Source organism: Punica granatum, chromosome 3, assembly GCF_007655135.1.
Source record: "Punica granatum isolate Tunisia-2019 chromosome 3, ASM765513v2, whole genome shotgun sequence".
In the NCBI taxonomy this organism is placed as follows: Eukaryota; Viridiplantae; Streptophyta; class Magnoliopsida; order Myrtales; family Lythraceae; genus Punica; species Punica granatum.
The window spans coordinates 16,258,363-16,329,948 of record NC_045129.1 but is presented as its reverse complement, the minus strand read 5'-3'; the positions used below and the strand labels follow the sequence as shown (position 1 = coordinate 16,329,948).

At 36.2% G+C, this 71,586-nt stretch overlaps 6 protein-coding genes across 9 annotated transcripts; 3 read left to right on the top strand and 3 right to left on the bottom strand.

Annotated features, from left to right (window-relative positions):
* Positions 1–14,814: 14,814 nt before the first annotated feature.
* On the bottom strand, positions 14,815–15,651 carry LOC116200421 (pollen-specific leucine-rich repeat extensin-like protein 4). Its single transcript, XM_031531267.1, has one exon. It carries the CDS (start codon positions 15,649–15,651, stop codon positions 14,815–14,817), a length of 837 nt encoding a protein of 278 aa, XP_031387127.1.
* A 13,039-nt stretch (positions 15,652–28,690) lies between these two features.
* On the top strand, positions 28,691–32,432 carry LOC116201384. Of its 2 annotated transcripts, none has more exons than XM_031532604.1 (9): positions 28,691–29,000; positions 29,688–29,767; positions 30,346–30,574; positions 30,660–30,814; positions 30,909–30,954; positions 31,040–31,131; positions 31,232–31,328; positions 31,686–31,742; positions 31,961–32,432. In XM_031532604.1, exons 1-9 carry the CDS (start codon positions 28,848–28,850, stop codon positions 32,066–32,068), a joined length of 1,017 nt encoding a protein of 338 aa, XP_031388464.1. In that variant the 5' UTR covers positions 28,691–28,847; the 3' UTR covers positions 32,069–32,432. The 2 variants fall into 2 exon arrangements, with proteins under 2 accessions (XP_031388464.1, XP_031388465.1); XM_031532605.1 differs by having other exon boundaries at positions 28,692–29,000; positions 29,691–29,767.
* Positions 32,433–40,403: 7,971 nt separating this feature from the next.
* On the top strand, positions 40,404–43,399 carry LOC116199573 (cytochrome c oxidase assembly protein COX19-like). Its single transcript, XM_031529972.1, has 5 exons — positions 40,404–40,684; positions 40,813–41,379; positions 42,060–42,148; positions 42,268–42,365; positions 42,969–43,399. The coding sequence occupies exons 2-5, from the start codon at positions 41,370–41,372 to the stop codon at positions 43,072–43,074; spliced, it is 303 nt and encodes a 100-aa protein (XP_031385832.1). The 5' UTR covers positions 40,404–40,684; positions 40,813–41,369; the 3' UTR covers positions 43,075–43,399.
* Positions 43,400–43,736: 337 nt separating this feature from the next.
* Positions 43,737–48,882, bottom strand: LOC116199572 (protein MODIFIED TRANSPORT TO THE VACUOLE 1-like). Its single transcript, XM_031529971.1, has 5 exons — positions 48,319–48,882; positions 46,838–47,572; positions 46,286–46,438; positions 44,735–45,706; positions 43,737–44,264 (listed from the first exon to the last, which is right to left on the bottom strand). Exons 1-5 carry the CDS (start codon positions 48,523–48,525, stop codon positions 44,223–44,225), a joined length of 2,109 nt encoding a protein of 702 aa, XP_031385831.1. The 5' UTR covers positions 48,526–48,882; the 3' UTR covers positions 43,737–44,222.
* A 5,832-nt stretch (positions 48,883–54,714) lies between these two features.
* On the top strand, positions 54,715–56,728 carry LOC116198984 (photosynthetic NDH subunit of subcomplex B 3, chloroplastic). 2 transcript variants are annotated; one of them, XM_031529265.1, is made up of 6 exons: positions 54,715–55,049; positions 55,472–55,609; positions 55,695–55,751; positions 55,898–55,960; positions 56,180–56,242; positions 56,471–56,728. In XM_031529265.1, the coding sequence occupies exons 1-6, from the start codon at positions 54,819–54,821 to the stop codon at positions 56,546–56,548; spliced, it is 630 nt and encodes a 209-aa protein (XP_031385125.1). In that variant the 5' UTR covers positions 54,715–54,818; the 3' UTR covers positions 56,549–56,728. The 2 variants fall into 2 exon arrangements, with proteins under 2 accessions (XP_031385125.1, XP_031385126.1); XM_031529266.1 differs by having other exon boundaries at positions 54,722–55,049; positions 55,499–55,609.
* A 1,191-nt stretch (positions 56,729–57,919) lies between these two features.
* Positions 57,920–60,129, bottom strand: LOC116198468 (aquaporin TIP2-1). Of its 2 annotated transcripts, XM_031528621.1 has the most exons (4): positions 59,877–60,129; positions 58,916–59,166; positions 58,221–58,622; positions 57,920–58,169 (listed from the first exon to the last, which is right to left on the bottom strand). In XM_031528621.1, the coding sequence occupies exons 1-3, from the start codon at positions 60,001–60,003 to the stop codon at positions 58,254–58,256; spliced, it is 747 nt and encodes a 248-aa protein (XP_031384481.1). In that variant the 5' UTR covers positions 60,004–60,129; the 3' UTR covers positions 57,920–58,169; positions 58,221–58,253. The 2 variants fall into 2 exon arrangements, with proteins under 2 accessions (XP_031384481.1, XP_031384480.1); XM_031528620.1 differs by having other exon boundaries at positions 57,946–58,622; positions 59,877–60,128.
* Positions 60,130–71,586: the final 11,457 nt, after the last annotated feature.

The window sequence follows — 71,586 nt, the reverse complement described above, 5'->3', positions numbered from 1 at the left end:
TTTAAATTAAATTTTAAATAATTTTAATAATTTTAAATAATTTTCATATTAAATTTTAAAGAATTTAAATTTAAATTTAAATTTTTAAATTTTTAAAAAATTTTTTTAAAAAAATATTTTTAAAAAATTTACTTTTTTAAAAAAAAATTATTTTTTTTGAAAAATTTTTTTTTAAAAAAAATTTTTTTTTTTTTCAAAATTTTAAAATAATTTTTTCTTTTTTCTAAATTTTTACTCTTTTTTTGTACTTTTTTATATTTTTTAAAAAAATTAAAAAATTTTAAATTTTTTAAAATTTTCAAAATTTTAAAATATTTTTTATTTTTTTTCAAAATTTTCTCTTTTTTTGTATTTTTTTAATTATTTTTTGTATTTTTTTGGACTTTTTAAAATTTTATTTTGTCTTAAATGACGTGGCGCACTATGATTGGTTCCACGTAACAAAAGTGACACATAGGACGCACTACGTCAGCAAAATGTTAACGGCGTCAGCTCGAGTTGACGGTTTGTACCATCATGAATAACTTTGAAATATTTTGTACCATCATGTGGCGAAAAAAACCTTTTAAACCATCATGAAATATTTGTAAAATATTTTGAACCACCGTTACAATTTATCCAGACATAATATGTTTTCTATGAACAACAGAATGTCCTATAGTGTTTGACTTTGTCTAAAAAGAGGAAAGCAACGAACGCAACGGCAACTATGAACACAGTACATCTTGAGATATAAAACAGGAAGGTGAGGAAAGAACAGAAAAAGAAAAAAAAGACTGCATCAGTGAGAACTTAGGGAAGAGATCGGTGTTCTGCCGTACTGTGGTCCCAATATTCTCGTACTTAAAAGACTTTCATGAAAAGTTTTGCTCCCATCTCTTGTGCTGCATCCACGTCTGGACCGGACTGGGCTCAGAATTTAGCGAAGATGGCACCGATGATTAATTATGATGTGGATTTCAGTAAAATTAAACTTGGTTCTCGATTTAGGGTTAAAAATGATTGAGATCTAAGTACCTAAAAGGGAAAAAGGAAATTCAGGAAGATGGAAAATTCTCATTAAGATATTTCGAATTTGTTATGTTCTTTTTTTTTAATAAAAAAAGGAACAGAGAAATTTAAAATATCATTAGTGAGAATCGAATATAAAACATATGCTCTTATTGAATGGTGATACCACTGTATCAAATTCCCATTTCTTTGTTTCACTTGGGGTTAGGTAGTGGGACATGACATGAGGGAATTTTACGGTGAAATTGGCAATGCATATAAACAGAAAGGATAAAATTAATCACGCCTAAATTTTCAAGCTAAAGGTATTCCTAGTGACACTTTTGAGTCGTTTTATCGTACATAACCATTTTTCTCTCACATAATTCATATAAGTTGGAAAATTGAATCCTGACATCCTTATTATTCGTATTTCAAAATCCTATTCTTCGAAAATACTGCATACGAGCCCTAAAATTCATGTCAACTGCTCTGTATGTACTAATTTAAAACGTCAATTATTGTGCATAACCATTTTTGTCTCACATAATTCACATGAATCGAAAAATTGAATCATAGGATTCTTATCATTCGTATCTCAAAATATATTTGAAAATACTCTATACGAGGCTAAAAGTTCACGTCAACTGCTCTACATGTGTTAATTTTAAATGTGAATATATAGTGGGAGAATAATCAAAATGAATTTATTATTATCAAAGAGGGTGTAACGCAGTGGCACAAACCCTTTCTTGGTAACTAAGAGATTTCATGTTCGATACTTAAGTGAGATTACTCATACCTCTTTATTAAATATTTAAGATTTTTATTTCATTATATTAAGTTCATGAACCTCACTTGTAACCGAAAAAAAATGAATTTATTATTAATTGCCGAAAAATTACAATTTTTTTCTTAATAATGGGTTGTGTGTTTAATTAAAATGAGAAAATCCGTAATTCGTGTGGCCGTGATTGATATATATTGGCAGAAGAGAAGATTGGCAGTTGGCGTCTAAAAACTTGGAATTCCAATGAGTCTGATTTTATCTAACCATCTCTGATCTTTTTTACAATGGAACTTGTTTAAGAAATTACCTTCAATTGGAGACTGCTAAAATCTTTTCAACTAATTAATATATTCCGTGACTCCTTAGTTTTTCCAAATGTTTAGCAATTTCAATGATTATGGAGACACTATTATTTAGGCCAAGAAAGAACATCTCATCACATTATTGAAAAAAGAAATCAACAGCCCAACTAACTAAACGTAATGTCAAAAGATATGTGCACGGGCATCTTGATATCGTTTGATTCCATTGCAGCATATATATACACACACATATGTAGAGAGGATATATAATATAGCGGCCGACTTTAGATCGATTGATCTGCGGACTGCACACTGGAAAGAAGAATATCAAATCTCATGCCTGGCAAAATGACAAGTTTATTTATTATTTGATTGCATTATTTGTGTACGATATATGGCATGTCATCATCATCATAATAAAAGAGAATTAAAAACGTGCTACAATCTACAAATATTGTCTCAAAATTAATTTGGATTCTTTGCTCTTCCCATGTCTGTCATTTTGCTTTGAAAAAGGGTGCTATTAATTTTATGAAATTATGGTATTATATTAAAAAGTACTAGGGAACGTGTCCGCTCTTCGCTGCGGGTCGGAAAATTTCCTGAAATGACTTGTTAGACAGACGTAATATCAAGAATTTATTATTCCTTATATCCGCTTATTTTTAAATGATTATAATATATTAAACAATAGATCTGGAGTGTTCGTGGGCTTTCTCATATGGATGAAGGGGAGAAAAATATTACTTGTAATTCGCAAAATTATGAATACAGTTAGTATACTTCCTTACAAAAGATACAATATGGAAGAAGAAAATTTGTTTCCGTGAATGAAAATTTGTAAAATAGAAAAAGTATAGGGCTTATAATCCTTTAGAAAAATAAATAGGTAGAGAGAATAATAAAAATGCATGGTATAAAATCTATAGTGATTAAAGGAAACAAAGAAGAAGGAGAATAACTTGTACGTTATATGGGCAAAAAATATGATGTTATATTTACTTGTAAACGCTAGATGTTTACTTTCATATGTGATATTATTTGTATATATAGTACTCGTAAATGAAAAAAAGGAAAGAACTTGCACATAATAGGGATAAATCTTTTAGAAATAACTGGTCCAACCATAGTGATTGGTTTATTTGACTTGATGGGTCAATCGTATTACACCTCTACCTCGTCAGGACGGGATTAAAACCATTGGACGGAAAAAAGAAATAAAAAAGAAAAGACATCTGGGTGAGGAAAAAGGTCCTCCACTCGTAACTTAAAATTTAGAAAAAAAAACTGCATATATCCTAATTTGTATATCTGGTCTTTCTAATACGAAATTTTTTCTAAATTTTCTAAAAAAAATTGGAGGAAGATATTTTTTTGAAAATAAATAGTCCAACTATAAGAATTGGGTTATTTTGACTAACGAGTCGACCGAATTACCTAATACCTTATTTGGACGGAATTCGAGAACACCGAAAAAGAAAAAAATTTGAGAAATAGAAAATTTTAAAATTTTAGATTTAAAAAAAGAAAAAAGAGGCCAGCGGGGGAAAAGGCCCCCCACGCCCCCATGGTAAAAAAGGGTACCAAACAGGACCTAAAACCCCATGGTCCAAATAGGAAGGAAACGGGACCTAAAATCTCATGGTCCAAAACGAGACCAAACGGGACCTAAAATCACTTATCTATATATATATATATATAGATAATTAGCTTGTTTGCCCGTACGATGTACGTATTATTGGTTAGAGTGGTTATTTTTAGATGGTTTTAAAAATTTTAATATTTCAATCGAAATGTTCATTAAGTTATATGTATTATTAAATTGAAACCATTCAAATTTTATTGCACACAATAACAAATTAAGGATAATTTAAAATAATTATAATACCAAATATGGATGAAGAAAATGATATTACTTAGAAAAAATATTGCATTTTCTTAAATATCAAATTTAAAAATTATAATAGATGACTTTCATGTATTTTGTCAAAAAGAAAATACAAATAATTTATTGTCATAAATTTTTCTTGCAAATTCTTACTTTTAAAAACTTTTAAATAGATTTATCTTTTACTTTTTCAAAAATGTCCCATATTTAAATATCTTTATTGCATATCAGTAGATTTTTCTTAGTTAAAAAAGAAAATGTAAATCATCTAGTATCATAAATTCTTCTTGTAAATTCTTACTTTTAAAATTTTTTAAATAGATTTATCTTTTACTTATTAAAAAATGTTAAATATTTTAACATGCTTATAGCATATCAGTAGATTTTTCGTTAAGTTACTAAATATGTCAGAAAGTTTTTTTTTATAGATATATAATTTTTGTACTTTTTTTAAAAACAAACTTTGAGATTATTTTTTTTAAATCAAGAATGTGCTTGTATTAAAAATTATAAAATTACGAAATATTCAATGATTTATATGCATTTACTAATATAATCATAATTGTATATATACAATTACAATTGTTTACGAGCTAATCACGTAAAAAGGTACGACATTTGCTCGAATTCTCAATTCTAGCGCGACCTTTTGAAAATAGTATATAAAGGCATGACCTTTCGTTTTAGTCTTACCACCAGCACAACATTTAATTGGATTTTCAATTCTTGCACGACTTTTCGAAAATTGTACAAAAATGCACAATGTTTGGTTTTTAATGCGGCAGAAGACGTAACAATTTTATGTTATTTGGACGTTTTTACAAATTTTAGTAAAAAGTTTATTTCTTTCGTTGTAATTTCCTTAAATAGTTTATTTCTTTCTTTGTAATTTCATTTATTCTTATTTAAGCGATGTAAGCCCTATGGCTAAACAGTTTTTTGGATGAATAAATTTCGAGAGAATATTTTCTCTATTTTTCCAAATTCGGCATTGATTGAATCAACAAATTTGATGCATATTCACTGATATTTGTAGAATTAGCATGTTATAAAAAATTGTTTTCTGGCATCCGTGCGCGAATCAACAGATTACAATTGTTCTTTAGTTTCGCTGCTTTAGTTTTAGTATCAAATATAGCATGATCTTTCGTTTTAGTCTCAAATTTAGCACACCCTTGAATAAAAAAAATACGTGAGGTCCACTTATTGTGCTAGATTTGAGATTAAAACGAAATGTAATGCTATATTTGAAATTAAAACGAAAAGTTGTGCCTTCCTATTTTATCTTCGAAAAGTCGTGCTAGAATTGAGAATTCAAGCAAAGATCGTGCATGATTTGAGACTAAAATAAAATGTCGTGCATTTCTATATTATTTCGTAAAGGTCATACTAGAATTGAGAACTTGCTCAAATGTCGCGTCTTTTTATGTGATTAATCCATTGTTTATTTAGACATTTACCTTTATGACCTTATACTATATATAAAATTAGCTTTCTAACCCTATTTATTATGGTGATACAATTATATATATATATATATATATATATATATGTTTCTTTTTCTTCCCGGTGGAAATATTTCTTATCTTACTTTGACCCCTTTGAATGTATACCCGTTGCAGCTAATGACATGTATGTCGGATGGCATATTTAATTACAATCTTATATCTTATATTTTATTATATCTTATACTTCTTATACTATTATTTAAATAAAAATCCGAATTTGTAACTACCACCTCATTGGAATGAGGTTAAAATATATAATGGAAGTTGAAAAATAATATTGTCCACTTAATATTATTTTCTCTCCCTTTTTATTCCTACATGTCAACCTCTACTTGTTTTGCTCTCTCCTCTCAACCTTATAATCCCACATTCATCACATTATTATTATTTTTTTTCAAATTCTATCTCCAATTCTTAATTTTTTATTTTTCTTACCTTTAATTTTCTTTTTCCTATCCAAATTAATTCATCGTATTGAAAAAAAAACATTATTGTTGAAGCGCAATATGCACGAGTTAGGCAGTGATGTGTATGTGTAAGTTTCGTGTGTGTATATATGCATAGTGCGTATATATATATATATATAACAAAATCAAATTTAATTTAACTTTAACTTTATTTTACTTTTTCTTTCAATTCAATAATATAATCATTACTTTTATATTTTTTTTGAAATTATCTCTCTTACTTTCTTCTTATATATTATTACAATTAACTTTTTTATACTAAATTCTTTTAAGAGTAGACTACCACTGTCGCCATCCACTTATTCATTAGCAACAATTTTTGCCCATGACATATTTTTGCCACCAATTAGCCCCAAATATTGGCATTCCGTCTACCATTTATATCTTTCCGTAACGGAAAAGTGACGAAAAAGGTAACGCCGTCCATGAATTTTCCGTCACGGAGGTTAACGGAATGGTATAAATGGTAGACGAAATGCCAATGTTTGGGGCTAATTAGTGGAAAAAAATACGTCAGAGGCAAAAACGGTTGCTAATGAATAAGTGAATGGCGACATTGTTATTCTATTCTTCTTTTAACTATTCAATACTTTTTCCTCAATTCAACAACACAATCATTATTTTTTAACTTTTTCTTTAAATTCTCTCACATATTTTTCCCGACTACTTTTATCTTCATCTCCTCAAATCAAATTAAATTAAATTAAATCAAACTTAATTTCATTATCAAACATAACGTCTTTATATTAGATGAATTGCTTTAAAATAGTAGTTGAGAGTTAAAAATTGAGAATCCCACTCAGAGAATTGGCAAGAAAATTGTGGATTTATAAGACAAATGGCTATTAGCGTAAACCTTTGCATTAGATATGGTATAATTACTTATAAATTTAGTTTGACAAGTCGAATACCGGGATATGTTGTATATGAGTTATTATATATTTATTTATAATCCTGTGACCAAAAAATAAATTTATGCTCTGTCCTCACATGTCGTCAGTTACTTAGAAAGAGCTTCTCTACCCAAACTTGGCTAAACGTTTCTCACATGAATGAATATACTGAATGTTGTCCTCAACCTAATTCAAGTGATAATCAATGATTTGGTTTAGGGAAGATTAATTTCATTATTTTTCACGTGATAATCAATAATACAATATTTAGGTCAAGCATGGAGTGCAAGTGGTCTTGGTCGTTGCGTAAAATATTAATCACTTTTCAAGAAAAGAATCATGTCAATTGTACGAACCAGAAGGAAATGAAAATAATAATTAAAGTTAACCTAAAGTTACAAATCTGTGAAAATCATATATTCCCCGAGTCAAACTTTCATAATTTATTACGATTTATTTTTTATAATTATTATAGCACGCCATCTACCAAGGCAGATCGGTTTAAATTGGCTCGATACATGTTCTCCTTCAGTAAGATCTCTTGCTCGAATATTGTAAATTGAGAAAAATTCATGTTAACAGAGTTTTATCTCTCAGTGGGCCGACCCTTTTCGAACTGGATTAGTCAAGGCAAAGGGAAGAAAAAAAAAAAGAAAAAAAAAAGAAGAAGAGGCCGCCATCGAATTGATCTTGCGTTTGTGTTCATGCAAAAATCGTTGGTCCGTATGAAGAGGTTACAGAGGCCCTAATCTGCCGATAGAAGGCCCGACACCAGCATCATATGTTGGCCATTGATTGCTGTAGAAATATTGGGCTTGCACGAAGTTTGGGCTTGCGTCTTATCAATATTTTTGGATCTGTCTTCTTTTTACTTTCGTAATACAAGTTCCAATTTGGACTTTGTAGGAGATAAGGAGAAGGCATACCGGGCACAAGCTCTATTAGTCTAAAAACCGAAACACCAAATTCTTGGATTAGAGTACCAGCGTCATTGCACTAAATTCCATTCTCTTTGGATATTTTACCTAACAATAATTTGATTAAAGTGATTGTCGATGACGTTGATTGAAACTGTGATGCCATTACCTTCAAGAGTCGTACAGAGGAAGAAGAAGACGATAATGGCTAGACCTCGGCTACCGCAGCCCATTCGAGGTTGCCAATGACCTCAGAGGTCACCATCACAATTGAGGTTGTCATTGACCTTTGAGGTCATTGGCAACCTCGAATGGGCTACGGCACCACCGTCCCTCTGTTCCTCCTCTATTTCTTATTAGCGAAAATAAATATCCCAAGCATTGATAGTTCCACGCTAGCCCCCATTGCTCAGAAGAGGTGGTGTGGAAGCCCACAAACTTTCTAATCCATTCCCATATATATTCACTTTCTTTAGATCATATTTGGTTTTTACATTCTAAAGGTGGAAGAAAAAAAAATGGAGGTGAAAGTTTCACCTCTTTTTCCCATCAAGGACTCATTTTCTTTCAACCTCGATTCGGAGTTGGATGAAGTGAAAGGATATTTAAAAATTCGGATTAATATAAATTGACAAAAATATCCATCATTCTTTCTAAATTAGTCCATATAGAAGAATAAATTAGATACTAATATCAGTTCTTTCCATTCCCCTTCACTTCCATTACTAATATATATCCAAATAAGATTAAAATTTCTCTTCCCTTCCTTTTTCCCTTAATAAACATATTGAAATGAGATTAAAATTTTCCCGTTTCTTCCGCTTCCTTTCCTTGCCGTTCCTTCATATCCCATATGGTAAGTGACCAATAATTCTTTACAATTGATCATGAACTTTGGTATATAATATATATGATAATATTCTTGTTATAATTAATCTGCCAGATATTATTAATTTTATTAATTTTTTTTCCAGGTCCCCATAGATCAGCCTTGCATCTCTTTGGAAATGGTGGGCAGAGTCTCTCAATCACCCAGTGCTTTTTAAGTAGACACATTAATAAGCATATATGTTTTCTCCTTGAATATTATGAACTTCCCAAGTTATCAATTAGCATAACATGTAAGAATGTTCAATGCTGTCAGTTTCTATATATGAAATACGAAGCCCCCGAATGACCTATTGATTTGCAATTCTGAGATGGATATGAAGTTCAAATTCTCCAATTAATAGTCACTCGAAGACTAAAAGTAAAAAACCAATCCAACGAAGCGTTCTGATGAATAGACCAACAGTATAAACAAAGATATATAAAATCCTTATGTGTTTCTAAATTTTATGCGATCAAGTCTTAATACCAATCTAGTTTAGTAAGAGAAACGGAACTTTTTCTGTAAGTAAGTAAACTGCTACATTCACGAATTGATGGTATACGTAATCGATAGTTCATATCGTGCACATGGAGAAAGCATGAACAAGAATATAACTACTATGAATGCTTATGATTTTTGTATTTCCAATTGAAATATACGGACAGCCTCGGACAAAGTGCCCTTGGTGCTAATATAAACAAATTAAGTGTTAGGGCATTATTTGTAGATCTGAAGATATTACGCAAGGGTGCTATCGTCACAACTGATCATATAATTAAACATATAATTAATATCGTAATCCTCGAGCAGGATTAGTTATTTAATAAGCATTCCTATCCCAGTCCCATCCTTTACCCTGTCTCAGAAACCATCAATACCAGATAAAAGATGAGAAATCCTTATCCTGCCTAATATCCGGTCAACCAAACATAGACTTTGTAGTTTTTACTTTTTACCATGCCGGGGACGTTTCTTATGCACAAGATCTGTCGTCGTGATCAAATTAGCATGGCGGGCGTCCATGGAAGCAAGACCAACTGCTCTCTATCGGAATGTTTTCAAAGGACTGACATAAAGTAGACACTCTGTAAGGGCCCTACAAGAAAAAGGCCTCGTTAATTCGGAGCATTTGGGCAGCTAATTAAACCTCCAAGAACTAATAACGTTGGATGGCTTGGTCAACCAACCTCGAAACCCAGAACTCAACTTATTTTATTTAATCCTACTCCAAATTCGTGGCCTATTGATCACTTGTTATGTATATAATACAACACATTCACCAATATGGATTGGATCCACTACAAGAAAAACTATTATTAGAGATAATAAAATTTATTTCTGAGACATATTTATTTGTCAATTTACTTATACCATTTTAGGTCTGTATGGACAAATTAACAACAATTAATAAAAGTCACTAATTAGTACCATTAGTGTTAGTTAAATTTGCCTCCAATAAGGGGATACAATAGCAAATTTTTGCTACTAAATTTATCATTCAGGACAATCATAATTGCTCTATATTAATTTTTTAAAAATAAATTATGTTTATATATTTGACTATAATCTCTCTCATACCTTTACATCATGTTTTGAACCCGACTCCGACCTTTGACCTCTAGCACAATATTTTTAGTCATGTGCCTATACTATTTCACCCCAATGCATCTTTCAATTAAATTACAAATTCAATTTTTAACTCATAATAAAATGTCAAGCCTCTATAAATATGTAAAAATTTTCTTTATATGATTATTTTAATTTAATAAAATAATTAATATATAAACATAATAGTAAATCAAGCATCGCGCATATATATTATTAATTTTTTCCTCAGGATGGTAAATTTGAAGATTGTTCATAACAAAAATTTATATAAAAAATATCATATAGAAATATAGTAGATGATGTAAAATACACAAAAAAATACTACCTTATTATTTTATCTAATTTAATATTTGCATAACGTAATTTACACCTATAAATGAATAAAAGACTTCTCCTACTTATGTGGAGAGTAATTTGAATACCTTTAATTTTATCAAATAAATTTTCTATGTTTAAATAAAAATAATCCTTCAAACTTTCAACATTTATCTACGTATTTTGTAGAAAAAAATTATTAAGTTGAAGGTAAATAAGAATTGGATTTAGAGGCAATTTTATTTTACCTTTAAAAAATATATACCGGCAAATACGATTGGATTTAGAAGCAATTAAATCTTTTGCTTTCTAAAAAGATTTAGAGACAATTTTTTTATATGCTGCTGCTTATATGTTTCTAAAAGTTATGTTTTAGAGGCAAACAACTTATTTGTTGCTAGTAATTGTGATATAACTTTATTATTTATTAAAGTATTAAATTTAGGTTTTGTAAAGACAAATAAAATCTAAATAAGAGACATATGTTGTATTTGCCTCAAAATAAGAATATTGGTAAGAAATGTTAGAATTGACTCTCACCATTTATCTCCAATAAGGAGTATTCTTGTACTGTTCAGGTGGTTCGTCTCTCATTTGCCTTGTTAAGGTTTCAGGTTGGAGTTTTCTGAAAGTAAGAAAATTTATAATTAGAAGAGTTTTACCGTTTATGGATCGACTCAACTTGACCAGGAATTGGTTAAGATTTATTGAACTTTTGAATATTAGGTGATGCACACTAAAAAAGGCAATGCTCATCCTTTAAGGGCCTCAATCTTACGAGAAATGCAAAATATAATTAAGTTTGAGATACACTACAAGAAAAACAAGCTTCAATAATGGAAATTTTGTGACGGTATTCTATGATAGATATATGGTGGAACAACGACGAAAAAAAGGAACTTTCTTTTTTTTTTTTTTTTATGAAAGAGTGACGGATTTATGATGCAAAATCCGACAGAGGATTTTCCAGAGGGCAGTGCCAATAATATGGGATGACGAGAGAAATCGATTACGGAGGTATTATCAAATGCCACAGAGGAAGAAATTTCTAATCATTAATGTCACATTGAAGCGGAACCTTTCAGACGGAATATGGATGGTTTCCCAGCTCATCCAAAGAGGTAGACTAGTCGATCTGCACGTAAAATCAGACAGTGTAATTTGCCAAAAGGACTATAACTCATTGTTCTTGCTTACCTTTTCTCTTCTATCATAGATGCTTCGCGTTTGGACATCCAACTGTGATTAGGGGTGGCAATTCATATCGTGCCAAGGTTATTAAGTCAGGCCAGCAGGGCTCGATAACAATAGCAGGCCGGCATGACGCGATAATTTAATGCGTCAAATGAGCTGGCCCGGCACGGTAAGAAATGTTTAATTGGCAGCCAGGCGCAGCCCTGGAGCACGATAAGAAATGGAATATTGTGTCATATTGTGCTACATGGCATGATAGCACGAGCTGGTCCAATATTACGGTAAAAAAAAAAAGGAGGAAAAAATGACCAGAATAGTAAAATGAAATGAGACCTGGGAACGAGCTCGGGGAGGAAAGAGGAGCTTTGCAGGGGAGGAGGGGTTTTGAGATTCTGACTTGAGAATTAGCAATTAGGGTATTGAAACCGAATTGAAGGGCGTACTAATTAATTCACCGGAAAAAAAGAAAAAGGAAAAAAAAAGTTCACTAACTAATTGAAATTCTTTTTAAATTTTATCAGGCTATCATATCGGGCCGCGCTGGGATCTCTTAGCCCGGCCTGAGACAGTAAATTTTTTAGCCTTATGGTGCTGCGCCGATAATGGCCCAGCATGATAAGGTCGAACCAAGCACGACTTTATCGTGCCGGCCCGTGCCATGCTATCTGGCCAAGTCGAAAATTGCCGCCCGTAAATGTGAAGGGATTTATGATGAGAATCGGACAAGTTTTGAATCCATTAGATAAGAGTTATTCAAATCATTTATTTGAAGTGTGCTGCGATATATCTTCGGATATGAAAGTGAAAATGATCAATATGTCCTTTGTAGTTAATATTTTCAAATTTATGAAAATAAAAGAAAATGAAGAGAAACCACAAGCTAGCGGAGATGAGGGTGTTGGGGCTGAACGTCGAAGACCACCCACCCCATGAGATGACCGGTGTATGTAGGGATGGCAACAACGCAGGTGCAATGCGATTACTACTAGAACCATAACCGTGCAGTGCTCTAAAACCACAGATCGTATCCATCTCATATTCGTGGCAGAAATGGAAAGTGAAAATCATAGTTGCACCACCAAAAGACTGCAATTAATCACAGAAACTGCACCGCAACGCATAATTAAATTGAATAAAATATATAAAAATATAGTAAATTAAATTAACAAGTTAAGTAAAAATCTATAGATAGAAATTATTTTAGATCTATTGTGCGCACCTGAATTTCGTCTCGTCGGGGCACGCGTGCACGCGCCTATGCAACGCAGCTTGGGAGTGTCCACCTTCCCGGGAACGCGCGACGGACGCACGTGAGAAGGAGTCGCCACTTGCCATTTTACGACCCGAAGGTCGATGGCCGGCAAGTTATCCGGGTCTAGGAGTACGGGGTACACCTAATTGTTAAGGCATATGGTCTGCGAAACTCGAGGTTCCGAATTCGGAGGTTCTGTTACATGCGAGCTTATATCTCACACGCCCTATCAGTACTCTAGCTTGTCTAGGCTTACCGTTTTAATTTAATTACCGCTTAATTGAGTTTCGCACTCTCCAACTTGGATTCTTACATGAATAAATGTACAATATAAACCCTTACATTGTTCACTCAAATAAATAAAATACAAATTACAACAACTGAATCTCGGTCGGTTTGCGTTCGGTTATTATTCCACTCGTGGCTCACCATGTGGTTTCAGTGACCGAAATCGAAATTAAAGCAACGCGGGCTCAGAGAGCTAGGGGTCGGGTCAAGCCGAACCAACGGATGGCGAAAGAATCACGTGACTCTCTCGATAGCTGTAGGATCGGTCGAGCTCCCGAGTCATGTCCGGCCGCGACTTACTTACTCGATCCGAGTCGTCTTCCACATAGACACTACGAGGAGCGAAGCAGTAAGTCGAAATAGGACCCGATTCCGCACTCGGGTTGCGCACGCTAGGTGTGTGGGAGCGTTGGACCCCGTGATTGACAAAAGAGGGTGTTAGACCCCGTGTATATCGTATCCTAAAAATTCGGGCTCGACCCGCAATAAATAAATAGGAAAATAGACAAAACAGCTAAAGGAGACAAAGTAAATGAAATCCGACGAACGTGTGAACGCAAGAGAGTTGTGTCTTTTAATGTCGTGTTTACGTGATTAGCCGATTCGTGCAGGATTTCGATCAAAGCATATCCAAGTATTCACATGTGCACATGAATAAGCAAAATTAGTCACGACGGAATTTAATTTTGTCAATTTTTAAGTCCGAATAATTAATTAAACCAATTTTGATGTGTTTAACTGATTTAATTCCCTTATAGCCGGGTGAACATGAGATTGATTCATGTGTATTCATTCTCGCTTCAAAACAACCGGTTTTAATGTTGAGTCATTAAAATATTCCAATTCGTGCTTTTGTTAGTTTAATTAAAACAACAATTATTTTATTTTTTTGTCATTCTTTTCTTTATTTTCATTTTTCTTTCAATTTTTTGACACGACAATCATAAATTATCATTGCAATCATCAAATTTATTCACGAATTAAGACCTACGCATGTCGCTAAGTCGGGATAATATACCTAATTTCAATTTAAACCAAAAAACCAGGTGTTCAGACCGGATCGGGCGGTCTAAACAGTGCGGACCGATTGCAAGGGGGTGCTAGGCCTGTGAGTTGGGCCGAGCATGCGGAGGTCTGGGCCTCCTGCGTGGGTTGGGCCGAACGCGCGGGAGTTGGACCGCGGAAGGGCGCGCTGGGCTGGGAGCACGGGCGAGTTGGGCCGAATCTGTGGGCGAAACGGGTCGCGCGTTCCGGGCTGAACCCGAGCACAGTACTTGTACTGGTCGATGAATTTGCTCGAGAGGTCCGCTCACATGGGGATATCCGCGGCTTTTAGTGACATGTACCAGTCAAGAGCTGCTCTCGCCAAACTGTCCTGGAACGTGTGGATGACAAACTCTTCGTAGTCCCAGTACTGCAGCATCTTTCCTCTGTAGTGACGGAGATGGTGACGAGGGTCTGTTGTGCCGTTGTACCTTTGGAATTCAGGCACCTTAATCTTCGGGGGTAACCGCATACCTGGGAAAAGATTTCAATCGCCGTCGCCAGCATTGAGGCGGGAGTCGCCTGATTGTAAAACTCTGATGTTCTCTTCCATCTTCTTTAATCTCTGCTCCTGCTCGGCTTCCGTCTTCGGGGGACAATTTGTTGGTGGAGCTGCGAAGGCCGCCTGAGTTGGCGTGCCTGGTTCAGAGGCAAAGATATTTATGGGAGGTGGTGCTGGGTAGGAGAAGTTGATATAGGGTTGTGGAGCTTGGAATGGGAGAGGCTCGGATGTATAAACAGGAGAGTGGGGGCTCGGTGCCGGGAAGACCATCGGCGAAGGAGCTGTGTAGATTGGAGCCGGAGCTGGTATGGACATCGGCGACGGTGCTAGCATAGCTGGGTCCGACGGTGGGGGAGGAACGGCCGCCGGGAGCGTCATCGGTGGTGGAGGAATGTTGACCGGGTGGACTGCCAATGCGTGCATTGCGGGCGCTACGTGACTCTCCGGAGCATGGGTCGGTGGGACCCAAGGGTTCAGGTCGACCGTTGGCCCGTACCCCGGAGGCGGAGTAGAGCTCGAGGAGGCGTGGTTTGGGCCCTTAAGCAAGGCCATGAGCTCAGCCATGTCAGCAGCCATCTGGTTGATTGTACCCCTCAATGTGGTGATGTCACCTTCCAACGTGACGATGCGGGCACCATCAATGTAGGTGGAAGGTGCTCGAGCTTCCGGCGATGGGACTGGTGGCGAAACTGCTTCCGAGTGTGCCGGGGGCTTGCCTGCAGGGGTTGGTGGTGGCGGTGCATAAGTCATAGGCGGTTGAGAATAAACCGGCGTCGGTGGAGTGCTTTCCTCGAAACTAGCGGGTTGGTTGTTTTGTGCCATCCTCAATTGCCGACGTGTAGAATAACGGTGCGGCGCAAGTTATGGTTACCTGCGTCCCACATGTTTGTAAGTTGCAACGCAAGCAAGTTCTGCTAATCATATAAATGTGCAGAATAAATAGAGAGATGCGGTGTATGAGATGCATGGATTTTGAAAGCTAATGCCGTCATTCCCATTGATCCACAGGGTTCGAAAATACAATGTAATTTTGAAAAACAAGCCTTAAATCGATCTTTCACCGCGCTCGAGGCGCGAGCGACCACCGCCGTGGAAAACACCGGTTCCAGGCGAGGGCCTGGTGAAGATGTCTATCCTAAGGTGCATGTAAAGGTCTCCACGAGCCCTCTTCCTAGACTTTTCCAGGGAGGTGTTCACTCAAGCAAGCTCCTGATCGTGTCTCTATAACTTGGTGCGGGTCCGGGAGAACTCCCTTCCGGAAGTTAAGGTTAGTCGGTAAGTTCCTCATCTTTCTCAGCAGCTTACCGGCGAAGGTGATCAATTTTGCTGTTGGTGAAAATACCATGATGGCTGTGCTTGGAGTGAGGGATGTCCTAGCAAGTGTGTTGGTCTTGGTTTTAGGAGACTCAGTGGGATCCTCGTGTGCCGACAGACTTTGTCGAGACGCGAATCAAGAGACCAATTGCGGCGTCCCTTACCAAGATGGAAGGAATATCGACTTAGAACTCATCAATGCGAGTGACACCCTAATCTTTGAAAATTGCGTGAGCATGAGAAAATATAAATGTCCACGGCTTGATTAAAATTAGAAGGTGATATACATGTCTCTCGAAATGGGAAAAGACTCAAATGGCGCACAGGCCGACTCAATGGACTATTGTCGGAGCCGGGTTAGAAGCTTGCATGGAGGCTTGGCACAATGCATGATTTGGTGCTATAGGGACCGTGCTACCTAAGGATGGGGGTCCCCAATTCAAGGGTGTCAATTCCTTGAAACCGAGCGGGATTCTTTTCAAGGCCTAAGCGGCAGTCGAACTACGCGCCGTACCCCTACTTCGAAACCTTATTTAACCTATGCTCCTATTACTGGTGGTGGGACGCGACTCATAGGCACCTAGAAGCTAGTATGATATGCAATGCGTGTGCGGGACATAAAAGTGCGTAAAGTAGATAAGCAGAAAATTGCGGAAAGCGGTAAATAAACAAGCAAACAAAACAAGCGAGAACGAGCCCAAACCCTCTAAGTATCCCCAGTGGAGTCGTCAAACTGTGCGCACCAGAATTTCGTCTCGTCGGGGCACGCGTGCACGCGCCTATGCAACGCGGCTTAGGAGCGTTCACATTCCCGGGGACGCGCGACAGACGCAAGTGAGAAGGAGTCGTCACTTGCCATTTTACGACCCGAAGGTCGAGGGCCGGCAAGTTACCCGGGTCTAGGAGTACGGGGTACACCTAATTGCTAAGGCATATGGTCTGCGAAACCCAAGGTTCCGAATTCGGGGGTTCTGTTACATGCGAGCCTATATTTCGCACGCCCTATCGGTACTCTAGCTTGTCTAGGCTTGCCGTTTTAATTTAATTACCGCTTAATTGAGTTCCGCACATCTTACGCGTTTTGACACCGTAAATTCGAAGAACTACTCCGACCGGGATTCTTACATGAATAAATGTACTACATAAACCCTTACATTGTTCACTCAAATAAATAAAATACAAATTATAACAACTGAATCTTGGTCGGTTTGCGGTCGGTTATTATTCCACTCGTGGCTCACCGTGTGGTTTAAGTGACCGAAACTGAAATTAAAGCAACGCGAGCTCAAAGAGCCGAGGGTCGGGTCCAACTGAACCAACGAATGACGAAAGAATCACGTGACTCTCTCGATAGCCGTAGGATCGGTCGAGCTCCCGGATCATGTCCGGCCGCGACTTACTTACTCGATCCGAGTCGTCTTCCACATAGACACTATTAGAAGCGAAGCAGTAAGTCGAAACAGGACCCGATTCCGCACTCGGGTTGAGCACGCTAGGTGTGTAGGGGTGTTGGACCCCGTGATTGACAAAAGAGGGTGTTGGACCCCGTGTATATCGTATCCTAGGAATTCAGGCTCGACCTGCAATAAATAAACAGGAAAATGGATAAAACAGCGAAAGCAGACAAAGTAAATGAAATTCGATGAACGTGTGAACGCAAGAGAGTTGTGTCTTTTAATGTTGTGTTTACGTGATTAGTCGATTCGCGCAGGATTTCGATCAAAACATATCCAATTATTCACATGTGCACATGAATAAACAAATTAGTCATGATGGAATTTAATTTTGTCAATTTTTAAGTCCGAATAATTAATTAAACCAATTTTGATGTGTTTAACTGATTTAATTCCCTTAAAGCCGAGTGAACATGAGATTGATTCGTGTGCATTCATTCTCGCTTCAAAACAACCGGTTTTAATGTCGAGTAATTAAAATATTCCAATTCGTGCTTTTGTTGGTTTAATTAAAACAACAATTATTTTATTGTTTTTGTCATTATTTTCTTTATTTTCATTTTTGTTCAATTTTTCGACACGACAATCATAAATTACCATTGCAATCATCAAATTTATTCATGAATTAAGACCTACGCATGTCGCTAAGTCGGGAAAATATACCTAATTTTGATTTAAACCAGAAAACCAGGCGTTCAGACTGGACTGAGCGGTTTGAACAGTGCGGACCGGCTGCAAGGGGGCGCTGGGCCGGCGAGTTGGGCCGAGCGTGCGGAGGTCTGGGCCGCGCTCGTGGGTTGGGCCGAACGCGCGGGAGTTGGGCCGCGGAAGGGCGTGATGGGCCGAGAGCACGGGCGAGCTAGGCCGGGAGCTGGAGCTGGGCCGAATCTGCAGGCGAAATGGGTCGCGCGTTCCGGGTTGAACTCGAGGCGAGGCAGAACAGGTTGGACCGTCTCGGCTGGACTGGGCAGAGCGGGCTGGGCTGAATCTGCTGGGCTGGACCGTCACAAACCAAAAAAATAGGCCGAGCCCCTGAGAAGGAGGACGCCGGAGAAGACGAAGATGGGCGGAGAGGAGGGTTTTGACGGCCGAGAATGGCGGTTCCCGCCGCTAGGTGCCATCGATGACAGCACGGGAGGGCGCGAGAGAAGGCGGCGAGCGTTGCCTAGGCTATGCCGTGCTCGGGAAAGGCGTCACGAGGCTCGGATCGGTTGGGATCGAGAGGAATTTTGATTTCTTTTTTGGCGGGGTTTTTGAGTTTTCCGGCGAGGGATTTTTCGAGTTCAGTCGTCGGAAATCGGGGGAATTGAGAGGGGGAAATAGAGGGGTTTTGCTCCGGGGAGTGTCGCGAGTCCGTTCCTGGGGAAAAATTGGAACGAGAGGGAGAGATTTCGAGCGTGAGCCGAGACCTCTGAGTCGGGTGTCGAGAGAGCGAGAGAGAGGGAGCGGGTGGGGGAGATAGCGGCCTAGGGAACGTGATGGGGAAGCGAGCTGTGGCGTGTCGGGCGAACGTGTCAGTGGTGGCAGGCGGTCGCGGTGGGTTGGCAACCGCGGTGTGTCGGAGATGGCAGAGGGACGTCAGTGAAAGAAGAGAAGAAGAAGAGGGGGGAGAAGAGAAGAGAAGAGAAAGAAAGAACGGCGGGGGCGAAAAGGAAGAGGAAGAAAAGAAGAGGGGGCGAAGTGGAAAAAAAGAAAAAAACAGGGGCGAAAATGAAATGGTCAGAAACTTTTGACCAGCGTCAGACCGGTCTGTTGCAGATTTGACCGGTCTGACGCCGATCTGACCGGTCTGAGTGCGAATTTTTTTTGTAAAGAATTTGAATTTGACACGCGTAAAAATTAAAATTATCGTCTTTTCAATTGGATATCAAAAAATTATTTGAAATCGCCATTGCGCTCAAAAAAATTCAGGGATCGATATGTTATAAAAAATTATTTTTTAGCCTCGATAGTGACAAATGACGATTTTGCCCTCCTAATCTAGGGTGGACCAAAATGGGGTGCTGACATCTATCACCCCATTCCCCAATTTTATTAGCTTTTGCTAATGAGATAAGAAATCAAGTGGATTTGAAAATGGGATTGAACAATGGGTTAGAATAACAGGCCCAAAATGTTAGTATGGAAATATAAGGCTTGCACCATTGCAGTTCTTATGCGGTTTTTTCATTAAAACCATATCCTAAGCGCACCGTGGCGATTTTAAAATTGAAAATTGAATCTGCACCATTCATGTGGTGTGATTCTGCTGTTCAAAATGGGGTATAATTATTCGTGAATACAAAGTGCAGGAGATCCAAACCTACTTAATGGTCTTCGGGCCAAGGTAAAACCTTGTATGATCTAACGAAGAAAAGTATGCCCACTATATATAGTATTACTTGGAGCACAAATACGTTTCGAAGAGACACAAGAACAATTCAGAATTATTATAATTTGACTTTGACGTGTAATGGTTGGCAAAATCTGGCATGATATAGTTCATCTTCCGGGGATGTATTCATGAGATTTCTTGAAGAATTATCCACGATATTTTTCATCTTATTTACATTGTTCAAAAACTGGTGAATGGTCAGTTGACCAAATATCTATATGGACTCTATATTCTCGCCTAATCGAATCATCAACAAAACATTTGTCAGGATATAATTTTTATGGTGTGTACAAAATATATGGTGTCGCATAATCCTTCGCCGGCATGACATCTAAAGACCCAGATAGGAGACCAGCCTCGGCTATTCGGCAAAGTTACGATTTCACACGAAGAGGTCAACCCTCGAAATCATTTCTTATGAATGCATACGAGGTGTGTGGCCATAAAAATTGCTCAAGAAGATTTTGCAATTAATATGTGCAACCAGAGGAAATTGCGCACCAAGTCTCCATCTTTCACAATCTTTGGGCACAGGGAAGCTAAAGTGGCGATATAGTTGGTCTAACAATGTGGTGAAGAGAGAGTGAGAAATTGAAAGAAATTAGTGGGATTGTTCGAATGATGACGCAATCATGCACTTATTCCCTCTTTCTCCTCTCCTACACCACTAGTAGATACATAGAAGTAGACGCATTCCCCCACATCCCCGAAACCTGACCCATCATCTTCTTAAACCTATCAATTATCATCATTTCATATTGTTAATAAAATAATAATGGAATGTTCACTAAACGCACTAACATAATTTTAATCTCCCATTTTATTTTTGATCGCAAAGGAAAAACATGAACGTGCTAACTGAAAAGATATAGGAAATTTTCGGAATCTAAATACTTGAAACACGCGCCGTCTATTAAACGTTCACACAAAAATATTCATTGTCTTCTTCTCTTATCAATTAAAAGTTGAGGCATGCTATGAAAGGATAAATTGCACTGGTAATCTAAAATGTTTTACAAATGTTTCATTATGGTCTAAAAATATTTTTTCTCTACATGACGGTACAAAATGTTTCAAAGTTGTTTCATGATAGTATAAATCGTCAACTCGAACTTGACGCCGTCAAGCCGACGCTGACGTGGCTACTACGTGTCACCTCCTTACTGACAGGCCGAAAAATTTTAAATAATTCTAAAATTTTTAAAATTTTAAAACTTTTAAAAATAATTTTAATATTAAATTTTAATTTTTAATTTTTTTACAAAATTATTTAAAATTATTTTTAAAAATAAAAAAATTATTAACATTTTAAAAATAAATTTAAAATTTTCAAAATTTAAAATAATTTTTTTTTTTTTTTTCTAAAATTTTACTCTTTTTTGTATTTTTTAATTATTTTTTGTATTTTTTAAAAATAATTTTCAAATTTTCAAATTTTCAAAATTTTAAAATATATTTTTTTTTTTTCAAAATTTTTACTCTTTTTTTGTATTTTTTTAATTATTTTTTGTATTTTTTATGACTTTTTAAAATTTTATTGTCTCTTAAATGACGTGGCGCACTATGATTGGTTCCACGTAACAAAAGTGACACATAGGACGTGCCACGTCAGCAAAATGTTAACGGCGTTAGGACCAATTGACGATTTGTACTATCATGAAATAATTTTGAAACATTTTGTACCATCATGTAGCGAAAAAAACTTTTTTGACCATAATGAAACATTTGTAAAATATTTTGGACCACCAGTGCAATTTACCATGCTATGAAAATATACCATGACTCTTTTCTTGAAACCGTCAAGCCGTCTTTTTAGCAAGCTCGAAGAATTTAATTCTTGACAGGAGATTCTTATATTTTTTTTTCTATCAATATCTCTCCGAATTTATTAACATTTTATATATGTAAGAGATTAAAAGAATCTTTCCCATTCTATGTTTTAAGATATCGATAAGATGCTGAATATTTTCTAAAAAAAAAAAGAGATAAAATGCGATGACCTTTATTGAGATTTAGAGAAATAACAGTTAATGTATTTAATTCCATTTGATTTATTTGACCAATATATTTGGTTAGAAAAAATACCAATTGGAATCACAAGTTTTAGATTATTTTTTTCCCTTTTAAGGCCATACAATTACTCTCAACGCCATTGCTTTCTTCCACGCCTTTAAATGTAACAAAGCCTAAAGAAAGTGAACATGGAAGTCGAGTAGAAGGGTTGTGGGCCTTCACACCATCTTGCCTGAGCGATGGTGGCTAGCCTTGAGATCTTTATTTTCACTAATAAGAAAGAGAGGAGGAAGAGAGGGGTGGTGGGGCCACCATCACAATGGAGGTCACTGTTAACCTCTCAGGTCATTGGCAACCTAGAATAGGACTGCAGTGACCGAGGTCTAGCCATGATAATGAGAATGTACTTTAAATTTTTCTTCAAATCCTCAACTCGTCTTTACGACTAGCTCGAAAAATTTAACTCTTGATAGGAGATTCTTAATGCTACGTTTGGTTTCACAGTTAAAATCATAAAAATTTTAATTTTAATTTTAACTTAACACATTATAAAAAAAATACATATTTCTCAAGTAAAAAATTTGAACTTTAATTTTAACTCAACACATTAAACAATCAATATCAAAATTACTTTAACTCTGAAACCAAACACACCATTATTGTTTTCCATTTCTATCAATATTTATTAGGATTTATTAACATTTTATGTTTGTAAAAGATTGAAAGAATCGTTCCCCATTCTATGTACTAAGGTATCGCTAAGGTGTTGAATATTTTCTTAAAAAAATAGCAAACTGTGATGACTTGCCTTGAGATATGGAGAAATAACACTCAACACATTTAATCTCATTTGACTTATTTGGCCAAAACATTTTTGGGGAAATACCCATTGGGATCATAAGTTTTGGATCATTGTTATCAGAACCGGACCGGACCGGCCGGTTCGACCGGTCGGACCGGGAACCGGCACCAAGTCCGGTCCGGTTCGCCTAAAAACCGAAATGGCAGCTTTGAACCGCCGGACCCATTGAACCGGCCGGTTTTAAGCAAAATTTCATTAAACCGGCCGGTTCTATGGGTTTTTATGGGTTTCCTATTTAATGTAAAAATTGATTGGTTGTGTAAAGATTTGAATTCATGACCTCTTGCTTTTCATATTAGCATACTACCAACCAAGCCACCACCACTTTTTTGTTCTTTTAACTCTACTTTTAAGTACTTATTAAAATAAAATATTTATTTTGAAGTAAGAAATATTAAATATAGATACTTTCTTATACTATTGTTATATTTCTTTAAAATCATCATACTTTTATCTTAATTATCATAATTTTTTTAATAATATGAATATTTATTTTATTTTAAATAAACGAGCGGTTCGACCCATCGAACCCCCGGTTGGACCCATAAACCCATGACCCCGTACCCCTTCCGGTTCATCATCCGGTCCGGTTATGATAACACTGTTTTGGATCATTCTTTTTCTTTTTAAAACCATACAATTACTTTTTACTAAATAAGACCACTTTATTACACGTTATTTTTAAAATGTATTCTTCAATTTTAGAAATAAAAATTAAAAATCAAACAAAAAAGAAGAAGATTGTCACAGAGAGAGGAAAAAGGCATCCAACACCGTTATTTACAGCGGTGGTCATCAACGGCATACCATTGTGGTCCTATAACTATGTTACGCAGTATAAGCAGTTCAAAAAATGATGAGATTATTTCTGAATATGATTTCTCAATGTATTATTGCCATCCTTGGTGATCGGCTCCAGCCACCATAGCCCCTGGCTGGAGAGAGTCTGAGTAATTTCAGAACTCATTTAGCTTTAGCTTTTATCTTGTGATTAACTTCAAATATGGGCTGGATTGGGTTTGTGGACTCAATGGTCCATCGAGCTTTTAGTAAAATGTATAAAGGTTGTAAGACGAATATGAAAAAAAATCCAGTATACGTAATATTTGATTCGGTTTGACTTTTATTGATTTTTAACTCTATAAAGTGAAAACCAAATTGGAGCAAAAAGTTTCAACAAAATTGCACCGCAGCCAAATCATGTTTTCGGATATTAATCCGTTCAGTTTTACAATTCCTTTTTAACTTTATTCCACTTAACTCAATTTATCTTTAATTCAACAACACAATTACTACTTTTCTCTTTTCTTCAATTTTTTTAACCATTTAATTTAATTTTTAATATTAAATTCTCTCAACTATTCATTACTTTTTCCACAATTTAACGATACAATCATTACTTTTTCTTAACTATTCATTACTTTTTTCACATTTTTTCTCATAATTCAATAATATGATCATTACAATTCAATTAAAATCAAAACTTAATTTTACTCAATTTTTAAACCAAACACAACAGTTATTCGAATTGATTTTGGTTAGGTTTTTCAATATTTTCTAATAACTTTGGCAGTCCTAGTTGGACGATGTCGGGCCACCACCTTTCCTTCCTCCCTTTATTTGTCTTCTCCGTAAGAAGGTTTCAGATTTTTTTATTTTATTAATTTTTGTTTCTCAAATAAAAAAATATTTTGAAAATAAGAAAGGTTTTATACTAACATTTTTATGTAATTTGGGACTTATTCTATAAAAACGTGACTATTTCGTCTTATAAAGAAAATATTCAAAAGTTATGATCCCAATTGTTATTGAACAATAACGATTCGATCAAATAAGTCAAATGCGCTTAAGTGCATATTTTATTAATAAATAGGATTAAGTGTTATTTCTTCAAAATTCAAGGGAGGTCATTGCATTTTACTCAATGTTTTATCCATTGCGAATAAAGTGTTATAAACAAATTGAAAAAGAAAAGTTCTTTAAGATAATTAGAACATTTCTTCGTAAAAAATTGAACTAAATTCTAATTAGTTTTTTACATATTAACCCAAAACAGGGGCATGGATCTGGTTCTTTTTATTAAATTTGGCGCTTTAGTATGACGGAAATTCTACCGTATTCTTGGCCTTAATTAATGCTTAGATAATGATTTTCCCATTATGATGGAAATTCTACCGGATTCTCAGCCTTAATTAAAGCTTAAATTTGATTTTCCCAGTCCACGCCTTGGCCGAGGCCTCGTAGTAGTCGAAAATTGATCACCATACTAGCTAATTTTTCATCCTTCAACTCATATATGGTCATGGCATTCGTAATATAAATTTCCCTTATTTCTTGGTTGATATCGTCATCACAAGGGTATTTGATTGCGTAGGTAAAAAGTTGGTCGTCAGCAGCCACCAACAGAGCATCTTCACCCTTCACTTTACGCAATAAACGAATAAAAATCTGGGAACACCACATAATCGGAAAAAAAAATCTGGGAACACCAAAAAAAATAAATAGCCACTGCAAAATAACTCAAGAATTGCAACTCGAATTGATTCAGGTAATTTGGCACATATTTTTCTTAACTATGGGCTCATATTCGAGTATTATAAATAGAGAAAATTCATAATCGAGAAGGAGCTTTATTATTTATTAGACTGACATGAATCGAATCTGAATTAATCGATTTTCATTGACTTTTTGGAAATTAGGCAGTGAAAACGCAAAAAGAACTCAAGAATTGCAAAAGGTAATCGACACATAAACATGTGTATATTAAACGCACGTCAATAGAACCGGGGAGAGTTATCGAACCATATCACTTCTAACCGCAAGTATGTGTCTTAAACTTGACAACTTCATCCTCACGTTAGATGTGTTAGATATATTATAGTTATGAGACTTGGACATCAAATATTGTCATAATCAAAGTAGTATTGATTTACATCCTCTGTCGATGATGACTTGGATCTCTACGTACTCTGGATTTTATTTTGCAAACGTTCGTAACATATATTTGTTCTTCTGAAGGCTTAATATGATTCAAATCTAAAGAGATATATAAGTTATGTTAGGCAAGTGCGTAATGGAAGTGCAATGCCCGAAAGCACTATGATATACTTTATACTGACAAGATTGACAACATATGAAACAAGGGAGGTGCCAATCTCTCAATTCCGGACATTATCGTATAAGAAATCATCAAAATTCATGTAATAGGCAATTGCATTTCACACAACAAAGGGATGAATCTTGCTTCATGAAACTCGTTGGAGGAAATTTCTTTAAATTTACATTTTCGTAAAGATTTTTAATACCTAATATGATCGATATAAGGTGTTTGACAATGAATGGAGTGGTCGGACGTTGTTGCAGTTGGAATAGACTATTTGGCAACTTTCCTGCAACTGCAACACCTTCTTGTAGTTGTAGCAACCAAAAGCTAAATAATGGATCCGGACAATCAACTTTTGTTCTGCATTTTAATTAAAAATGAGACTTAACTATCGATTATACCTTATTAATTAAAATATTAATAGAGCTAATTTTAGCATAATAGAGCTAATTTTAGCATATTAGGAGAGAGTGCCTAGATATAAATAGAGAGTTCGTCAAAGTGGGTCGGTTTAAATTGTTCGGTACTTCTCTTTTTTCTTGAGCAATCTATTGGATTTAGGTTTCTTGAGTAAATAAAAGTCACAATTGACAGAGTTTAATTCTTAATGAATCGAAATTTATTAGAGTTTCGGATACCTAATAGTGCATACAAAAGAAAAACATGAATTTTATTAATTAATTACTGAATATATATATATATATATATATATGAATTTTGAAATCCTCTCATTAACCTTTCAACATTCTTATCTCACTTTACCATATCAAAAAAGTAAGACAAGTGGATCATCATCACGCATTATAAGCATCCTACACTCTTTTTAGTTACTATACTCAAGCTAAACACTATATAATAAATGGGTAGAAAAATAAGAATGCACTTGAAAAGAAATATAAAAAGTTGTATTTGAAAATTTGAGTATTACTAGTCATTTGATTATATAATACCCAATCAGAATGGTTAAAAGTGAGAAATTAGCCTTATACGCTTATAAATTTTCACTTACAAGTATTTTGATTGATTTTTGGATGAGTAACACTTAAATCAATATTTTTTCTGAAAATTTATGCGTGAGGAGAATTAGAAAGACAAGAAAAGTTATGGAGCGGAAAAACTTGAAAAGGGGAAAAGAAGAAAAAAACATATTGGCGTCGACAGCGAACACACTTTTATTATTCTCCAACTTTTGGTCTTTTTGTTAATCTTTCACGATTTTGCTAGTTCGGTCCGAATGTTACCTTTTTGTTTACGGATGCTGAAGTGATATTTTTTAAATTAAAAGTAATTTTAAAATAATAAATAAGTAAAATGAAAAATAAAAATAGAAAAGAGGCAGAACTATTGGAAAGGAGAGGTCCGGGGTGGCGTGCACCCGTTAGCCATCATACTTTTGATTTAGGTCACGTTAGCAAGATCACACCTCCCCGACAATCTGAATTTGCAAGGTGGTGGCTAAAGGGACACCTCGACCCTTTAATTTCCCCCAATTTGAGAGTCTCACTGGTGGGCATCCCATCGGCCACCGTTCTCGCACAGGTCACGTAGATTCAGCTCTAATCCGATTCATCCCTTGTTCGACTTTCAGGTCGTTTATGATGAACCAACATTTCCTAAGATTACCTTTCACGAGCTCCCAACAATTTTTTTACGTTGATGATGAGAAGGGTAAATTGCACCGGTGGTCCAAAATGTTTTACGAATGTTTTATGATGGTCCAAAAAGTTTTTTTCGCTATATGATGGTACAAAATGTTTCAAAGTTATTTCATGATGGTACAAACCGTCAACTCGAGCTTGACGCCGTCAAGCCGACGCTGACGTGGCTACTACGTGTCACCTCCTTGCTGATGTGGCCGAAAAATTTTAAATAATTCTAAAAATTTTAAAATTTTAAAATTTTAAAAATAATTTTAAATTTTAAAAAATTTTAAAAATAATTTTAAACTTTTAATTTAAAATTTAAAATAATTTTAATATTAAATTTAAAATAATTTTAATATTAAATTTAAAATTTTTATAAAATTATTTAAAATTATTTTTAAAAATAAAAAAATTATTTAAGAAATTTAAAAATTTAAAAAATTTAAAAAATTTTAAAATAATTAAAATAATTTTAAAATTTTCAAAATTTTAAAAAATATTTTTTTTTCTAAATTTTTACTCTTTTTTGTATTTTTTATTATTTTTTTAAAAAATAAAAAATATTTTAAAAATTTTAAAAATAATTTTAAAATTTTCAAAATTTTGAAATATATTTTTTATTTTTTTCAAAATTTTTACCCTTTTTTGTATTTTTTTAATTATTTTTTGTATTTTTTGGACTTTTTAAAATTTTATTTTGTCTTAAATGACGTGGCGCACTATGATTGGTTCTACGTAACAAAAGTGACACATAGGACGCGCCACGTCAGTAAAATGTTAACGGCGTCAGGGCCAATTGACGATTTGTACCATCATGAAACAACTTTGAAACATTTTGTACTATCATATAGCGAAAAAAACCTTTTGGACCATTATGAAATATTTGTAACATATTTTGGACCGCCGGTGCAATTTACCATGATGAGAAACAAAACATGATTTCTTTTTTATATTATAATAATAATAATAATAATAATGTAAAATTTTTTTTGAAATTTTCAAACCAGAACAAGGGTGACACGTGGACTAGAAACAAAATACACATACAGACACGTTGAAGACGTGCCAGCGTATAAATTTGCCCCTCGCAGCGCCCTCCTCTTCTTATTCCCATCCCTCTCTCTCTCTCTCTCTCTCTCATTCTTAACTGAAACTGACTGATCGACCCAGTTCCAGTGCGTTTGTTGATCAAACGCCATCTTCCACCACCGCCGTGAGCTCACCCGCCATACCGCCGCCGGTCGGTCGAACTGCGATGGACGCGTCGGAGAGTGCCGTGCGGGCGTACAGTTTCGGCCTGGACGAGTCGTATCGGCCACTCCCCTCCTTGTACTTGGCCTTCCTGTTGATCTGGTTCGTCTCCACTTGCTGTTGGACCTTTAACACCTACCGGAACCGCCATTTTCAGGTCGCCTCATCATCCACACTACCTGATTCTATTTTCAGCAGTCATTTCTCTTCGCTCTTGAGTTTCGTTTACGGTTACGGAGTTTGTTGCTTATGGGTCGATTGCTCTGTTTCCCTTCACTATTGGTTGTCTCAGCGGAGGATTGAATTCTTGTGGATTTTCAATCCGTTTATGGTGTTTCTGCGTCTGCGGATACGAGTCCGATCAATTTAAGAGATTATATGCCTTCTCAATTATGATAACCCGAGAAACTGTGGCTATTAGTGTGGATGGTAGAAGTGAATTCAATGAATCTTGCTGTGAAGCACAATCACTAGTTAGCTTACATGATGATCAATCGTTTGCTTGAGCCAACGACATCGAATATAAGGTAAAATTGTCGGAAATATTTGCGTTCTGTTGCGGTAAGTATCGATTAGATAAGCAGAATTGCCTTCCCCTTGGTAGGATGATTAGGTCTGGTGCTAACTGTGATTATGAAAATTGAACAAGATGTTTGTCTGTATAAGTTCTTTATTCATATCGATTTATCACTTCGCTGCAAATGCTGCTGCTGCTGTTGTTGTTGTTGTTTTCCTTTCCTTTTTTTTAAAAATATATATATATATATATATCTGGTGGGTTGTTTTTATCCGTGAATTAATACCTTAATATGTTTAACTGTTGCGTGCTGTCGTTGTACAACAGCAGACAAACAATTTGCAGTGGACGCTTGCATCCGTACCGTTGATCAAGGCTCTGCAGCTTTCTCTTTCTTTCCTCTTCTGGTACTTTGGTCCTTTCCCTGCTTTTCATTCAAGTATTGGCTTAGAATTTGAAATAATGGAATGCAGATTGTTGTGTGGAGCCAAGTCCTGGTGTTCTTTTTCCCCCCTTCACAGCATATCAACTAAGGAAGCCGACTATTGCGTCCTCCATCCTTGATAGCCAGAGCGCCAAAATATTGTTAAAATACATCACGTTTTCATTGCCAGGGCTTCTTTCAGCTGCTAATATTCTATTCTAAAAGGAGAGACCTGTATGTGCATGAGAGCTTCAGTGCTATGGTCATGTTTACTACAATGGAGTAGATAGAGAATAAGATAAAACCACCATATGAGACCAAAATTTTGTTGGGGGCAGTGACCTTCCTAGGAGTCGAGAAATACTGCCAAAAACAGTCCCATAGGTTAGATTGTGAGAATTGTCCCAAGTCTTCTCTAATTTGGTTCATCTTATTTTGCCTCCTCGACCCTATTTTCTGAGTTCCATCCCTGTTTTTGGAATCTGTTATGTATATTCGGTTCATATATTTGAATCTCATGCCAGATTTTTGTAAACTCAAGTGTCTGTCTCTTCTCTGCAGGTATTCATGCTTTTATCTTCAAAGGTGTTCTCTGTGGATGTCTTTTGGGGTATATGTAACAGGAGTGCTCTTTCAGACGGCTTCTTTCATTTCTTTCTTGCTTATATCTCATGGCTATTGCATCACTTGTGAACGCCTCTCTGTAAATGAGCGCCGTACAACAGCGGCACTTGGCTGCATCTTCTACCTTACTCTCGTCGGTTATAGAGCTTCGGTACCATATTTTGCGGTGAGCTTCAGCTATTTAATACTTTATAAGCATGAATCAACTACTTTGAATCATGATGCTGAGCTTTTGAACCCCGCTTTTGCAGGTGCTTCTGCTGCTCAATTATTTTTTTTCCTTTTATACAATATTTTACCATATATCTCAAAACTTATCTGCATTAAGAGAACAGTTAACTTTTATCGAGGATGAAGATGTTCATGCAATGCATGATGCTGTGTATATGAAATACCTCATGTTCAAGTATGTCTGGTTGCTCTTCGGGAGTTTCATTCTATAATCCTAAACAGGCTCAACAATTATCTAACCTTTTATTCCATTCTGTTGGACTATGCAGGAAATTCCAGGGGGCGATGCATATAGTAGCCATGGCCGAGATAGTTGTATGTGTACATGAAACCTCTTAGTTTGTAGTATTTTGTTAATATAGGATTGATTTCCTGAAATACTTAGTATGTAAATTATCAGATATACATTAATATGGATAACTCGTCAGAGAATTACTGGCTACGATTGTTAGTTCGAGAATGGGCAATATTCTGCATCTTCCTTTATATCGGGTATGTGATGGCCCCATACTTACAAGCTTTGTCAGAAATGAAATGCGCATAAAACCATCATGTATTCTGAAGCTCGGTGGTTTCTTTGTCTCCCTTGCAGGTGGACGTTCAGATCACAGGACTTGGCACCTCGCTTTTCCGTAATGCCAGCCCTAAAATCAAAGAGGGAAATCATTATTCCCCCCATCTACAGTATTGTAAGTCTTATCTGCGCATAATCAAATCTAATCTTAATCAACATCAGACCACACATTCAAGTACTTTCTCATTTACACGTTCAACTAGTTAAGAATGCACATGGGGGAGTCATGTTTCAAGTTTAAGCATTGGTCATTTTCTCTTCAGGAGTCATGTTATGAATTTCTTAGGGATAATATTATTTTTTATGCAAGTAAAAAGATTGTGAAAGATTGGGTTAATTTAAATTCGTCCAGAGTCAAATGTCGATGTCTACGCATCTGTCAGCATAGAGGATAGGGGAAGCAATGGAAGAAAGAGCAAACTTCTTAAGATGTCAATTATGAAAATGGCTAATGTGGGTCATCAAAATGCAGGAAATGGATGCAGCAACTTTCAAAGATATTAGCAATCACAAGTGGCATATTGGGGTGGTAAGGGAACTGAAACTCGGTTTATTTTGCTATCGATCTAGCTTCCTCAACTGTGTGAGATACTTTAATCATTTGCCCTGATAGAGTTGTGGAATCTGCTGTTACGTGTTCAATCTCTTCGTATAAATAGATGTCTAGATTTTCCGAGAAAAAAGTAGTTCAGAAAAATTCTAAGAATGGAAAAAGTGTTTCTTACTGAAGTATTCCCATTTGGGCAGCCAACTTGTCAAAGTGGTGATGGGAGCTCAAAGGATCCAATTCTGGTGGTCATTCAGCATCCCGACTCGTACAGGTTGACAGCTCCCGACACCTCTTCTCAATCTTGAGTTCTTGGCAAAACACTCGGCACTAACTCGTAGGGTAAAACCTAGAAAGCTGAAGTAAACATGCTCAGATTAAACTAGAGGCAGCTGCTCGGAATCAGGATGAGTTGGCCCAAGAGCAGTGAGGAGCTTTATGTTTCTTCTACTGATATGGTGGCTTAAGTGCATTTTACCATCACAGATTTGCGAAGCAAATGTTCGGAAATGGCGGATTGGTTCTTAGTTGATTCACTGGCAGAGCCTGAAATCATGTATTATACTGCCTCTGAATGGCAATTGTACATTCTTCTTCTTCTACATATGTTTGAAATGCAAGGAGGACTACATTACATTATATATAGTCTGAAAATTGTGATTTTGCTTCTTTCTTTTCATGCTTTTGGGCGGGAAACCCGCTCCGGAGTTCTGAAATTTCCTATCTTCAAGAGTTAAGACATCTCAAGTTTGTTGAGATGGACAAAATTCCCAGCGGCACTGTGCGCCCATTTAAATCTGAGAGGGGGGACAAATCCGGAGGAATTCGCCAACGGCCTTTGCCGGGTTGTTGTAGCTTATGTTAGGCCCCATGCCTCTTTGCTTGTCCTTCCTTGTGTCTCCGATATATCGAGTCATATCCATGCAAAGAAAGAACGGAGACGGAGAGGAAGGACAAGCAAAGGGGCAACGCATAGTGAAGGAAAACTTTCAACCGCGTTCGAATATGCTTTAGAACTTTAGTTACTATACTATCAAATGAACATGGATAACCTCTTTTTTTTGGTTTTTTCAATTGTACTATTTTTTTTTTTCGATGTACCTCTTTTTTTATGAAATGATTCAGAATTTTTTAATATTGTTTAACCTTCATTCCATTTATATTTGGGGTAAAAGAATATGAGTCCTTTGAAGTAAAAAAAGACGAAACTTTTACATCCATGCCTTTAACCTTGCATTAGAATCTCATACCTAAACAAGTGAAAAAATATATCTATATTATAAGTTGAGTTGAGGTAATATTCATATTTCCAAAAATAGCCCTCAAGAGATAATATTATCAATTTAGCAAATGACCATAATTATTGGAAATGAAGAAAATAATGTAGTAAATTTATGTATTTCTTAACTACAAAAAATAACTTTCCACTCTCTCTCTCTTTTTTTTTCCCTCTTTTCCCTCTACCCTCGCTCTCTCCTCTTTTATTCTTCTCACCATTGCGTCCCTCTTTGTCTCTCTCTCATCAACATTTATTTTTTTATTAATTTTATTATTTAATAGTAATATGAATAAAATCTTCTTCTAACCTGTATATATATGATTTGAAAAATTATGAAAATAATTATACTGAGAAAATAAAAACACGCATATTGCGGGTCAGATTTTTTTTGGTAATTTAACGGGGGTAAAAGTCCAAAAGAAAGTTTAAAAAATACAATACCGGGGTATGAAATTCCCAGAAATGTTGCCTGTCAACAAGGACCCTAGGTCATTAAAAATTGAACTCAAAAATGAAACCCCAAAGGCATCGAGAGCGCTCTGCTCACAAGCCAATCCACACATTAATTTTTCCCTCTAAAGGCATGCACCACTGTCACCTCCTACTCCCTATTCAGCGAGCTGCGAAATTCAGAAAGCAAGGAGCGGAGTGCCGGAGCACCAGTATCATACCAGTTACTAGCTCCTTGATAATAAGTGAGTCGACCTCTAAGATCAGCTTTCGATATACCAGCTCTCAAGCAACGAGTAAACCAGATCATACACCTCACAGCTCAGTAACCTGTGACATTGTGAAGCCAATATTGTGCACAAAACTAGCTATCCAATTGCCGGTGACATTGCAGATTCGGATTTTTAACTTAAAGAAATTATGAAAGCCCATGCATAGCAATATATATTATTACGATAAAAACGTATCAACGCAAGTGCACACTATCGCTCAAGTAATAAAGTGAGAATAAGAGTATCGTTCCTACGGAGACCTACTAGACTTCTATCAAGTACTAAAATTGTGTCAACCTACTATTATCCAAACAATCGAATTTCAAATGATTTTTCTAAACTAATTAAATTAACTAAAAGCAAGCAAATTAATCGAGAATAAAAATCAATGACAATGGACCTAGGGTATACAATTTCACTTAACAATTAATCTCGAGTCAATCCCTCTCTCGAGTCACTTAACATCTTCCTATCCCTCTCCCCGAGCATGATAGGAGCATATTCTCTTGTAAATAATCATTCACCCTGTTCCGAAGCAAGACGATTAGCGAGAACCCATTACGAATCAATCCTAATTCAACTACCTAAGTCGAGCGGGTATATTCCTATCCTTTTCACTAATAATCCCGTCTTCCCACCAAGACTAACTTAGGCTATTCCTATCACGGCTAAACCTAGAATTCCCCTCCCGAGTTCATCTAGATTACCAAATCATCTCAATCGGTGGTCAATCAATTGAAACGAATTGAGCATAAATAGGAGTAAACAACTCAAATTCATTCGATGAAAATCAAGAGAGAGTTCACAACTCTCGATCAACTGTCAAGATCCATTGTAACCCTAGGCAAAAGAAATTAGTTCATGCTAGAAATAACAAAAGACATCGTTCTAAATTGAAAGAACAACATGAACCTCAAGAAAACAAGAATTTAGGTAAAGATTCAAGCTTGGCTGTCACTCGAAGCTCCGTCTTTGTTCTAGATCTCCCGTTCTATCTCCGTCGTGTGCTGTCTCTATCTCTAGATGTCGTCCTCAAACGTCCCATGATGTCTCTCCCCTTGAACGTTCAGGCCTCTTACTTTTGATACCCAAAAAGATTTCCCTCATAACAAGAATCTCTCCCCAATATCTATTTCCTAATTTTCCTCCTATTTCCCACCTTTCTCTCAAGAATATGCCCATAATAAATCACAATCTTCTTCCCATAGATAATTGCCCGAAATATCTCTAGAATACATCTCTTTAGAGCCCAAAATGGCTGAAACAAATCCCGGGTAAGAGAATCAGGTCGGTTTGGGCAGCAGCACTGGTGCTACAGCACCGAGAATTTGGTGCTTAGACAGTTCCGAATCTGTCCACTTCTGCACAGCCTATCTTCTATTTAGCATATCTCTTTCATTTTAACTCCGATTTGCGCATCGTTTGAAGCGTTAAACTCCTCACTTGATAATCCTTTCAATGAAATGTATTTTGCACCAAATTACTTGAGATTCACCTATTCAAAACATCAAGAAATCAAGAGTCTGCAATCATCGATAAACTAAAAGCTTCAAAATAAAATAAAAAGGGGTAAATTACAAAAAAAACCCAAATTTTGTAAAATGTCTCGATTTTGTCCTAAATTTTGTTTTGTAACAAAAAAAACCATAAGTTTTCTAAAATGTCTCAAAAATGATCTCCGTTATAACTTCCGTCAATTTTTGCTGCTGATGGTGGGTCCCTTTAACAGTCCACGTAGGTCACACGTAGGCTAGTGAGTCCCTTTAACAGTCCACGTAGGTCACACGTAGGCAAAAATTGACGGAAGTTATAACGGAGGTCATTTTTGAGACATTTTAGAAAACTTATGATTTTTTTTTGTTACAAAACAAAATTTAAGACAAAACTGATACATTTTACAAAATTTGGGTTTTTTTTTGTAATTTGCCCAATAAAAAGATCTAAAACTAATTGAACCACTAAAACCTACAAAATGCTTATGAAATGAAAACTCAACTAAAGACCACTTAGATAAACCAAAACTCGATATATTAGCCATAATTATGCCCATAAAAAGTGTATGATCTCTTATAATGAGAACTTTTCTGTCTCTGTCTTGTTTTTCCACTCATTTTTTATGATGACATCACAAAATTCTTCATAATAGAAATCTCTTTCCATTTTTACTGGAGGAGTGGCTGGCGAATTTTTTCGAAATATTTTCTATTTTGATAGAAAGGCTTTGGTTCGAAATCCATTTAATATTCAGTAAAGTGGTTCTTTCAGAGATTCATTGAAATCGAAAGGACTTTGAATTATATCAATGGAGGTATCTGAAAACAAGATTTTTTGACTTATTTCTTCATTCGAATTCGAAGGGGCTGTTATTCTATTTCTATATTCTTTCTAGATTCAAAAACTAACTACTGAATCACAAATAAAAATAAATAAATAATAGGGAATGGATTCATAAGTTAGCTGTTTTGTAATAGAACTTATGGTTGCTAGAAAAATCAAATATTAGATCACATAAATTCGACGAATCAGATGGGTTCATTAACAATTCCAACTTATAGATGAAAAAATGACAAAAAAAAAATTATTTCTTCCTCTTCTATATCTTACATCTATAGTATTTTTGTCCTGGTGGATCTCTCTCTTATTTAATAAAAGTCTTGAATCTTGGATTACTAATTGGTGGAATACTAGGCAATCTAAAACTTTTTTTACTGATATTCAAGAAAAGAGTATTCTCGAAAAATTCATAAAATTAGAACAACTCTTACTCTCGGACGAAATGATAAAAGAAGACCAGGAAACGGATTTATAAACGCTTCGTATCAGAATCCACAAAGAAACGATTCAATTGATCAATAAGCACAACGAGGATCATATCCATACGATTTTGCACTTATCGACAAATATAATCTGTTTCATTAGTTTCAATGGTTATTCTATTATGGGTAACGAAGAGCTTGTTATTCTTAACTCTTGGGTTCAAGAATTACTATATAATTTAAGTGACACAATAGAAGCTTTTTCTATTCTTTTATTAACTGATTTATGTATCGTATTCCATTCACCCCATGCTTGGGAAGTTATGATTGACTATGTCTACAAAGATTTTGGATTTGCTCATAACGACCAAATTATATCTGGTTATATATATATATCCTTCCTTTCTTTCCCTTTTTTCACATTAATCCAATTAACAATTTTTTAAAAACATTTTATTATTTGAGGGAATGCCACATCAGTTTATTGTTGATCATCCCTCGCCTCCCCTTGTTAATATGTAGATATAACTTATGTAATTATTTAACAAATGATTTTATATTTTTCAAGTTTCCTCCCCGTAAATTTTAGAATAGTCATATCGATCAATGGAATGAATCCATTCATTCGCTCATTGAGTCGGATGCTTTGGCTATAATTCACTATTCTAAAATTACTAAAATATCTACCAAATTGTAATGTCCAATTATCTCTCCTCTTTCATCTCCCTTCTGCGTCTGATGAGTGCCTAATTTTTCTTTGAACTGCCCGAAAAACTCAGCTAATTGGCTTCCTATGAGTAGTTATTGTTGGCGAATAAAATGACATGCATGTTAAACCAATTAAATGATTTCTCTTTCTTCTCTTACGTAATTTTTGTACTGACTCTGAGTAGTCCTCTCCTTATTTTCAAATACCTTTCATAAATTCAACTTATAGCTTAGTAGATGCTCATTATGGAACGAATAGGATGCTCTCGTGCGATGAGCGCAAATTGATATATATATATATATATATATGCATATAGATTCTCAATAATTTCTTTATATATATATTTTTCATGCGCTTTTTCATTAATAATACATTTATGAAATGTAATTTATAAAAGGTCAATTGAAAATACTACGAGTGATAGATTTATTACATTTTTATAATATATTACACCAAATATCAAATAAAATATATTAACATAAAGGCGTGCACAACAGGCGCCAAGTGAACTAGTTATAATGCATAAAAGTTAGCAAGCGCCATATATACAAACCTTTATTTGATGCTCATAAGTCATGGTTGAATGGCTCTTTAACTGCTCGAAAATAATGCGATCATAATTAATTATTATACTAAAAAATAAAATAATTTTTTGATCAGCTAATAAATATTAATAATTTCTTAAGAAATAAAAAGTTTTTCCAATCTCGAATAAATATGAAAAAAATCTCTAAAAAAAGTTCTTTAGATTAATTGTAAATTAGTTGATACCCGCATTTTGCACTGTCAATTGTATGATAAAATTATCTAGTCTTATTGGAAAAACATATTTATATATATATATTAAAAAATATCAATCATGTAATATATATACATACAGAGGTATGTATGAAGGCAATGCTTCCAAAGGTATATGTTAAAAAATAAAAATCATGTACTATATATATATATACATACAGAGGTAATGCAGGAGGTAATAGGAGTCTAGATCCAATATCACAATGAACTGATGCTAGCATAAGAGGTAATGCAGGAGGCTCTAATGTCCATCTCGTCGCTCTAATGGACCCTACACATTCACCGTTCATAGGAACCCGGGGGGAGTCCTAAGGTATTCCCGTTTGTAAGTCCCGACGGTTAGGGCAGTGTCAGGGAAAAAATTGGACAATGGCCCGGTAGTGTTATGAACACCGTCTAAGTAGATGGAGGTTATCGGCGAGAGTAGAGTTATCCTTGTGCATTATTGTTCGCCTTGGTACAGCAGTTGGGATAGGAGATAGACCGATAGAGAGTCTTACTGAGTTTGTCTCCCTACTATTATTGTTAAAACCAGGTACAGCAGTTGGGTAAGATATGTACTAGATTCTGCAGGGAAACACTGTGTGAGGCTTCATATACATACAGAGGTATATATATATTAAAAAATAACAATCATGGGGAAGATGCATAGAGGATGTCGTTATGTGAGTTGAAGGCAATGCTTCCAAATTTGAGTTACAAGGCAACTTAGAGATATTGGTGCAAGATTACTGTCGTTCAAAAGAAGATGCAGATAGGACGTTGTTGTGTGAGCTGCAAATAATGCTCCCAAATTTGGATTACAAGGCAACTTAGAGATATTGCTCACATGTTCAATATGTAGATGGATACGTACTTCAAATTTCGAATTCACTGTGGTGGCTACATGGGGTTCGGGCCTTGTGTTGAATATACATGCCCAGGTTACGTCCTTCAGAGGGAAGATGCAGATATGATGTCGTTGTGTGAGCTGAAGGCAATGCTCCCAAATTTGGGTTACAAGGCAACTTAGAGATATTGGTTCGAGATTATTGTCGTTCAAAGGAAGATGCAGGTAGGATGATGTTGTGTGAGCTGCAGGCAATGCTTCCAAATCTGGATTACAAGGAAACTTAGAGATATTGCTCCCATGTTCAATGTGTAGATGGATATGTACTTCAAATTTCTGAATTCAACTAGTGGCTGCATGGAGTTCGACCCTTGTGTTGAATATACAAGCCCAGATTACATCATTCAGAGGGAAGATGCATATAGGATGTCGTTATGTGAGAAGAAGGCAATGCTCCAAAATTTGGGCTATAAGGCAACTGAGAGATATTGGTGCAAGATTATTGTCATCCAGAGGAAAATGCAGATAGGATGTTGTTGTGTGAGCTGCAGGCAATGCTCCCAAATTTGGGTTACAAGGCAACTTAGAGATATTGCTCCCATGATCAATGTGTAGATGGATAAGTACTTCAAATTCCTAATTCACCTGTTGGCTGCATGGAGTTCAAGCCTTGTGTTGAATATACATGCCTAGATTACATCGTTCAGAGGAAAGATGCAAATAGGATGTCGCTGTGTGAGCTGAAGGCAAAGCTCCTAAATTTGGGTTACAAGGTAACTTAGAGATATTGGTGCAAGAAGTAGTAGTTGAAATTAAAGCTGATGCTAATGTCTGCAAAATGATCGAGTATGGAGTAGGGGCTGCCGAAAGATAAATTGTGACCTAAAGCAAAGTCATAAATGAGGCCTTATTTGTTCAACGAAATCGATGTAAAATTTTATATAAAATTTATTTTTTCGAGATCGGGGAAAAGTTAGAGAAATAATTTGGAAAGGAAGAACTAATTGAATATTACATTAGAATGATTATCTAAATAGCAATTAATATAAAAATAAGTTTGCTAACTACTTGGAGCAATTAATAAAAGCGAACATATATGATTATATGTTAACATAAGTGAACTAATTTTTTTGGCCGGATTAAATTAGCTAAATTGGATTGGTGAAAATAACATATATAGACGTTAGAAAGATGACTATAGAAACATTAATTAAGTTACTTTAATAATGTTAGAATGAGAAGTTTTACGGGGCAATTGAGAGTTATTAAGGAAATTAACAAAGAATTATGCGAAAGTGTGACAATAATTTATCATATAAATTAATTGGGCTTAATTTATTATATACGAATACAATCTGATTCTTCTTCTGTTTGGGCCATATATAAAGGCCGTAATGAGCCTACAAGTGAGGCCCTCAAACATTCTAGTTCTTCTTTTAAGTGAAGCTCTTAATGGGCCATCAATTCGGGGGCCTAAAGCAAGGGCTTTACTCGCCTACAGGTTGGTATAAAGGATGCATGGATTGGTAATGAGAAAGAGGTTGATACTGTGGGTGCTACAGTGATTGATGATGCGAGTCGTGACGACGACGACGACGACGACGACGATGACAACCCTCTTTATGATATTGATCAAGAGGAGGAGTAGGGCAGTGAAAGAAGATTACATGAGTGAGGATGAGTGATGAGTTTTAAGATCAAAATGAGTGCAACTAGAAGTGCAAAACAAGCCAAGGAAGGTGCAGATCTGAGAATATCATATACCTTCCCAAATCTACAATGCCAAAACCTTCGTCCCGAATTCACAAGGCTCCATCCATGAAGTAAAAAGGTAAGCTTGCACCCCGTGAAGACACACTCTTACTCCTTTTGACAATTTGGTATGGTAGTCACGTGAAGCTCTTCATTTGATGATTGAGCACTTCTTCAACTCAATCTGTCAATTTGCTTGGGCTGCAGTGGGAGATGAAAGAAACGATTAAAGAATCACAAGAGAAAGCTAGAGAAGTGGAATTTCAGCGAGCAGAGATGAGAGGAGGAAGAAATTGGGGCTTATTTCTGAGACATGATTTTTGGTTTTTTTTTTTTTTATAATAACAAAACAAAATTTAGGCCCAAAATTTTTGGTTTTCCAAGACATGAATTTTTTTTTTCCTTTAGTATTTTAAGGGAGACCCCTCCCTTAAACAATTGAAAATCAGAACGCAAAATCTCTCTGGATCTCCGGAGAGGGGAACTGAAACAGTCGGCGTCCTCCGTCCTTCGCTCAGCTCAGGGCCCGACTGGTGACTCCTTCTTGTCGACGTCCTCCGTCCTCATTCAGTCACCGTCTCCACCTTGGCGGCCACTCGCGCAGCGTTCGAGCCCTCACCCTCCTCCGCCAATCCACCTGGCCGGCCTTCTCCATCTTGCTGATAGCTACGCCTCAGTCCTCACCGTTTCCGAATTCTATCATCGCGAGGAGACTACGTGATCGTTTGAGCAGATAACTCCCTCGTTCTGCTGCAGTCCATCTCATGAGTGCAGGTAACCATCGACCGATCTCCCATTTTCATATGTACATATATATCCTAATTCTTCTACCCTTGGATTTTTTTTTTTGGGTGCTTTTAGCGGCTGCAGTGTAGCATTGAGCTTCAAATTGAATGAAAGCCAAGATTTTTGTGCATTGAGCTTCACAGCCGGCTTTTCTCCATTTAATCTGTTTCCCTTGCTGAGAGCTGAAAATCAAATTGCGACCTCTGCCATGTGGTGCCGGACGATAGCCCTCCAATTACTTAATGATCAAAGCAACTATTTTTAACTCTCATCTGCATTGACTAGATATCTGCTGAAAGCTATTCATTAAATATATATATATATATATATATATATATATAATTAAAAAAAATTAAAAAGAAAAAGAGGTATCAGCTGAAAGCTTCATTGTCGGTTCTGTATGTCAATTTTAATGATGTAAGATACAAACTTGCTTGTTCAATTTGTCAATCTTGAGAGAGTGGTGAATGCACACTGATGTTTGTCCTACGTATCAATGGGTTGGTGGCTTCTCGGGAAAAAAATAAAATAAAATAACTGTGGGGCGCTGGCAATGCTGTTTTTACTAGCAAATTTCTTATGGGTTTCTTTTCATTGCTGTAAAAAATGTGGAGCTTCTGGAATGTGTCATCTTGAACATGATGTGTATTTTTCCGAATACTGAGCAGGAGGTGCATTCGGTGGGAATAGGGGGTTGAGACCCGTGCCTCCAGAGAAAGGTGTCTTCCCTTTGGATCACTTGCATCAATGCGACCTGGTACTTACTGTTCTATCTCCATGTTGTTGTCAAGCTGGCAGATCTGAATGCCTGTTGTCTTTCGTTGACAATGTCCTCCCACTTAAAACTTTTTCTCGGGTTCCTGTTCTGGTGGTCAGGAGAAGAAAGATTATCTTAATTGTCTAAAATCCTCTGGCCATCAATCAGAAAAATGCAGACAGTTCTCAAAGAAGTATTTGGAGTGTCGCATGGAGAAGTGAGTAAATTTTATCTATTGCTTTCAACATTTGAACATAGCCTGACTATCTTAAATCTTTCCCTTTTCTTCTCAAAATGCAACCACTCGATGAAGTTATTGTCTTTCAGCATCGATTTTATAATCCGGGAAGCAGATCAAAATTAGTGCTAAAGCCTTCTGATGGAGGTTTTGAATCCTAGCTTCTAAGCTAAGGAGACAATTATCTTTAGACCTGCGCATGCAAGAGCTGGGAATGGTGCTGTCGGTGTTGATCTTTCTGAACTGCTTTAATTACTGTTGTGAATGTGGGATAAAATCAACATTTGCTGCAGTTTATATCATGACACTGTCTTTAGAGTAGTTTTTATTAATCTAAAGGAGTCACTGGACTCTTCATCTTTGCAAATATCCAAATTCAACTCTAGAATCTGGTAAGGGAAAAAGAAAGTTCAATTTTGAACTTGAACTCTTGAACTTCGTCATGGCTGGGCATAATCTGTCGGACTTTTCCCCTGCGCAATGGAGTGATTATTGTAATATGATTCAGCTGCTTGACTCATTAAGCCTCATGCATGTTAAGGCGTTAGAGTTGTATATGCTGATGCTGCTTGCATTACTCAGGAACTTGATGGCTAGGCAAGATATGTCAGAGCTCGGATTTCGAAAGGAAACTGAAACCAATGGAGAAACTTCAGAAGAGAAGAATTCCAAGAGGATCGAAGTTTGATGTCAAAGCGCCTATCTTGTGCAGTAGCCTCTGGAGAGAAGCATGCTGAGAGGCATGGCTATCATACTATCTGTATCTTCTGCTTTAACAAATCTCCGTGACAGAGCTGCTGAATCTGAGGGACCAGATTTCTCTTTGGCTTTGCCGAGCAAGTTTCTGATTCACAGGTTTTTCAAAATAATTACTCTTGCTTAAACCGGATGTCAAGTAGTTTCATTTCGATTGTTGATTGGCACTTCATGACAGCTTGTTTGAAAACTTCGGGCTCTGAGCCAACCATAACCCGAGTAATTCTAATGAAATCATCTCTCAACTTTGTTGAAAACTTCTGTTTTCTTCTCTGATCTTCAGCTAAAAGTCACATCTTCCATCTTGTCATCTGGCACTCAGTAGTCAGGACCATGGCTGGGAAGTGATTTTATATTAGTGGAGCTTGATTGGGACATTGAAGAAATTATTTGGTCATAAGGTTTCATTGTCAAACTCTCTGTTGGTCGGGCACGATGCTCAAGCTTATTTGACTATACAAACAAAGGTCGATGAGCACGCGAGACGAACAAATAAGTTCTTCAACAAAAACTCGGAAATTTGATTTTCTTAAATGGAAAGAAGCCAATATTGGGAGAGGATCAAATGCGGTGTTTCCTAGTCTTAAGAAGAGATGAAGAAAACTTAGACACTTACCTCGACTAAAAATAATTGTTCGAATGGATGTACAACAAACAAGCAAAGCAATGACTGCACTGTCAAGATGTACAAAATTAATTTCAAGGAGATACAATAAACAAAAACTAGGAAAAAATAATAAAAAGAAAAAAGGCAAATCCCATTCTACCGCAACTCTATCACCACTTATGACCCCAGTATGACGCATCTCCTCCCTTTTCGCCTAAAATTTAGAGACAGAAGACGCCGGCATTTACACTTCACAGACAGCTCCCGCGCAGTACACTCTTTTGTAAGCTATAATAATTTGATATTCTAAATATTTCATCCCTGCCCATTCGCATCCTCTCGATATGTAGTCCAATAAAAGATGAGAGAATAAGCTTTGATCACCTTCTCTAACCTACAAACATCCAACCAAACCAAACCATTTTCCTCACACCATGGAGCACACAAGATGAAGTCTAAAGCTCAAAAAGATTTCAGACCACCCTCTTCGAATCCCGAGCTGCTGTGAGATGGTCCTGCAAAAAATGGAAACACGTGTTTCTCTTTATATATACACATAAGCATCAATGGAGTGACCTATCTTTTACCAACAGTTTACTGTAACCTGTATCTTAATAAGGTGCAACAAACTGAAAGAGTAGGACCAAGATCACTCTAAAAGTAACACAGACATAACCTCAAGTGCCATGATTAATAAAATACCATAAACCACAGATCTTCCCGCAAGATTCGAAAGGGTACAGGAAACAGACTAAGAACCAAAATAAAGGCAATAAACTAGTGCATTTGTTGTAGAGCATGTGGATCAACCTACAATGCCTAAATTTTGGCTGCAAAGCTTATCAAAAAAATAAAAATAAAAATAAATTTTGGCTGCAACCTCAAGACATTAACTTGATATAAATAAATATAAACAATTTAAGCATGCTCAAAATGAAAAAGGACAGCCATGCGTGAAATATGATAAATGAGAAACAGAACTTACTGAAATAAAATCAAATGCTTTGGTTTCCTCTTTCTTTGTCATGTTGCCCATCGAACTAGCAGCTGGACCAGGAAAATTTGCTTGGAATATATCAGGCAGGGGAGGTGCTGAATAACCTCCACTGGCTCCACTACTGACATCAACAGTCTGTGGAGTGTTCAAGTTGCCATACTGTTGGAAATTAGACATTGTCGCTAGAAGTTGCTGCTGAGCCAAGAAGTTCCCCATGGCAGCATAATTTATCTGCTGAGTTGACAAGGCAGGGTTGAACATCATCCCAGGAGGTATCCCATTCGGCATTGTGAAAGGAGCCATTGCACTTGCACTAATTCCAGGCATTTGCGAGTTCACTATTCTGTTCGAAGCATCATTAGAAGCCTGAGGGTTGAGATGAACTTTTGGATCCACGTACATGGCTTCTGAGAGTACCGAGGCGGCCATTTCATTCTGCTTAGATCTCGACATATTCTCATCGACAGACAAACCAGCCATTAGATCATGCAAACCATTCTTCTGGTTTTCCTGCCCCACTTCAGATTGGGACCCAAGAAGGTCAAACACTGTAGGTGTAGTCTTATTTCCTGCCGCAAGATTGCCATTGATTGCATTCTTGTCATCTACAGTCATCCCAGTGAAAATATCATCTATTTTTTTTCTGCTTTCAGCACCACTGTGAAATGAGACATCGGCAAAAGGATCTTCATCATCCTTTGGTTCATTGCTGCTCACGCTGGCTCCAACATCATTATCTCCTAACAGATCATAAATAAGAGGTGCACTCTTTGTTGTCAAATCCCTGATGGTTTGATCACTCTGATTCTTGTTGGAATCATCAGTTCCCAGGATATCATCTGGATCACCGGTATCTATTAAGTCAGGCATCTGAACAAGAGGAGCTTTGTCGACCTTCACTGACATAGCTGAATCAGTTACAATTCTACCTGCCTGTTCTCCGACCAAAAGGCTTAAAACCTGTATATCAAAGGACGAGATATTTCACTGCCACAATCTATAACATCGTAAAGTAGGCACTGTTTTACACAGCCTCCACCTCCCCCATTTTTTCTAATTTTTCTTTTCGATTTTAACCAAGCCACAGAGACAAGGGGTAAGATAGTAAAATCGACAAAATAACCACCTAACCAGCACATCCCATCGTCATTCTCTCTCTCTCTCTCTCTCTGTCTCCCTTGCCCATACCTCAGACCTCAGTATCTCTCAACAAACTGCCTCACCGCATTCTCACTTAGAACAAATTACTAGACAACAAAACTGCCCTACATCAATTCCTTGGTATGGTCATTTTTCAAGAATTAGCACTCAATAGTATACATCATTGAAAAAATAGCTAGATTGGTAAGCAGCTATTATCCCCATAAAATAATCAGTAAAAGCACAAGAGCTGCTGGCATATTGAGACAGAATAGCCCACATATAAGAACTGCACATATATTGCCTCTCTTAATCTTAATGAACAACAGTGCAGAAGTAACAGAACCAACTAAAAAAAATCTAGAAAACCTCAAAGAGGTGCTCTATGGAAATAATTACCTTGTTAGATTTCTCCCTCAAAGAAGCTTGTGGAGACTCGGCACATTTAATTAAAACATCTCTGTTCTCGCTGTAATAGGATGCTATAATGGAGAACGGCTCATCCTCCTTCCTCGAAATTGACTCCAGGACGCAGACAGCTTTCATGCGAACCTGACGAGATTATATCATAAAGACTGAAATCAAACTGAAGAAGCACAAGCATCGAGACAGTTCTTCATTTTTTCCTTCCATTTGAACTCATTTAAATAAAACTTTCAGTAGCATAGTCAAGTTTCGGTTAACTTGGAAAGTACTGTCTAACAAATGAAGGTTTGCATCCATTGTCATCATGATTCACACTAATCTAAGAAAAAAGAAGGGGGGAAAAAACGAAAGAATGGAAAGGAAGATACAGAATAATGATAATCTGGGTAATAGTATCAGGAAGATTGATATTAGTATCATCTTAAGTCAGACTATTGCAGGGCACAAGAATATCTGCATTGATTTTTCTATCACTTCAATTCCCGTAGGCCCATTTAGGAAACCAATTCTGACTGACGAATTTACCTGCCATTGCGGAGATTGGAGCTTCGAATCAAGAGCATGGCATAAGGTCATTGCATCTAATTTTGCAGCCTCTGCAAGGAAGGCCTGAAGGGTGTCACGGGTAGGTTGTAGACGTACACCACCAGATGTCACTATCGTGTCTAACAGCCTCTCCTCGCGAGTCTTACTTCCTGTACGACTTGAACTGGAATCCTCGATCATTTCCATCTTTGCTGCTCTTTCATCAGTATTCCAAGATCCAGGGGCCATATTCTGAAAACTAACCTGAGCTGTCCCGCGAATCTCAGCTGGATTATAGCTACCACGATCATTTTCTAGAGTCAAAGATCTATGGAGATTTGGACTCCTGTAAGTTCCATTCCCACTCTTCCCCAGTGTGTGCCCCTGAGTGAAATTGCTAATTCCTTGCTTAATAGTTGCACTTCCGAGACCGACCACCTCACTGAGCAATGACTTTTTATCCTCTGAAGGCATTTCAAAATTTGTGTTTCCAAAACCTTGGATCCTTCTGTTAAGATCTTCAGCTGGTGCAGGTTTACTGTCCTGATCAGAGAAGATAGCAGAAATAGCCTCATGGGCAGTGTCCCTCACGGCCTTATTCGGAGCATCCCCTTTCAAAGGATCTGGAAGCCCCTTGTAATGAAGTAACTGTTTAACTGCAACAGAATGCCTTTGCATTTCCCTACGGAACTCTGCACCTGACTTTCCAACAGCATATTTGATCAGCCGCAGGGCCTGCACAGATAATCGAACAGGTGAGCAACACGTCTTTATTCAAAGTCTTAAAGCAACAAGTACCTCTTTCCGGTAGAAGACTGTGACAACTGGTTTGGCCACGGTTTTTGCAGCACAATCCCCAAATTAATACAGCAGTACAAACCGCGAAATGGAATAGGGACCATCTCGTACTTGTACATATTTTAAATAGATTCATTATATATATATATATCCAAAAATAATTGTTAAAACTAGAAGCCCCAGCGAGCATGAAGCTAAGGACGACTACTGTCTAAGCACAGCTGCTTTCTAAAATTTTACTTAGATGGAAGAGTTCTGAAAGAAACAAGTTTTTTCAGCTGTAGTCCTTCACGACACAGAGTTGCCTAACACAAAAAAGTTACACGAACACGGATTTCCCTTTGGCATTCTGATGTTTTACCTAATGCATTTAGCTGGAGATTTGCGTTTACCACCTAGCATAGATATTCACCTGTGAAATTCTCTTTCTTTGGATGGAGGGATTTGGAGGAAGACTATTCAAAGGGAGAGTGCTATTCCTCCATATCCGCCAACTCAAATTACGATCCTTTTTCCCCTTGAATCCAATTCCAAGTCCCTCCATCCAAAAGGAGGGCAAGACTCCCAATACATATAGGACAGGACAGATTAATCAAGCTTCATTCTATCCAAGCGCATTCATCGCAATTCATCAGGGCAATAGGTCGCAAGGAATGAAACAGAGCGAGTGGAGAATCCCATACCTTCTGCTTGACGAGGGGGCTCTTGTGATCGAGCCGCTTCAGCATGAACTCCGAGACATCCTTGACGATGCTGACATGAGAGGATCGCAAGAGCTCGCAAATCTCCTCCAGCTTGTAAACAGGCGTCACCTTATCTTCGTCGGAGGTGGCGGCATCAATCATGCGCGACCTCCAGTAGGATTCCACGGCCCTCCTGCTCGAGTCCATACCGCAGGATCACCAGGAAGAACCCTGAGATCCGGCGACTCAGCTCAATCGAAAAGAATTGCCTCGGAGACCGATCTCGATGCAGAACTCATAGAACCGATGGATCCAACGTCAGTCGAGCAGTCTCTCGCTTGTGGTAGATCGAAGCAGATGATGATCTTGGGCGGGAGAGATTTCAATTGGAGCTTCTCTTTGGTTGCATGGGATCGGATAACGAGGACGGCGGGCGGACAGTCGCCGGACTCGCCGAGCAGTCTGATTTACAATTGAAATGGGCTCCGTGCACTGCTCATTAACCGACCCGTACCTGTACGGCCTTTTTTAATGACCAGAGATTCTTTCTTCCTTACCCGTCCACGATTATAAAAATTGTGCAGGAAATTCTTGAGTATAATGACTGAGCACAATGATTGGATATTCAAAGAATAATGTTTTGCGGAATAAAGTTTCCCCCGTATAAAATGTTATTTTTCAAGTACGAAAACATTTCGTACAACTCAATATCAAGTCACTGAAAATTGTCCAAATTGTGCAATAAGTTTAATTAACGGACCAAAAGAAAAATAACGTGCAGTGGGATGACCGTATATTGACGCTGGAGAACTGCAACCAGCTACTTAACATAGCGTCTGATAGCGCGGGATGAATATGTATGGAATTGATGGAGAATTTCATATGTGAGGAATAAGGTTAATTAGTTTTGACAGCGTGGGAGTGGAATTGTAAAGGAACTGATATTCCACTGATTGGTACGTAAGATTAACATATGGAATGGATTAGGAATAGGAATTATAGGACCTAAATGCCCCAATATACAAAAAAAAAAATTATATTGCACTCTTTTATTGTATGATTTAAGTAATATAAATTATTTTAATTTTAATTTTATATTTTAATAAAACATTAATTTATGGTACTAATAAATAATGAAATTTAAAATAAAAATAATACCAATCTAGTAAATTTTGAAAAATAAAATAAAAAATTAATAGGAATGCAATCTATTCATAAGAACATCTAATAAAACTAAAACTAACAAGAACATCTGAATATAAGAACATTTGCAAAATCAAATCTAAAACTAAAATCTAATAAGTCTGCTACATCTAATTTAAATCAAAAGTCCAATGAACATGAGCTAATCGTAATAGAATGTGTCTTCACCATATTCCACAAAGCAGTAGGGACATCAACATGAATGAACAAAAATAAAAAATCTCCACAAAGCTCAGGACATTCTGAATAATAAAACAACATATTACTAAAACTAGAAAAGAGATATATGTTGAAAAATCCCAAAATCAAAGACTAAGCTTCACAAAGCTCATTTCACACTAGAGCCGCTTCAACTCCCAAATCAAATGTTTCATTTTGTTTCTCTCCAAATACATTAATAAAGCATCTCAAAACTAATTGAACTACACCACTCGTCCAATCATCACCCTTTAAAGCATTAAGCACAAAAGAATTTAGAGATGCAAGATGTTGGCATATACCTTGACTACAACATACAACATTGAAGAGAAATTTGAGGAAGTTACAAGTGCTCTAGGATTGATTGAGGATGAGAAGTTCCATACTCAGATGATTTTGACACCAAAGGTGATGCCATCCACATATGAGAGATTTAAACCTCTAATGATTGGACTAATTGAATGATGAATCTAGCAAATGAGGAGTATAACAAATGGAGGGCATAATTGGATTAGCTAATATGTCTAAATTAGATTGTGATATTTTGGTCTATTTAACTTTATTTTCTTATTTTATTTTATCTTAATAGGATAAGTCAACATTTGCCTCCAAGTAACACGCGATGATTATCTGATTATGCGAGCAAACACGATGATACGATGGACTTCGAAGAATACTCTTACGTGTTATCAGTAATTTGAAGCATCTTTCAATGACATTACATGCAATAGTATGTTTTCATATTAAAAAAAAAAATCTCTATACTTCTTGGTTGATGCCCTTGGCACCACTCATTCAAATGGTATATTTGCTCTCTAAATGGTGAAAAAAAATCCTTCATAGTTTGCGTAACCCACATCCACCAAGTAATTACATCTAAAGAAAAAAATCTATGCCGTTTCTATATGACATGTTAGAAAATAAAAATGCTCTTTCATTATTGTAGACTTACCATAAGGTACTCTCAATTCATATTCTTTAGTTAATACATCTTGAGGAACTCTACCATCAACATCCGAGCTTTCCCATTCAAGAATGAAATATATAAATTGCATTGTAGGCACGCTAACTCCTAAACATTTATTGCAATGTCTTCTTCACGAGTTTGATATCTAGTTTATTCTTCTTCACTTACGGTCGCTTCGACAAGTAGTTGTCCAATGATGTCCGGTTGGACAGCTAGTCTCTGCGAAACGTTACTGGTAGGTCCCTCAGTAGAGTCGATTGCATTGCACATTAGCCACCAATTCAAGTGTGTTTGCAAAGTCGTGACAGTGAGTTGGGGATAGACTATGAAAATTGATTAACAGCTTTTTCCATCTTCAGTTCTTGAAGCAAGTCTGTGATCATCATGATCAACACAGCTATTACCTCCTTGCGAAATAGAGACAGTGTGGAGTGATGGCAAATCAAGAATCAGAGCACATAGAGAGATAGAGTAGAGTGATGGAGAATCAATATTCAGAGCACACACACAAAGAGAGTGAGTGATTGACTTAGGAATGGTGATCTGAAACATTTATGAGCTCAGATTTGTTATACCAATGTGTTTTCAATTGTAGTGTCACATTCAACACATAATAGAAGTACCAGAAAAAAGTTCCCAGATATCTAGAAATTATACTTAATGATATGATTCTTGAGTGAATATGCAAAAAAAAAAACAAAAACAAAAAGGCTACTTGCTCATGACATCCATATTTTTTGTAGACTTTAAAACCCTAATACCATTTAACATTTGATATAGTTTGAAAAATGCTCGCTTATTCATTCTCAATTGTTCAATGCTCGTAACATCATCACTATGCACAAACATCCTAATATACTCACTTTTTGTAAAAAAAAAAAAGTCAAATAAGAACTAGTAAGGAGTCTAGGACTATATAACAAAGATATTTCAAGTATAAGATTCATCAAGCATCTACTAGCAGCACATAGCTAAAAAAAAAGGCCATCACAGCCATTCTTTTTCTTATCCTTCAAGAGTTATTCAAATTCAATGGCGTCATGATTGCAGCACTTATATAAATCTAAAAGATAATGTGATAAATCAAGAAACTACATGGATCATAAATATCAACTACCATACAAGACATAAGACCAAAATACATACAAATATATATGTACATATAATACATCCATATATAAGTATATACTGCATGTATTATCAAAACAAGACCATCAAAAGTCAAACGAGGAAGGCAAAAGCAAGGACTTCTATTTATCAATTTTTGGGATCCTAAGGAGCAAACACAAATATATCAAAAGTTTCTCCTTCAATACAAATGCTGTAAATTGCATTCATGATAAGTATCCATATTAAAATCCATTAGAAATGCAACAATTTTTCCTAGTGTTATCAGAACCGGATCGGATGATGAACCGGAAGGGGTACGGGTTCATGGGTTTGTGGGTCCAACCGGGGGTTCGATGGGTCGGACCGCACGTTTATTTAAAATAAAATAAATATTCATATTATTAAAAAAATTATGATAATTAAGATGAAAGTATGATGATTTTAAAGAAATATAACAATAGTATAAGAAAGTATCTATATTTAATATTTCTTACTTCAAAATAAATATTTTATTTTAATAAATACTTAAAAGTAAAGTTAAAAGAACAAAAAAAGTAGTGGTAGCTTGGTTGGTATTATGCTAGTATGAGAAGCAAGAGGTCATGAGTTCAAATCCTTACACAACCAACCAATTTTTACATTAAATAGGAAACCCATAAAACCCATAGAATCGGCCGGTTCAATGGAATTTTGCTTAAAACCGGCCGGTTCAATGGGTTTAGCAGTTCAAAGTTGCAATTTCAATTTTCAGGCGAATCGGACCGAACATGGTGCCGGTTTCCGGTCCGACCGGTCGAACCGGCCGGTCCGGTCCGATTCTGATAACAATGATTTTTCCACCTAAAGTGTAGCTATAAAATTAGTATTAATGTTTAATATGTTCATATCATGTTCCTTTCACAATAATAGGTAAGGACATTAAGAACTAGTAATAGAAATATATGAAATTGTTTCTTTCATAAGAATTTTTTTTTCATCAGCATCAGCATTCTGTCTTTTTATATGATATTTCTTTAACAAGAATAAGTAACATATTAAGAACAAGTATCAGAAACAAAATAACAAGTAATAGAATGATGAATATAACCACCATCAATGAACAACAATAGATTTAGGGCTAAGACCCAAATAGGATACTACATCTAGGGCATACAAGTGGGTTCAATTTTGGTTCAGAACATGATTCCTAATGTTCTAACTGGCATTTGAAGTGTATAATTTTGACTTTTAAACAATGAATTACATCAAGTCGCTCATCATCATTACTTCAAAATTTTAAGCGCCAGCTAGATCTACTAACAACACGGACTCAATCAACTACAATAGCACCGAAACCCCACCGTAGATGTTACTCGACGAGGCTCATTTAGTTTTTTGTAAGCAGGAAAATGGAAGAGACATGGGAATGGGTTAGACTGAGAGAGAGCGAAAGAGTTGTGATGCCAGGCATAGAGGAAGAAGAAAGAGGTGAAGAGAACCCTTCCAAGGCACAAGAAGAAACCCTTCCGAGTTATGCAGCTCTTTTAGTCAACACCAGCTTCGCCGTCGTTGCTGCCATCTCTCTGACAATGCCGTCACCTTCGCTCTCGCCGAACGTATCCGTCAATCTCTTATTAGCCTAGGGCTACAATCACTATGAAGAGAAAGTCTGACGATACCGAACTTCAAGATGTGCTGGCAACACTGCTAAACGCACAGAGAACGATTTGAGATAAACTTACATGCACCAAATCAGTGCTGTGTAGAGAGGTACAAAGAGAATCTATACAGATTACATGTAACAATAGTACAACTAATAGAAAACTACCTACATAATATATAGAACAATAATAATAGCCCTAAATAACTCTATTACTCCCCCACAAATAACAGATGTTGAGCTTGAAATGAAGGGCGACGAAGTGTGTAGAGGACAAACCTTTGGTGAGAACATCGACAATTTGGTCCGTAGTACCAATGAATGAGATATGTAATTGCTTTCGGAAAACTCGCTCATGAACAAAGTAATAGTCTATTTCAATATGTTTAGTCCGAGCATGAAATACCAGATTAGCTGTGAGGTAAATAATTGACATGTTGTCACACCATAAGGTCGGAGGATGATGGAGATGAAGTCCAAGCTCGCGAAGAAGAGACTAAATCCAAATAAGCTCGGCTGTAACGTTTGCCGAACTTTTGTACTCTGACTCTATACTAGAGCGAGCCACTATACGCTGCTTTTTAGAGCCCGAGGAGATAATATTAGAGCCAAGATAAATTGCAAAGCCACTAACTGAACAACGGTTATTAGAATTACAAGCCCAATCGGTATCAGAGAAACCATGGATAATAGATAAGAATCCTAGACGAATAAGAAAACCATAATTAGTGGTACCTTTCAAGTACCACAAAATGTGTTTCACTGCAGCCCAATGTATTGTCGTTGGGCGATGCATAGAAGCAGAGACAAACTCGGCCCTCTTCAAATTGATTTCATGCCTCACCCTATTCCATCATTTTTCATTATCAATGATCGCACATTCTACCTCAAATTTCGTCATTAGCTGAGGCTAACAATATCAAAATTACATCTATCCGCAATGAAATCGATCATGGTTGTTGCTCTAGCTAGGTCACAATAGGGTCATGTGAGGGGGCGAGAGTTACCACGCAGCATTGCAAGGTCAAAAGGCTGGGTTTACCTAATTATTTGTTGGTTATGATAATTGGAGGCTTTTCTGGCATTAATTGCCATTTAAAACTTTAATTTTATGGATTGTTTAGTGACTATTATTTTATTGCTGCTAAAAAAACTGTCACTAGATGTCTAACCTGTTGTTCCAGCAAAAAAAAAAAAAAAGGTCTAACCTGTTGTAGTGACTATTACCCTTTTAGCCCCACATCATCAATTGGATAAGGGCAACGATAATTAACCACCACAAGACCAACCTCGGCACACAGCAAATAGCATCCCTCTTGACACCAAAACAATCTTCTAACGGGGAATCTTTGTTCTCTTCGTTTCCCTGTAAATACCAAGCAAATGGGCGCTCTTCAACTCAACTCTTATGGCCTCGCTTCTCCCTCAACCGTTGTTAAATTCAATCAACGCTCCACGAACACTCTGCAGCACCCCTTCAGACTCGGAGGACAGACAATGCGAAGGAATCGACCGCCTGGTGGAAAAATAAGAGCTGTCGGAACCATCCCCGAGAAGGAATCCGAGACTGCTCCTTCGGAGGAACCGCCATCTATCGGTTTCGCTTTTATCGGTGTAAGTTGAGGACACTCACTGTTTTTCCTTGTCCGTATCCTTTCGGCGTGGGATGCAGCGAGCAAACAGATATTAGAAAAGGCATCAATGCCATTAACTATTAAAATGGTTGCTGATACATTTTCTGTTAGAGAACTGCTTATTGGTGAAATCTAAGCATTACGATGTATATATGTCGAGCACCAGCACCTGTCACCTGACACGCGGTCCAGAATCTTATTCAGCTCCCTTTCCACATGTTCCGGGAATTTCCTTGGTCTAGCCATTGCGGAAATCTGCACAGAAAAAAACATAGTTAATTACCCATCGCGGAAATCTTGACAAACTTTAAGTGTGTTCCGAGTCTTCAGACCGTTTGAAGGTTGAGCAAACAGTGAAACAATCAATTGGGGTGGAGTTTAATAAGGACCCGCTTTTGACAGATTTTTAATTACGGTTCTATTTGTCAGTCCGTTTTGCTCCCAGACGGGACACCTGATGTTCAGCTTCGGAGAGCCACGGGTGGGCAGAAACTTCGGGATATAATGCTGGATGCTAACATCGACTTATATGGACCTTATGTAAGTCCCCTCGTCCCCCCTGTAAATCTTTTGCTGGACAACATCTATCTAATGATAATAAACTTTTTGGTACTTCGGTTCATAGGCTCGGCCGCTGCTAAATTGCGCTGGGGGTGGGACTTGTGCAACTTGCATGGTAGAGGTGAGTCATTAAAGATCGATAAGAAACTATCCAGGACTAATTACGGTCTAACGCTATTAATGGAAACTACCGAGTGAATAAGAATAATTAAAAGAGCAAAGAGCTGACAGAGTTATCCTACTGAGTATTCGATTAATCATACACAGGTGATTGAAGGCAAAGAACTGCTCAGCCCTCGAACGGACAAAGAGAATGAGAAACTTAGAAAGGTATTTCATATTTTTCTGTCAGAGCAGATACATTGTACTTAGAATAGACAATGCAAGAGCTGGTGTATAAAACTTCAAGAGAAGTAACCATAACTGATTGGAGAAAATGAATGCGACCCTCGATCGTAGTTACTTCTTTGGATTGATGAATTATCATAGAAGACCGTTAAGCTTTTATCATGTTTGTTCTGCTCATTTATGCCAAGCCATGATTTGCAGAAGCCTAAAAATTGGAGACTTGCTTGTCAGACAGTGGTGGGAAAACCAGATTCCAGAGGAATGGTAATCTCTCTTCCTGGAATTCATAACTTCTACTAGCCCACCTATGGAAAGGAGTCGAACGAAACAGTATAGCATGGAATTGTTAAAACATGTTAGTGTTGAGAACGATAATCCTTGAGGATATGTCGGACAGCATGTTCTGTTAGAAAACTTCCTTCTTCGGGTGACCCACTGGTCACAAATTTTCCCCCAGCTTACAAGTCATTGAGTTAACTCTGCCTGATGCAGGTCGCGATACAGCAATTGCCCGAGTGGAAAGCCCATGAATGGAAGTACGAGAAAGGCCTTCCTACAGAGGACTTCTGAGACATTTTTGTATGCTTATCGAAATGGAGGACGAAGGATAGAACAGCACTATTCTTTCTTATAGAGATGACTATACAATATATATAGAACGGTTGATGATGGCATGAAATCTACGATAATAACTACCTTTGTGCTCTGATACCAACTGACGCAGTGGACACACGAATAACTTGTTACAGATCCGTTGATTCCGCAGAATACCAGAACTACGACCTTTAATCTCCTATTGATTTTTCGAATACCTAGGAAATCGGCATCAATCTCGAATCGAATCCGAGAATGGGCGAAAGAGCACGGTAACTCTAAACTTTATTAAAAAAACAGCAACTGTTTAACTTAGGGTTTACATCGCTTAAATAGAATTAAAAATGCCTAAATTACATAAATTTTTTCTAAAATTGTAAAAACGTCCAAACAATATAAAAAATGCTCGTTTGAATCCCTAAATGATGGAATTCGGCCTAAATCTCGTATTTTCATGGCCAAAGGCCGTGAGTTGTGCTCCGGAGTCCGTTTCCTTTGAGACAAGGTCGTAAGAACTTATTTTTCTTGATATATCAATTTACCATATCTTCTGCTGCACCAATAAGAATCAAGAAATTAGAAAGCGATAAGGCTACTTGCCCTGTGAGTTATTAGATTCTAGAAAAAGAGCATATGATAATTCGATATCCACTAGCAACGGAAGAAGATTGTTTTCAAGTCGGGGTTTGTCTTCGGCCAGTTCCCCGCTGTGGTTAAAGGAAAGAGTCCATTCGGGGAGTTCATTTGAACGGCTATTTCCTCACACAAGAACTCTCTATTATTGTAAGGTTGTCCAGCACGCAAGCGATTGAATAGTTAAGGTGGTGTTTGGTTTCAAAATATATATTATGCTCCATCCCACTCCACTTGTCCCTCAATTATAATATAATTATTATTTTTTTGTGTCTGTTTCTTTCACTTAATAATAAATTCTCGTACGTACTTTTTCTTATCCATTATTATAATTAATTTTTTAATAATAAATTTCCGATTTATTTTTAAATCCGTATATACATATTTTTTAATTTTTTTCTTAATTTAATAATAAATTCACACCTATTTTTTCTTAAATATTATAACAATTAATTTTTTAATAATAAATTTTTTATTTACTATTACATATTTTGTCATATATGAGCGGAGCAGAATGGAGTAAAATCACCCTCACACGCTACCATCTCCTCGTAAACATATTGTTGCATAGTTCGTCTTTGTTAGCTTAAGTCCATCGAGACTCGCTCATAAGCCGTAAACTACTGCAAGTTTCGTGAGTACGAATGGATTTGCTGATCACATCGTTGTGGATACAATCAGATAGGGGATTCATCTTTACAGAAGCGTATCACGAGAAGATGAAAATAGCACTTTGTAGCTTAGCGAAAAATAAGAATATCCGGGCCCCGTAAAGGTATTCCCTTCCATCAATAATTGACATGAGTCCAAAAGAAGTAAAGGTACCATAATTCAAACAGCATTACCAATTTCAAAATAGAGGAGTACCCATGATGGAAGCATTGCCATGTGAAGAAAAGCTGAATGTCCATAAGCTCACCCACTCCATGCACTACAGCAAAGCAATAATGGAAAAGAACAAAAGGGAAGAAGAGCAAAAACTGCCCGTTCCCCCCTTTTATTACAGAAACAAAAGCTTCACAACGTAACCGGAAGACGGGTTCACAGCTTAGAAATCACCCGACAAGGGTGCGTGCTCGTGGTGCATGTACACGTTCCCGTAGATGAGACCTGCTAGGCCGCCCCCAATCAGTGGCCCGACCCAGTAAATCCAGTTGTCATGGAAGTCACCACTGACGACTGCTGGCCCAAAGGAACGTGCCGGGTTCATTGACCCGCCAGAGAAGGGTCCGGCAGCAAGAATGTTGGCACCAACAATGAACCCGATCGCTATGGGGGCGATGATTCCCAGGGAGCCCTTCTTGGGGTCTGCAGCTGTGGCATAGACAGTGTAGACGAGGGCGAAAGTGATGATGATTTCCATGACGACTCCTTCGATCGCACTTACTCCCGATGCAACGCTGTGGATTGGAACTGCCTGTAGAATTTCATGCAGAAAACCGAATGTGTAAGGTTAGGAAAAGAAAATCATTGTAAATTTAGAGCATGAACATGAATAGTTCCAAGGTTCCATTCGTTGCACGGACAATTTTCTGCTAGCCGACAAAAACCATATAGACATTTAAAATTAACCGTGAAAAAAATCTTCTTTTGTGGAAAATCATTTATGCGAAACAAAACGATCTGCTAGGTGATATCATTAGACCAGAAAACTATTGGCATCAGAGTACGTAGGGCATGCCGGATTATCTCAAATGCTGAAAAACTTACCAAGCCACCGGTGACGACTTTGAGGAGGAAACAGGCAACAATGGAGCCGAGAAGCTGAGCGATCCAGTAGAAGATGCCAGTGAGGATGGTGATTTGGCCGCCAAGAGCCAACCCGAAAGTGACAGCGGGATTCACGTGCCCACCTGAGATGTTGGCCCCCACGGCCACTGCCACGAACAATGCGAATCCATGGCAAACCGCTATTGCCACCAGCCCTGATGGGTCAAGGGCTGCATCGGCTGTCAATTTACCTGTCCGTCACATTTATATATTAGTCATCCATTCACTAACTTAAAGTGACACAATTGCTATAATCTACTTGTGCTATGCATCATTGCGTCTACAAAAGAAGTCCAAGATGTCTGTCTAAATCCTTGCCTTTTTTCAAACCCTCAATAACGTATAACTGTCTGCCCATCCCATTTCTCCCAGTTCTGAGAACTTACGACACGGATCATCTAATATTTACATGTTCGAGTCTGTCAATTGCGCATTCTTTGGGCCTTTGGGAATCCAAGCCAAACAAACTACTAACTATAGTGTTTACGGGACTGTCTGTTTCTTGCAATGTCTTGATGTCTATGAGCCCAAAAAATAATCATAATCATGGTGACCCAAGTTCAAAGTTGAAGACAGAGACAACTTGATGAACCACAGCATGTTGTTCCAACTCTAACATTATGAAGGAACAAACTGTAACGGAAATAAATCAAGATCAAGGCGGCAAATCATCTTCGGATTATGTTGAATCAAATCCGCCCTAATTAGAGTAATGTTATCTTGTAGATATAGTTTGATATGTAGTATATTCTCTTGTGACATTTTCCCATTGTACATAATGTATAGTGTATACGCACTGTATTCTCTTGATCTTATTAAAAAAAAAGAAACTATATTCTCTTGACCACAAATGGGAGCTTGATACGTATGGAATGGAGGAAAGGGATGAAGAAATGTTAACCATAAGCGATGGCGGAGCCGACACCGGCGAACACGAAGAGCAAGGTGGAGATGAACTCAGCAAGGTAAGCCTTGAAAGAACCTAAGCTGAAGGAATCATCAAATCTTCCAAAAGCAATTCCAGCCATTGGAAAGAACAGAGCGGAGAGCGTTCACAAATGACCAAAGCTAGAGAAGGGAAAAGCTTAGAGGAATTAGAAGGCAGCCTCGTCAGATAGGGCACGGCAGAGTCTTTTCTTGGTCACACACATTTATACTCGAAGGCTACTCCATATTATAGACTTTGTCAAATATATTTACCGAAAAAGAAATTTGGTAAATATTATTAAATTAAATTAACCCCTTAAATTATTATTTGTGGACATGATATAATATATAACATGTAGTTAAGGACGATGGAGGATAGAAGGGGATTTGGATTCGTACGATATTTCCATGCATATCCGACCAGGGCATATTCTTGGCCATCCTAGCTGTCATCCTAACTTTGCTTTAATAGAATTGTCGCGAAGCTCATCAATGATTCCTCCATGTGTTAGAGAGAGAGAGAGAGACAGACAGAGAAGAGAGTAAACTCTACTTATGCAGGGTCAACACAATAGCATATAAGATTTTTTGCTATCAAAATAACAAATAGTTTATTGCGGATATCAATGAAATAAGCTCGTTTTAATAAATATATCGTGACAAAATAATATTTAATCACAATATCTTATAATTTATGGTGATAAATTTATTTTCGTGATAAAAACGTTATATAATATGTGTCACAATATATAAAATATATATATATATATATATATTAATTATTATGAAAATATTTGATTTGTGCTGTTCACATAATATTAAATATATGTGTATGTATAAATATATATGTACCTATATACATATTAAATATGTATATTATCAAAATTTATTTAGTGTAATTTAAAATTCTTATCACAATATACATATTAAATATGTATATACATGCATATTAAGTAATACATATATATTAATTATTATGGAAATACTTGATTTTCGGCGCTCGCACAATACGTATAATATATATATCTACGTACATATTAATTATGTGCATTATGATACTTTATTTAGTATAATTTAACATTCTTATCACAATATACTTTTCTTGTGATAAAATTTCTTTCGTAGTAACAGAATTTATTACAACATACAAAACTTCTTGTAGTGCAAGTAATTATAAAACTTCCGTGGACTGGAAAAATTTATACCAGTAATTGCTATAAAACTATTTTTTGTGTATATTTTGATATTTAAAAATTCAATGGGCTCTCGATTAATCCAGTCAAGTCGAATCAAACCATTAAGGGATAAAACAGTAATTACAAGAAACTTTAATATAATTATAGATCACAATTCTAAGCCACCAATAATGTGAGTTAGTTAAGGAGATTTGACGTTTATTTTTTTTAAACAAAGTCTTAGGTTTGAGGGAAAATTCTTTTATATGAGAACTTTATCTTTTAGTTGGCGACACGACTCGAATCTAAATTAGTCAGGGCATATTGGACTTTCTAAATACCTGGTGATGCATACCGACAAAAAAAAATTCTTAATTTAGTGATTGAGACTTTTTGTTTATTTAAGGGATTTTATTCTTAGATATACGAGGTGCTTTTATTGAATTTTGAAACTTCGGCATTGCATATAAACTTCACCCATGGTGAGCTCAGTTTGTTATCGGTGGACTTGTATGGACCACATTTAGGAAAGAGTTCCTCTTATTTAGGGGTTTTTGTTTCGCTTGAATGAACACATTAGATCTGGCAAAAACATGATCTCTGTTCAGTTATTGCTGTTTCGAAGCCGATCGATTCTAGCAAATGTACATATATGATTCAAAGTCTGGCTTTTTCGAGATAATTTAGCTAAAAGCGGTGCATAGCTCCAATATTTTCACTTGATCGGGTAAGAACCATCTTTATAATCACGTGTCTATTTGGAAGAGGTGACGATAGAGGGGAGGAAATTGATAATGACAAGACCAACTCTGGTCCACAAAGTGCACCGACCAAGGGGGGCAAAATGAACAAGGTGGGATTATAAAACATAAATGAGTGGATAGAATTGCTTGGCAATACAAATATTAGTAAGCCAAATTCATCTAACACCAATCATTCGATTTTCAAATAAAAAGGGGGATTTATTTGGCCGCCCTGAGAGAGAGTGATAAAGATGGATAGGAAGGAATCTGACACGGCACATTGGATGTTTAGAACAGAAAATGTTCACATAGAAGAAGCTGACTTCAGTTTTTGCCTTCATTTCATGCCTCTTTGACATCTCTTTGTTTAAGTTACCTAGTTATTATGGTCTCGGACATCGGATATGCGCATGTATAACCCTATGAAAATAGAGCTAGCTGGACATTTATTTCGAGTTTAATTGGGGCTAGTTGTCTAGGTTTTCGGTTAGTCAATTAGTAGATTTAAGATTATCCATAGGATCATATCTGCCTTATTTTGAGCTTCTGTATTGTTAGCAAATTTTGAGTAACCTTAAGTCGTTTTCAGTCAATTTATATTGTGTCGATTCTGGATTCTTAAGTTTGCATGATTTTTGGACTGGTGATAATAGAAGGAAATCATGCAAAATGGATACCCTTACATTATTTGTTCAAGTCAGGAAATCAGCAAATCAAATGGGGAACGCATTCAAGCTGAAATGAGGGAGAATCGGTGAACAAAAGCAGGAGAGGCAGTCTGCGAACTGCGAGCACAGACTAGTGACCGTGGTTACAAGAACAGAAGCCCAGACCACGGTTCGAAAGCTTGAAGACCGTGGTTAGGAGTTATAGAATCATCCGAATCTTTCCTTCTTTACTCAGAATTTCCTGAAGATAGAATCAAAATCTGAAAGAGGAAATATGCTAAACATATGAAGATATATTTAAAGAGAAAGCTGTAAGTATATGTTGAATATTCAAAAGAATATGTACATAGATATCCACAACAAAAACCGAGCTTGTAAATATTCTCTGCTCGAGATTTTTTAGCTTTGCAATCGTATCTTTTGTTGTGACTTGATGTTATCTTCGATCGATCCATAGTTATCATATAGTTTCCTTTAGCTAGGATTATCAAATGGAACCTAGCACCTTATCTGTGGATTTCTAAAATCTCTCGTATTCTTTAAATAAATTTGATGTGTTTATACTTATTTCATTTTTAATGCTTTTAAATTGTTTGGTCATCAAATGAGTTGAACAGGATATCTAAATGAACTCGAAGGAGAAAGCCTATCTTAAATCGTGTATAGTATAGTGTAAGTTTAATTCACCTTAGAAGATGGGATTATTTCGGATTAGTCCCGAACTTCTTAGAATCTGTAAATCAGTCCCCCTGGACTTTGTAGACAGTTTCAGACCAGAGCTGATGGTTTTTGATAACTTTTCAACTCCGTAGCCAAACGTTTGGGACTTTTCAGATTAGTCCCTGAGCTTTCCAGAGTCTTTAAATCAGGCTTTGGACTTTCTATTTTTTCATATTGGTCCTCTGTGGTTTTTCAACTCAGAAATTGAGGTTTTTCAACTCAGAAATTGAATTTTTGGAACTTTTTAGATCAGTCTATTTCATAGAATCTGCAAATTGGTTTCTGGACATTTTTCAGCTCAGTCCAGGGGTGGTTTTTTCTTCTTTTTTTCCTTTTTTTTTCCTGTGTTTTCGAATCAGCAATGACTTTTGAAGCTGTTCAGATTCGGTTCCCGCCATTTCCAGAATTTTTGAATTGGTCCCCAAGCTTTCTGAGTTTCTCAAATTAGCCTCTGAGTGAGAAATGTATTTTCAAATCTGCCTAGGAATTTTCTGACAGTTTCAGATCAGCTTGGGGACAGTTCTGTGCTTGTAAGTTGGTTTTCCCGAAATTTTACAGGTTTTGCAATTTAGTCTCCATGCATTAAAACAGCTTTAAATCAGCAAGAACTTTCAGATCTATTTTAAATTAGTCCTCAATGGTAGGCTTTAAAAGTCATGTTAACGTGCTCGTTAATCAATTTGACCCTAATCGTCACAGTAAGTTTATAAGTTGTGGAAGAGCAAACTTAGGGTTAAAATTGGTTAAAATTGACTGGTTAATTCCTTGGATTTGTAGGCTGCGTTTGGTTTGGGAGTTGGATTTTGATTTTAATTGGTTGATTTTGATTTTAATTGGATTGTAATGATTGTAGTGTTGAATTATGAGAAAAAGTGTGAAAAAGTAATGAATAATTAGGAGAATTTAATATTAAAAATTGAATTGAATATAATGGAGTTATACGTGAATTTATGTATGGGGCCCACCTTTATGACTTTGAAGAGTTGATTTTTGTTGTGTAGTGTGTAGAGTTAAAGTTATAGTTAAAATCTTAAAATCAGATCCTGAAAACAAACAGAGCAGTGTAATCACTTATAAATCAGTTAACATTTGTGTAACGGATAATTTGATCCAGGAATTGACTAAAATAGAATTTGTTTAAAATCGTACGGAAATCGTTTTACATGAAACTGAATTTTATTAAAATTTTAAAATTATTTTTGAATGTGCCAAATCGATAAGTATTCAATAACAACTCATTTTCATTAATCGTATAACATGGAGAACAGGTACGTTCAATCATTCGATTGTTTAGTTGTATGATTTTCTTGTTCGACATCGAATAAAGGGACCATTCCGTGACTTTGAACAGTCCGGGAAAATACGAGCTAGACCTCATTAATTAGGTAATAACTCATAAAATTAATAACATTTTGCAAGCCTAGAAGATTAGAATACAAATATAGGGCGAGACCTGGGCTTGCAAGCATTGAATGGTAATAGAACCCCAGATCGTAGATCGAAAATTTACTTCTAGGCAAATAGCATCATGTCCCCGAGGTGACCCTAGGTTTCTAGCTAAGCTTAAAAAGCTTGTGGCAACTCCAAGTAAATTGCCCTAAACGTTTCCAAGTCCCATCTGGTTTAATATTCAACGCATCGACAGGTATATTAATCAATGATCTATCTAAATTATTACCAAATTTCTGACATGTAAGTTGTTGTAATTACTAGAGATAAATTAACCAGAAAATTCCATCTGCGTCGCACTTACTGGACCGAGGCAGCAACTTCAACTGTGTGAGGAGAATCATAGAGGTGTTGTGTCTATGTGATAAGGTTTGTTCAGATCTATATCTCGAATTGCAACATCTTATAGGTCATTATAATAACACATTGAGTAGATACGACATGAGTATATTTGGACAAAAATGTGGATAAGTTTTGAACACTATAAGAAGAAACACACTAGATGATCAGCACTATATGTTGTTCTACTAACTGGTTTGTTGCTTTTTCTTGCTTGATAGTAGGGTAAATTACCCCAGTGGTACAAACTTTATAGCAAATGTAACACTTTGTACAAAATTAAACAATTGTACCAATTGAGTACAAAATTTTTTAAATCATAATAATGTTATGCATTCCGTCAATTTGAACTAACGATGTCAACAGTTGCTCACGTGACTTTTAGTGTGGCTGTTGACATATCAGACATTATTGATGTGGCTCCTATGTGGTGCTCAAGTGGCATTTTCATATATTAAAAGTAAAATACAAAAATACTAATCATTAATGAATAAAATAAATGAAAAATAGAGAAAAATTAAAATTAAAATAAATAAATAAAACTTCAAAAATGAAATAAAAAGTTTATAAATAAAATAAAAAAGCTACTTCAAAAATAAATTTGACAATGAAATTAATAAAGAGAAATTTGAAAAATAAAAAATTAATAAAAAATGTTATAAATTAATATAAATAAATAATTTTTAAAATATAAAATCAAAACAAATGAATATAAATTTAAAAAATGAAATTCGAAAAATAGAAAAAATCTAAATAAAAAATTTGAAATTTAAATCAAATAAAAAAAAATTAAGAGAGAAAGACAATGGAGTTGTTGGGGCCAGCTGGTGACCTCCGTTAGTAGGGAAGTGGTTGGAGGGGGCGCTACCACCGCTCTCCTAGTCAAGATCTCGCCAACCGGCCCAGACCACCCCGCAACCTCTACCATGGTGTTGGTGGTTATAGGGGCCCCCCACCCCTTTCCCAGTTAAGATCTCAGTTGAGTTCTTGGGATAGGGTTGTCGCCACCCTCGCCATTTCCTTCCCCCGATGGAGGTCGCGACATTGTTTGAGCCCGTCAACAATCTCCATCAGTGTGGCGGCAGAGCAAAATAGCAAGGCATTAAGGGTACCTCAACACTATATCAGGCTTCCCACACTATCACGAGTAAACAATCACAAAGACTCCTCGAGTTCCTACACCGAAGACACCAAAAGGGTCAGGGATGGCCAAACCTCTTCGGAGGTGGGCCTTTGCAGGTGGATTTCAACGAAAATAGGCTATAAAAGTTCAGATGATGGCCATTCTTTGCCTGCAATGACCTAAAAACAAGCAAATCTAACCAAATAACGATATTCAAAATTCATGTTTTTTTCCCCCAAGAAATTAGCCCTAAAAGTTGAAGATCTGGGTCTCATGTTGGTAGATCAGCCTCGAATATATGAAGATCCAAGTGGATCTGAGAGGATTGACCATAGATCTTCAGAGATTTAAAACGTCTCCTCAGTCGGTGGTTCGAGTCTTCAATGGTAAGAGTGAAAGCACGGTCCTACCGCACATCAAATGGAGAGGGAGAAGAAGCCGAGCCTAAAATAGTCACCGAAGAGAGGATAAGGGAACCTGACTAGATCGGTCAGGCAAAAGCCTTTGGGAACTCCGCTGGATGATATATACAACCATCGGGGTAAAGGGTGGGACCTACACATCGAGGAGGAGGGGAGGCGGCACTGGATGCGCTTGGCCGGAGCTAGACGCGTTGGCGAGTGTGGCTGGTATTAGAGAGGTTTTTGAGAGAGATGGGGTTTTTTATGAGAGAGAGGATGAATTAAGATGTCCTTTCATATGCGAAGCCCTTTTTTTTCCCTTCAAATGTATACATCTTTCCTCCTAAAATGAGTTATTTTGTTAGTGATTTCTTGGTGATACTTTCTTTTTTTCAGTAATAAAGGAGGTTCATCGGCCTATTACAAGAGCATGATAATTTAAATTTCTAATTAGATTTTATTTTTTAAAAAAGTGATTATATTATATCCATTTGAATTTATCATACTTTGAGGAGGATTTTCATCCCAAATCCATATCAACAAGTCCAAGTCCAAAGAAGTACATCTTGGATATATCAAAGAAATATTATCGTGATGTGAAAATGAAAGATGAGATGTCTTGATCCATAAATTAGGAAAATTATAATCTTAATTAGATAATATATTTTATTTAGATATAAATATATTTAGAATTAGATATTACTTTCAATTTTAGTTTGAGTCAATAATCTTAAGTTTTATGGTTTGGAACAATTACTTGTTCTGTTTTAGGAAGTTACAAAGCAAGAGTTTAGATTCTAGTTTTCTATTTTATGGTCTTCTTAATTGTCTTGGACCTATATATATGTGGGTCATCTCATTGTACCAGAATGGCTAGAACTCTATATCTCAAGAATAATAGTACTTCTATGATAAAGTTGAGAGATTTCTCTTTTTATCATGGCCCTTTTGGGTGTTATTCGTCGGGTTTAGACGTGATATATTCTCTTCGAGTTTAAAATCATATTTAGGCCCAAGAAACCATGATCTACGCTGCATCAATTGGTATTAGAGCAGGATTAGCCTAAATCTGATAATGGCGGACAAAGTGGTTCACAACCACCCAAATATCAAAGAGCAAGAGGTGGCAGTAAATCAACAGAGATTCAAGAGGCTAGAATAGACACCCAAACAGAGGTCAGAGCGAAGACCAGATCAGAGGTTCGAGGAGCTATGTACCATGCTTGGCGCTCTAGGCTTGCGTGCTGATTAGAACGCGGGAGACGGCGATCGGGCATATCGAGTTGTTCCTCATGAGCAGCCTGTTGTTAAATGCATTTCGGCCAATCGTACACTCCAAGTTAATGCTAGTCCATATCAAGATGGAGGATATGATCGAGTTGTGAATTATTGTAGAAGCAGAAGATATTTATGGGATCTAGGAGATTACCATCCAAGAATATTTCCTACTTTCGAAGGAAGAGTAAGTGACGAAGATTTCCTAGAACGGATTTCCGATGTGGATCGTTTCTTTGATTACCATGATATTCCAGATAGTGGAAGCCGAGTTGATAGAGTTGTTTATGGTTTAAGAGGTAGAGCTGCTACCTGGTGGGAAAGATTGCAACAAGATCGCGTTCAAGATGGCAAAGATCTAGTTTTCACATGGAGGCATATGAAGAAATGTCTAAAAGCAAGATTTCTTTCCTTGGAGTATGAAGAGTACTTGTTTCAATTGTACGAGCAATGTTCTCAACGAAGTAGGACGGTTGAAGAGTATACCATGAAATTCCTTCACTTCGTTGAATGTGTTCTACTAGTGAAAAGTGAAAATATCAAAACCAAGCGTTATCTAGAATGCCTAAATCCTGACATACGAGAAAAAATGGGTACAGGGTGATTTCAACTTTATTTGAAGCTTACGGTTTAGCTTTAAAGGCGGAATTGCAATTGAAAGAGCAAATTAGAATTGAAACTCGAGAGAATTTTGCTAATTTTGCTAAACTTCATCGTGAAAAGGCTAATGTAAATCTTAGTGATATGACGAAGATTCATCCAGTGATGGAAGAGGAAATTCCGCACAGCAATAATGGCCCCCAAAAGGAAGACGAGAGACCAAAGGCAATCGAATACAAGGAGGAGAAGATTGAAGAAGTTCCCAAGATTGTCAAGAGTCCCAGAAAGGAAAAAGCATTTGATGCCAAGATTGAGTTAACTCAAGAATGGCAAGAGTGGCCTATTTCGTTGGAAGAAAAAATCCTAAAGATGTCATGTGTATCAAAATTCCTACATATGGAAATTCAAGCTTTGGCAATGAAGATTCATCCATACGAGCGAGTCAACTTCATGGTGATTACAACACTCGAAGCACATCGAAAGCTCGATGATGAGCTTTTCACAAGTGAAGGAGAATAACAATGAGGATTTTTAGTCCAAATCCATATCAACAAGCCAAAACCCAGAGAAGCATATCTTGGATATATCAATGAAATATTCTAATGATGTGAAAATGAAAGATGAGATGTCTCCATAAATTAGAAAAATTATTATCTTAAGGGGTTTTTACCTAAAATGGCCCATGGTTTATCCGTTTTGTCAAATCTATCATATGCTTTTTTTTGGGTCAAATCTATCCCATGGTTTACTTTTTGCATCAAATCTATCACGGCGTTATCTTTTCCGTCAACATCTAATGGCCGTGCTGACGTAGCACGTGGAGAGATAGTGGGCCACACTTGCCACATAAGCGTCATGTCAGCACGACCATTAGATGTCGACAAAAAAAGTATAGGATATATTTGACAAAACGGGCAAATCATGTGCCATTTTAGGTAAATACCCCTTATCTTAATTATGTAGTATATTTTATTTAGATAGAATTATATTTAGAATTAAATATTACTTTTAATTTTAGTTTGAGTCAAGGGAGTTTTCTATTTTAGAACAATTACTTGTTTTGTTTTAGGAAGTTATATAGTAAGAGTATATATTCCTTTATATTACTTGTTTTCTATTTTAGTGTCTTCTTAGTTGTCTTAGGCCTATATATATGTAGGCTATCTCATTGTACTAGAACGGCTAGTCTATATCCCAAGAATAATAGTACTTCTATGATAAAGTTAAGAGGTTTCTCTTTTTATCATGGTCATTTTCGGTATTATTTGTCGGGTTTAGACATGGTCTATTCCCTTCGAGCCTAAAATTAAATTTAGGCTCGAGAAATCATAATTCACGCTGCGTCAATTGGTTACACAATTCTAATTTATTCCCTTGCGGTTCTAAATCTTTCCAAGAAAAAGTTCGTGAAAGTACTTAAAAATAACATATATCTTTTTAAATTTTCGACCAATTTTTATTTTGTCAAATCACTATTCTAGAGAAGTGAAAGTGCATCATTCTTATTATGGTACACATCGAAAGAAAAAGTGCGTCATTTATAAAAAATTAAATTAAATAAATTAATAAAATTGGAAAACTTTTTTTTTTGCCTTTTTCTCATTGATGTTCAAGCTTTTTTTATTATATAGTATATTTCACATAGTTTCTATAACACTTTTGTCAATGTAATAAATCATAACCTATCATAATAATTTTCTTTTTGTAAGATATAAGGTAAATTATTTTCTATATTTCAACATCGTAATGAATATCAGTAATCAAAGCAATTAAATGATATACAAAAATGAGTTTGTAACTATTATAAATGTAAAATTTGGAGTAAGCATAAAAATATATTAACTTTCACTTCACGTTAACTATATAGGTTAATACACCTTGTAAGAAGTCTAAAAATTAATAGTTCATTCTATTACTATATATTGATGTTATTATTTATATTGAGTAATTGCGTAAACTACGATTACAATCTTATTGATAAAAAAAAAGGTTCCAATCCTGCGGCATCGCCCGAGCATTTTGCCCTAGCAAATAGTGATTTCTGGTCCCTTCTTGGACCCTTATAGCAAGTAGGGAGCTTTTTCCTACTCTCTCTCTTTTCGTTTTTTTTACTTTTATATTTTTAAACTGCGGCTTAGTTTCCTTTTTTTTTTCATGTTTTCAAATCTAACTTGAAAAGATATCATGTAATTACTCTCCACCGGCTCTCTCTCTTTTTTTGTTACTTTTAAATTTTCAAACTTATGCTTAATTTCCTTTTTTTTCATGTTTTCAAATCCGACCCGAAAAGATATCACGTAATCCACTCAATTTGTTAGGATAGATGATCCGATCATTATAATTGGATCACTTACTTCTAAAAAATATATACATTTTTAAATTTTTAACTAACTTTTTAATTAAGAGACCCTTGGAGCGAGTGAGGAGCTTTTCCTCGCTTTTTTTTTATACTTTTGGTACTTCTAATACGAAATATCTTCTAATTTCTCAAAATAAAAATTGGGGTAAAATATTTCTTTGGAAATAAGTGGTCTTACGATCAGATCATTTGCCATAACGAGTAGACCAGATTATTCGACATCATATTCGTGTCGGATTTGAAATAATGAAAAAGGAAGAAATTTCAAAGAAACTTATAAAATTTAAAAAGTTAAAAATTTTAAAAGTATATGTATTTTTTTAGAAATGATCAAATTATAATGACCAGATCATATGTCCAAACAAATTGATCGGATTACATGATATCTCTTCGGATCGGATTTGCCAACATCAAAAAAGGAAAATTAAGCAAAAGTTGGAAAATATCATATTTTAGGGTTTTATCTTTTCTTAAAGAGTTATACGTATATACTTTACCTTTTTTTTTAACAAATTTTCCTATATAGGCACAAACTTCTTCATCTATAAGGTCTCTTTCCTAAGAAAATATACTAATTATACACGTACTCTTTGAATTACAAGTAATTTTTTTTTCACTTTATCCATACGAGAAGATCCATAAATATTACAAATCTATTGTTTTAAGATATTATAATTATATATAAATAAACGGGCATAAAAAATAATAATTTCTTAATATTCCATCTATATAATAAGTTAACTTTTATTCTCGTAGCGAAGCGCGGGTATGTTCCTAGTATTCAAGATACCCAAAAACTTAAAACGGGTCCGTCCTTAAGCGGAGGCGAGTA

Bases quoted from the DNA above. Each gene is read 5' to 3' on its own strand.
- LOC116198468 (XM_031528621.1), bottom strand. From the start codon at position 60,003: ATGGCTGGAATTGCTTTTGGAAGATTTGATGATTCCTTCAGCTTAGGT. The intron at 59,167-59,876 runs GTTAACATTTCT...TGTGACGGACAG, and splicing joins CGGCTCCGCCATCGCTTATG to GTAAATTGACAGCCGATGCA. The intron at 58,623-58,915 runs GTAAGTTTTTCA...GAAATTCTACAG, and splicing joins AAGTCGTCACCGGTGGCTTG to GCAGTTCCAATCCACAGCGT.
- LOC116201384 (XM_031532604.1), top strand. From the start codon at position 28,848: ATGGACGCGTCGGAGAGTGCCGTGCGGGCGTACAGTTTCGGCCTGGAC. The intron at 31,329-31,685 runs GTAAGTCTTATC...ATCAAAATGCAG, and splicing joins TTCCCCCCATCTACAGTATT to GAAATGGATGCAGCAACTTT. The intron at 31,743-31,960 runs GTAAGGGAACTG...CCATTTGGGCAG, and splicing joins ACAAGTGGCATATTGGGGTG to CCAACTTGTCAAAGTGGTGA.
- LOC116199573 (XM_031529972.1), top strand. The intron at 42,149-42,267 runs GTACTTACTGTT...TCTGGTGGTCAG, and splicing joins ACTTGCATCAATGCGACCTG to GAGAAGAAAGATTATCTTAA. The intron at 42,366-42,968 runs GTGAGTAAATTT...TGCATTACTCAG, and splicing joins TTGGAGTGTCGCATGGAGAA to GAACTTGATGGCTAGGCAAG.
- LOC116200421 (XM_031531267.1), bottom strand. From the start codon at position 15,651: ATGGCACAAAACAACCAACCCGCTAGTTTCGAGGAAAGCACTCCACCG.
- LOC116199572 (XM_031529971.1), bottom strand. From the start codon at position 48,525: ATGGACTCGAGCAGGAGGGCCGTGGAATCCTACTGGAGGTCGCGCATG. The intron at 45,707-46,285 runs GTAATTATTTCC...TTTGATATACAG, and splicing joins TGAGGGAGAAATCTAACAAG to GTTTTAAGCCTTTTGGTCGG. The intron at 44,265-44,734 runs GTAAGTTCTGTT...CATTTTTTGCAG, and splicing joins AAGCATTTGATTTTATTTCA to GACCATCTCACAGCAGCTCG.
- LOC116198984 (XM_031529265.1), top strand. From the start codon at position 54,819: ATGGGCGCTCTTCAACTCAACTCTTATGGCCTCGCTTCTCCCTCAACC. The intron at 55,050-55,471 runs GTAAGTTGAGGA...CGCTTTTGACAG, and splicing joins TCGGTTTCGCTTTTATCGGT to ATTTTTAATTACGGTTCTAT. The intron at 56,243-56,470 runs GTAATCTCTCTT...TGCCTGATGCAG, and splicing joins AACCAGATTCCAGAGGAATG to GTCGCGATACAGCAATTGCC.